Source organism: Anguilla anguilla, chromosome 4 (assembly GCF_013347855.1).
Source record: "Anguilla anguilla isolate fAngAng1 chromosome 4, fAngAng1.pri, whole genome shotgun sequence".
NCBI classification, from domain to species: domain Eukaryota; kingdom Metazoa; phylum Chordata; class Actinopteri; order Anguilliformes; family Anguillidae; genus Anguilla; species Anguilla anguilla.
The window spans coordinates 22,821,148-22,878,065 of record NC_049204.1 but is presented as its reverse complement, the minus strand read 5'-3'; the positions used below and the strand labels follow the sequence as shown (position 1 = coordinate 22,878,065).

General features: G+C 40.5%; 2 protein-coding genes across 4 annotated transcripts; one reads left to right on the top strand and one right to left on the bottom strand.

Annotated features, from left to right (window-relative positions):
- Positions 1-2,237: 2,237 nt before the first annotated feature.
- Positions 2,238-12,888, top strand: comp (cartilage oligomeric matrix protein). Its single transcript, XM_035411949.1, has 19 exons — positions 2,238-2,465; positions 4,143-4,216; positions 4,345-4,393; positions 4,800-4,957; positions 5,512-5,649; positions 6,376-6,453; positions 6,575-6,727; positions 7,040-7,144; positions 7,498-7,605; positions 7,955-8,114; positions 8,425-8,543; positions 8,654-8,706; positions 8,864-9,057; positions 9,411-9,589; positions 9,710-9,758; positions 10,063-10,259; positions 10,794-10,966; positions 11,124-11,263; positions 12,434-12,888. The coding sequence occupies exons 1-19, from the start codon at positions 2,396-2,398 to the stop codon at positions 12,490-12,492; spliced, it is 2,256 nt and encodes a 751-aa protein (XP_035267840.1). The 5' UTR covers positions 2,238-2,395; the 3' UTR covers positions 12,493-12,888.
- A 650-nt stretch (positions 12,889-13,538) lies between these two features.
- Positions 13,539-56,647, bottom strand: LOC118224493 (CREB-regulated transcription coactivator 1-like). Of its 3 annotated transcripts, none has more exons than XM_035411950.1 (14): positions 56,462-56,647; positions 48,253-48,369; positions 47,418-47,555; positions 45,952-46,013; positions 43,265-43,359; positions 42,075-42,157; positions 41,924-41,967; positions 38,114-38,337; positions 36,280-36,428; positions 33,513-33,719; positions 28,806-28,910; positions 26,045-26,131; positions 24,975-25,155; positions 13,539-24,402 (listed from the first exon to the last, which is right to left on the bottom strand). In XM_035411950.1, exons 1-14 carry the CDS (start codon positions 56,585-56,587, stop codon positions 24,191-24,193), a joined length of 1,830 nt encoding a protein of 609 aa, XP_035267841.1. In that variant the 5' UTR covers positions 56,588-56,647; the 3' UTR covers positions 13,539-24,190. The 3 variants fall into 3 exon arrangements, with proteins under 3 accessions (XP_035267841.1, XP_035267842.1, XP_035267843.1); XM_035411951.1 differs by having other exon boundaries at positions 47,418-47,543; XM_035411952.1 differs by lacking the exon at positions 28,806-28,910.
- Positions 56,648-56,918: the final 271 nt, after the last annotated feature.

Here is a 56,918-nt window from a genome sequence, read left to right as displayed (position 1 = left end):
CTACCAAAAAAAACATGTTTTGATATCTATGTTATTTCAACACGGTATATTGTGGATATAAAATGTGGATGTGTTGCACATATTAAGCTGTAGCGCATCATATTAATATTTTCAAAGACGTTCTCTGTAAAGCATGTAAAGCAAATAGCCGTTTGTATAGTCATTCATAACAAATGGTATTTTAATTAGAGGCATCTACTGCAAACCTGATTAACCAAAAATTGAAAGGTGTGGTTACAGTATGCTGGAGTGTAATGCAGCTGAACAGAATAGATAATGAATGGAGATGAGCTGTTAGAGGAGACCACGCATTTACTGGGCCATAGCCACATAGAAGGCTGGCAAGTGATAGTTGAGAAATGAAAATATTAAGTGCTGCTGGTAGCATTGTTTGTCCTCCATTTTATTTATAAAAAGCACCTTGTCGTATCTTCCAGATTTCCTGCATTCTTTCTTCCTTTCCAAGACCAACAAAGAAGTACAGGGCAATTATGTGGAGGAGGTAGAATGTGAGACCTACAGACTTTATGAAAGATTCAAATAATTATACTTGGCAGTATCTACTGCAGTTGACACAGAACATTACTATCACAAATCTTTGATTTTAGGAATTTAGGGGATACATAAAACATAAGTACACATGTCTATGCAATTAAACATTCAGACTATTTTAATATCTTTTTTCTGCAACCAGAATACTGTAGAAACCAGGAGGAACATCTGGTCTCACAAAAGCTGTGGTAGAAAGTTGAAGTCAGAGTGAAATTAGACTAAAAGGGAGCAGCAGTAATTAAGGCTATTGTCTTGTTTGTTTTCCTTAGTTCGCTGCCATTTGTTGCATGGTTAATGAACCACAATGGATGGACCATTCAGAAGGTCACCAACTTTTAGCCTTTTAACCCAGTAGACCTAACAGCAGTAAAAGACATCACAGATCACATGGTCCCAACATTCTTTGTCTTTGGAGAATGTTTGGGGTCTTCTTTCATTCATTGCAACAAAGATATTCATCTAATTTAGCCAAATTTGCCATGATTTGTGGTAATTGCAAGAACCAACAATGAGAGCTTAGGGGAATCTATAATGACTTCTTTTTAAGCCAGTAAGTCACAAAGAGGCAAAAGGTTAACCGTAACCCATCTGGTTGTACGCCACACTGAATTCCGAAAGCCTGTGCTATTCTGCTGCAAAGGCTGCACATACAAAACAAAAGAGTTGAAAATGTTTTTGAGGTTTCATTAACAAACAACAAGAAACATTGACATTAACAAGAAACTTAGAAAGGCTAGACTGCAAAAAGTTGTACTTTTTTACTTTCTGGATCGAAGCCTGGCTATATAAATGAGTAACAAGAGAATAAGTCATTTTTTTGTTTTGTTTGTTTTTTCCACTTGATCACAAAAGCTGAAGAGATTGAAGGTACACATAGATGAGAGAAAATGTGAAACAGACAGGAATCTCAGGGGTGTGTGAACTGGAATTCTACCAACATCTGCATATTCCATCACTGGCAAACAAGATACCTACACACTGAACCACCAACGCAAATGCCTTCAGCTTTTCATGTTCCAGTAACTCATTCTGGGGAGTCAAAATATGGAGTGGACTTTAGCTCACAAAAGCTGTTTTAGCTGGATGAAGGCAAAAAGATTTTCTGTCTTCCTCAGTACCCCTACAGTGATCTGTCTTTATAAAGCTCTTGATACACGGTTCTGTCTGGAGAGTTCCCGATAATAAATAGGCTGGATAGCACTGAAGCACAGCAAAGTGCAGCTCTTATTGAACCAGCTCACAGTGACATTTAATTGTGCAGGAATAATAACTTACTAAAAGCTAAGACATTGTATAGGCACTTGTATGTTGATCAGGATCAAATAATCTGCTAAATGCTTAAATGTAAGAGCTGGTTGTACTTAAATTGGTAGAATACAATTAATTAGGGGGGAAATCAGTGCTATTTATGAACTGAAAATGTTGATATTTACATAATTATGGCACCAGAATATTCAAATATTTTTATGTTTTATGGTGGTTTGAACGTAGTTATTATTTCCTTCTCCAAATTACATCAAAATATTGTTTTTTATGTATTACGTGCATTCCTGATTTCTCAGTGTTGTGCAACAAGAGCGGGAAAGATTTCAGGGTATGAAGCAGGAACCCACAGTGATGTCATACGTCTGTTAAGGAGGTATAAAGGGAGAGAGGTGAGGAGCAAAGTTTCTCAGAAATACAGCTCTTCGCAGGCACCCCAAGACCACATCAGGAAAAGTCTCTTTCCAGCTCAAACACTGCTGCCAAGTCAGAGCGAGACCCCCCCCATCCCCTGACCTCCCTTGAAATCCATTTCCCATTCTTTCTCATCCGAGAGCCTGCGGAACAGTAAGATTCAGACATGCTGAAAATTCTCATCTTTATTTTTGCTGTAAATCTGGATCTTCGGATAGTGTCTGGGCAAAGCAGAGGTATGTATGTTCAAAGGAAACATTTTCTATGACGTTCTATGAAGTATTGAATAAGTGCATGGAACATTTGAAGTTTGGTCATATAAGTATGATAGCTGTACTGTTGAAAATGCTGTTGCTCTTGATTATTATTGCTGTTTTAAGTAGAAATTTTTTACAGTTGTTCTTTTCTATGTTTGTGTGAAACACTTCGGTTTACTTTTTGTATTCGTAGGTACTATACAAATTGATATTAATGGTTTACATTAACAAGGTGCTATATATTTTTATTTATTTATAGTACTTAATGTGGATTAATTGATTTCCACATAGTCAATGCTTGCTCTTAATCAGAAAAGGAAGGCGACTTAAACCAGCATTTTAGATGGAAACGTATTTTTTAATTTAAAATGTTCTTTTATATGTTTAAATATATTTATTTAAAAAATAAATTTAGTTTGAGAGTTTTAACAGAATTTTCTGTCTGAAATTTCAGAAAATGGTATCAATATAGTTCAGTTATAGAGTTCTGAACCACTTTACTCTTGTGTCATTATCTAATTAAATGAGAGTTCAACCTATGCCTTGATATTATAAATGAAATTTCTTGGGTGAGAAATCACACCGATTAAATTCCTTATCTTAATCAATTAACCACCAAGTTGCATTACTTTCGTTGAAAAACTTTGAAGTCCAAAAATTCTTATGCACTGTCACTTTTTTCCGAGCCTGAGCTTTTATTCAAGCCAGTCATTTCTCAGGAGCTTTCTTTTTCCTTGGAATTCTTTTGGAAAACACTGATGCTACTAATGGAAAGACCACACTTCCTCTTCTTCAGGCCCAGGAGACTTTGATATTCAACAGCTCTCCGGGGAGTTAGAATGTCAATAAATAGAGCCATTTGGAGTGACAGGGGAGCTCTGTCACACCGAGTTAGCCCTTGTGCCTGGACAAGAGGGAGCAGTTTACCTGGCTCAGTCCCCAGATTCTATGCCTGCAAATGTTCCCCCAGCAGGACTCCATCACCAGTGATGCCACTGGCTGACTTGCGACCGGAATTTTTCCAAATCACCTGGGGTGATTAAGCACATTATAAATCATTAGTTTTAACATTTCCTTTGATATATACAGTTGTACTTATTTATGTAAAAGCCAATAAAGGATTGGGGATGTGGACATGATAATTGACAACTTTAAATACAAACTTACCTCATGCGTGAAAGCTGTTCTCAGGGTGACAGTGGCTGTAATTTTCTATTGAGGTGTATTTGCGGACCATAGGCAGAGAGTAGGCAGAGACCCATTACTGGTAGTAAAGATGATAAATGTGCAGAGCGTGATGCAGCAAAGGACATCTGTGCACTAAATTCAATCCTAATGCCTGTGGTCTTCTTTGTTGACTTCACTCAGAGAAAGAGCTGTTCTTATGGCTTTATTCCAGAGAACTGTATGTGAATATGTAATGCAATTAAGTTGTACTGAGAGAAAGCTTTTGAAAAATGATTTGAACAAAAATATCAAATCTGCACCACAGTGTTATATACCATTGCAAAAATATATGTAATATATATTTATCAACTTTTTTCCTGTGAGGAATTATATTGGTTTTCAGGCCAGCGAGAACTGTTATAACTGAATGAGCTGTATAAATTAACGTATGTTTTCTTCACTGAAACCAAGTGCATATGTCAAATACAGATGATGAAATCATTAATCAGATAAAGGGAACCAATCAAGCTCTCGCCGAGATCAAAGAGATATTGAAACAGCAGGTAAGCAGCTCATTTGCATTCTAAAATGTTAAGTGAGTTCTAAATTTATATTTTAGTGCTAATGTTCAAATGAGAATGACAGTGGGGATCCAGTGCATTTAATAGTTTTTATTTTTTATTTTCTTGAGGTCAAAGAGATCGTTTTCCTGAAGAACACGGTGATGGAGTGTGAGGCCTGTGAGTATGGTTCCGTGCAGTGCTTCGCTGAATTTAAACGCATTGTCAATAAGAAACCTACTTAGAATCTGCTTTTCATATTTTTTTTTCTTTCATTGTTGTAGTTCCCTTTTTGTACAGTAGATGGTGACATTGTATATAATTAAAGTGGTGTTGATTCACACACGATGAAAGGGGAAAGTCTGTTTCCACATAAAGTGGTTTGTAATTTCCTTCATGTTTTGCTTTGTTTAAATAATATAATCTCTAACTGTATACTCAATATTTCAAGCCTGCATATAAACTGCTCAGTTACATAGATGAGTGATCAGAGTAATGGTAACCAGGGCAACCAGGCTTTCTACATCTGAAACTGACTGGTATTGCAACACATTGTTGTGAAAAGAGTACTGCCTCTTTCTTGCAGGTATGAGCGGAGACCCGGTGGAGCCATCGCACCCCTCCTGTGACCCAAACCCCTGTCACCCTGGGGTGAAGTGCATTGAGACAGCTGGGGGAATCAAATGTGGTGCCTGCCCAGAAGGCACAGTGGGCAATGGGACACACTGTGCAGATGTAGATGAAGTAAGTTTGTTGGTGCCATTTCCAAAAAAAACAAAAACAAAAAAAATCTGTGCATCACAAGTGCAGTTCATTACTTTGCTGCGATATTGACAGTGTATCGTGTTCAGTATCTTACTCCACTGTGATATTGACAGTGAATCATGTGTTCAGTATCTTACTTTGCTATGGTATTGAGAGTATCATGTGTTCAGTATCTTACTCTGCTGTGATATTGACAGTGTATCATGCGTTCAGTATCTTACTTTGCTGTGATATTGAGAGTATCATGTGTTCAGTATCTTACACCACTGTAATATTGACACTGCATTATGTGTTCAGTATCTTTCTCTGCTGTGATATTGAGAGTATCATGTGTTCAGTATCTTACTCTGCTGTGATATTGACAGTGTATCATGCGTTCAGTATATTTCTCGGCTGTGCTATTGAGAGTATCATGTGTTCAGTATCTTTCTCCGCTGTGATATTGACACTGCATTATGTGTTCAGTATCTTTCTCTGCTGTGATATTGAGAGTATCATGTGTTCAGTATCTTTCTCCGCTGTGATATTGACAGTGCATCATGAAGCCTTGCCACATCGGCGTTCGTTGCATCAACACATCTCCTGGGTTTAGGTGTGGGCCCTGCCCTGCTGGCTACACGGGCCCACTGGTGCATGGAGTTGGGCTCTCTTATGCTACTGCTAACAAGCAGGTAACCAAACACAGCCTTCTCTGTGTTCCTGTCATACATCTACGTGTGTGTGTGTGTGTTTGCGCATGTGTGTGTCTGTGTGTATCCTTGTGTGTGTGTGCATACTTGTGTGTGTGAGTGTGGGTGCGTTCATGTGCATGCGTGTGTCCATGTGCCTGTGTGTACGTGTGTGTATGTATGTGTGTGTGTGTGTGTGTGTGTGCGTGCGTATGCATGTGCATGTGTGAGAGCATGCTTTTATGTGTGTGTGTACTGTATGTGTGCGTGTGTGCCTGTGTGTGTGCATGCATGTATGCGTGTGCGTATGTGTGTGTGTGCCTGTGTGTGTGCATGCGTGTATGTGTGTGCGTATGTGTGCATGCCTGCACGTGAGTGTGTGTGTTAACACTGCAGTAAACTCATGTGTCCTAATGTTGCAGCTGTCCACCAACTCTTCACAGCAGGCCTGCTTCTCTTAGCAGAACATACAGAGCTTTCATATTACCAGTCTCTGGTATTCAGTCAGACCTCATTATTTATTGCATGTTCAACAAAATTATGTTAGCTGAAATTAGGTTTGCGTATTTATTATTTTCTGATGGGCTTCATTATATTGATTTAATCAGAGGAGCAGCTGGCCTCCACATATTACAAATACAGTATAGTATCAAATTCCTCTTATGACCATATGAAAGGTTTTGTGGAGGCTACAGTTGCCTTTGATCTCATTCCCTCTCTCCTCTGAAGATCTGCACAGATGTCAATGAGTGCGAAGGATCCACAAACGGAGGCTGTGTGGCACATTCCGTCTGCGTAAACACACCGGTACGTTTCCTTGTCATGAAATGAAGCAGTACTTCCTCCCCACACATGCATGTGTGTTTCTATAGGACACGTCCAGATGTCATTCCAGCTGTGAGAGCTGCGGCTGTCTGTGTGTCGGCAGGGCTCTTTCCGATGTGGGCCTTGTAAGCCAGGATACGAAGGGGACCAGAGGCGTGGCTGCAAAGCCGAACGGGCCTGCGGCAGCGGCCAATCAAACCCCTGCCATATCCACGCCGAGTGCATCGTCCACCGAGACGGAAGCACAGAATGCATTGTAAGACCACCCATGCTTCGCCACGATCGATATAAGCCTTCCGAATAGCAAAGGACTGTGCTACCATTGAGGCTTCATATATATGAATTGAGCCTCATAATCATTTCATAATCATTTAAGATCACCAGGGCAGGATGATGTGACATTTTTACTTTCACATGGCTCAGATGAAAGCTCTATTACTATATGATGTAGATTGCTAGCCAATGAAAAGGCATTGGTTAGTCACTGTAAGCTGCAGTCTGTATCTCAGTTGCACAGCATCTCTGTACAGTACATGCAAACTGAACTCTGACTGATTGTTTTCCTCAGTGTGGAGTGGGATGGGCTGGCAATGGTTACTTATGTGGCCGTGATACTGACATTGATGGTTTCCCGGATGAAAAGCTGAACTGCCCTGAGAGGAACTGTATGAAGGTGAGATGGCTTTGTGCAGTGACCTCGAAGTAAAATGCATACATTCAGAACACAGATTTCAATGAGTCATAGTATATGTCATAAATCATAGGGCAAATTGGGCTGCAGTGTAGTATAATGGTGTGGCATCTGGGCTGGCAGGTTCCAGTTCTCTAATGGAATACCAATGGGATTATACCTTTCAGTAAAGAACTCAACCTTGCTTAGGTACATGGACTGTAGAAAGAGCTTGCATGTGATAAGTGTAAGCAGCGTACACTGCTCTGGATACGAGTGTCTGCTTAATGTCTTCATCGCATGTCATACATTCTTTATAACTGACTGAGGAGATAATAATGACTGTGCCTTTTCAGGATAACTGCCTGACGGTGCCTAACTCCGGCCAAGAGGACGCAGACAGTGACGGGATCGGAGACGCCTGCGACGATGACGCTGACGGCGATGGAATCTTGAACACAGAGGTCCGTCCAGACCCCTTTCCCTGACCACTGCTGCCATATTAAGAGCCAAAGCATGACTCACCGACAAATAAAGACAGACCAAATATAGCTACTCAGGGAGCTTCACAGATAGAGAATTGGTTACTAACTAAAAATAAACTTACTTTTTGCTTGTCACTTAATCACTCTACACAGTGTATCTACCTCATTACAACTGATAGCATAGAGTTAGAGCTTACTCTGGGGGGTGTGAGAGTTTGTGAATGCTCTTTAAATCTTCACAGACATCTTCGCGACTCAAATATACCAATAAAATTTGATTGAAAAAGGCAACAATAGGGCATTCTCTAACCGAGTCCCTCATTGGTAGGACAACTGTGTCCTGGTGCCCAATGTGAACCAGCGGAATGTGGATCAGGACGATTTCGGCGATGCCTGCGACAACTGCCGTCTGAAGGCCAACAATGACCAGAAAGATACCGATGGTGACAGCAAGGGTGACGCTTGCGATGATGACATTGATGGTGATGGTAAATATGGCGTCCTGATTTGCACATTAAACGATGGGGCAGTGTTGAATTGTGGTGGTTAAGGGTATGGCTTTTGAAATCTGGGAATTGGTAACCTGAAACATGCATATCTAAAAGGAATTTAGACCTGCACAGACATATGAGTACAGGAGTCCTATTCAGCAATACCTATTATAACTACCACAACGACTATACAAGCTATAAACTATACACACCTACCACACCCACCCGCACATGCACACATGCACACACACATACACACACAAGCTCAATCCCCGTGCTAGATTATCATCTTGGTTGATTCTTTCAGGAATACAGAACAATGTGGATAACTGCGTGAAGGTTCCCAATGCTGACCAAAGGGACAGAGATGGAGACAATGTAGGAGATGCCTGTGACAGCTGTCCGTATGTTCGCAACCCTGACCAGGTCAGTCTAGTCAGTCTGTGAGCCCAGGCCTCACTGTGGAGGTGTGTTATGGTGTCTGCCACCTGGCGGCCACTAGGGGTCACAAACAGTCTGATTTCTTCTTTCCACAGCTGGACGTTGACAACGATTTAATTGGAGACCCTTGCGACACCAACAAAGACAGGTATTACCTTCCTGTCTTCCGTACCGTCATTTTAATTGAATTAAATTTTTTTTTTACCACAGGCTTTCCGTCTGTTGCAGGAAGTTTGCCGACTTTGGAAGGGGAGTTGTGGGAAAACGTTCCCAGACTCACGGTCTCTCTCCCCTCCTCTCCGCAGTGATGGTGACGGGCACCAGGATTCTCGGGATAACTGCCCAGTTGTCATTAACAGCTCCCAGCTTGACACAGACAGAGACGGACTCGGGGACGAGTGCGACGAGGACGACGACAACGATGGCATTCCTGACCTGATACCGCCAGGGCCTGACAACTGTAGGCTCATTCCCAACCCCCTTCAGGAGGACTCGGATGGTCAGACTGTCCCTCTGTATTCGTCTGTCCTTACTTCTCTACTATTCTCTATTCGTACTCTCCTAAAATATTATTGTTTAATGTCTGTTTGTAATTTTACTGTTTTAAGGCATTTTATTCTGTATTATTCATGTTATTTATTATCAAATCACCAAGATAAAACATTTACATTTTTAATAATAATAAAAAATATAATAAAATGGCATGGTTATTTCAATAGAATTAACACTCGGCCAAGGCATTTTTGTTTCCAAATTCCTATAGAAATTCAATTTTAACATTTGTCACTTGTTTGACTGTACATATGCGGTGTTTGTAACACTGGCAGCCGTTACGTCATTTCATTCTTGCAGGAGACGGCATTGGGAACGTGTGTGAGCATGACTTTGACAACGACACGATCATCGACCCGATTGACGTGTGCCCCGAGAACGCGGAGGTCACCCTGACTGACTTCCGTGCCTATCAGACTGTAGTGCTGGACCCTGAGGGAGATGCCCAGATAGACCCTAACTGGGTGGTGCTAAATCAGGCCAGTATTGCTGCTAATCCACTTAAAAACCGATTGAGCCTAAAATTAGCATATATTCATTTTTACTAATATGTTTACTGCTGTACCACCAATGTCTAATATATTTTTTTCATTCAACAGGGACGAGAGATTGTCCAAACCATGAACAGTGACCCTGGACTGGCTGTTGGTAAAACCTAGAATCAAATAATATTCTTGTTACTGAAACAAACTCCTCTTTCCCATTTCCTGTTTTGCGCCAACAGAAATGGCAGCTCTTTTAATGAGAAACAAGACCAAATTCCCTATGTTCTTATGTGCCTTATTCGAAAGCATGGTCAAATAATAATAGTAATAATAATAATAATAATAATAGATTTAAAATTGCTAACAGATTCTCCAATTATTTAAACTAGGATCTCCTATCAGAGACTAGACTAGTGGGCCGATAGTCTGCTGTTCTCACCACTACCCTCTCCCTTTACTCTGGCAAGGTTACACGGCATTCAACGGGGTGGATTTTGAAGGGACGTTCCACGTAAACACAGTGACGGATGATGACTATGCAGGCTTCATCTTTGGGTACCAGGACAGCTCCAGTTTCTATGTGGTCATGTGGAAGCAGGTAGAACAGATATACTGGCAGGCCAACCCATTTCGAGCAGTAGCGGAGCCAGGAATCCAACTTAAGGTAAAGTGAAGGGTTGGTGCCCAGTCATCCTCATTCCTCAAATACACACATTTACACTATTTATTTTAGACTGCAGTGAAATACAAAACAAAGGTCAAACATGATTAAATTCTGAGATACCTTAGATCTTGTAACTACTCAAAGTCAATATCCATATATGTCAGTTTTCACGGATTGCAAAATTGATAGATCACTCAGTTTACACAGTACAGAGTACAAAGTAAGGAGTAATGTAGGGTTACTGGTGAATGGGTGAAACAGTACCTAGTTGTTTTGCTTTTTTTAGGTACGTTGGGCAAAATGTTTGGCCAAAATGCCGTTCAAAACTATAAAAAAAATAAAAATCGTCGCACACAGATTAGTGGATTCATAATTGACTTTAAGCCATTTCAAAACGTAAATAACGATACTCAACAAATGAGATATTTTCCCCCGCAGTTAACTCCCCATATCAGAGGCTTCTTCTCAATGTTGAAAGAAATTAGAAAATGGCCTCTGACTCCTCATTAGCTGTGCTTTCATATTGTCTCCAAGGCGGTGAAATCGAACACGGGGCCAGGGGAGAATCTGCGCAACTCTCTGTGGCACACAGGCGACACCACTGACCAAGTCAAGCTGCTTTGGAAAGACTCTCGAAATGTGGGCTGGAAGGACAAGACTTCTTACCGTTGGTTTCTGCAGCACAGGCCACAGGACGGGTACATCAGGTACGCGGGGCCTTGGGTTTCAATGCCATATAAATTATGTAAGACCACAGACATCATTTATTTATTTTCAAAATATCAAGTTTCCTCTGGTTTCCGTGTGTGCGATATACCGGGCTGGTGACGATGTCCGCGCGCGGATTGCACGTGATATGTCTAGGGTGCGCTTTTACGAGGGGACACAGATGGTCGCAGACACGGGAATCATCATTGACACCACCATGAGGGGCGGCCGCCTCGGCGTCTTCTGCTTCTCCCAGGAGAACATCATATGGGCCAACCTGCGCTACCGCTGCAACGGTGAGCAGCCCTCTTCCAGTCCCCTCCTCACACAAAACAAACGGGGGAAAGAGAGGACCGACCAACCGTCCGCGAAAGCGGCATGCTTTTACTTTAAATGTGAAAGTTCAGACAGTAGGGTAGCTCAGTGGGAGTTAAGAGCATGATCTCTAACTGGTATACACAGCAATCTTAAAGAATTCGGTAGCCTACGTTGTTGTCAAGGAAATGACCATTTTTAGCACTGTGCACATTTGAACAGGCTATTAAAAAAGTAAAAATCAAAGATCTATAATTCATAATATAACCAACCTTAAAGCCGACGTTTCCCTAAAAATACCAATTAATCGTTCTTGTTCGCCATTACCATCTTGTTAAAAAAATTAGAAATTGATTTCATTACTAATCACACAATGCAGCCATATAACTTCAAATATGGTGCATTTGGCACATACCTAGACACCTCAATCCCCATGCTTTCCCATCCCTTCAACAAATTACAGGTGGTGCAATTTTAAGGCTTTGCATTTTTATACAGAAACCCTGTAATATTATTTTCTTAAGCAGGTTAGATAACATGGTCATCATTCCTCTCCCATTAAATTGTACTCTCACATGGCTGTTTGTTCACCATGGACCAGATAATTGGGTAGTGATTGACGCATCCCTGCAATTAATTTTCATTGTGTTAATGAGTGCAGAACTGGTCAAAAATGTCTATTCCGTACAATCTGGCAACCCATAAATAACTGTATCTAACACAATTAATGAGGAAATGCGTGATCCTAATCTCTGCACAGTAAGAAAGATCTGGTATTCACCAGCTGTAAACTGCAAGCATAGACAATATCAATTTCCCTTCACTGCACGATGATACATTGATTTGTATAATATAGTAATACTGAGGAAATCTAAGAGACATTAAGTAGGATACAATGGTGATGACATTAGGCATGTAGAATGCTGAAGTCCTTATTTCAGAGAATGGGTAAATATGGAAGTGGAGTAGATATCATTTCTTTGTAATTTCTGAGGATTAGGAAAGTCATTTTTCTCTAGAAGAGACAAGAAACTCCTGTAAGCAAAGACAGTGCTTTGACTTGTGTGTGTGTGTGTGTGTGTGTGTGTGTGGTTGCTTGTCGGCAGGGAGTGTATGCCGGCTGTGTACTGACTCTGCACCCTCGCCCACAGATACAATCCCTGAGGACTTCGACACATTCAGAGTGCAGCAGGTCCAGCTGAAGGCATAATGCGGAAGGCGTCCTGATCGACGCGGGGGAAACGCCAGCAGCTCATTTTGGAGCACATTCCATCTACCCCAGCAGTGCAGAACTGCCACTGCCCAGCCACACGGTGAAGGGTGGCCAAGCCAGTCTAGAGCCATCCTGAGCAGCAGTCACATGCTCTTCCTTTTCATGCCAGTTTCATTCCACAAGAGATTCTATTCCTTGTGAATATTCAGTAAGGATAAAGGTAGACTTTCGGAAGATAGCTACCTGTACTTTTGTAACCTGGACTCTTTCATGCCAGATCAGTTTCCTCTACAATTAGGGAACATATCAAAAAAACATGATATGTCTGTGGTCATAATGGAACTATATTGGTTATGTATAGAACTTGATGAATAAAATACCCAATCAATCAAGGCTATTTTAATATTCCTTATGTTCCATAACAGCACATATAATCCAGCCTTATTCCCCAAATAACTCCTCCAGGTTGTAGATTCAATGTAAATGGTAAGATTCTCGATAGCGACATATTGTACTATACACCTGGAAGTGTAACATGTCACAAACAATAGACCTAGAGGATGCGAGTGACCTGAGTGGAGTGACAGACTGTTGTGGCTGTCATTCCACCTCTCTCCTCCTTTCTCTATGGACAGATACCTATAACAGCTTAGCAAATAATGAATATAAAACATGGCAGAATTCAGTCGGTAACTTGATTTTGTGAGGAAAACAGATGGCCAAGAACACATGAACACAAAAACATGAGCAATGTTCCTATCCTAACACACACACTGTGAGTACAAGCATATGCTCCGTTTTGAGTTTCCTATCATGGAGCTTGCTTTTGGTATATATAATCTTTTAACAGCTATTATCTTACCTTATTATCATGTGATTTACTGCATTTGGCCATTTTGCACTGACTATGGGGATAAACTGTTATCAGTGAGGAGTAATTGCATAAATAATATTGTAATGACCACACAAACTATTGAACATTATTTTCCTTGGGATGCTTACACAGAATATTAGGAAAAGACCAAACTTGATATACTTGTCAGTTGATTTTTCTTCTTACTTTTTTATTACATTTAATTTACAAATAGTAATGCAAAGATACAAAGACAAAAGCCTTCACACAAGAAAAGATACTTAAAAATGTACAGCTTCCACGTCAGTTCTTGGTTATTTGCACATATCTATAGCCTACTACTTGTTTTTGTTTAGTAAATTTTGAATATAAAAAGCAAGATAATTCAAACCAGATTCAATTGATTCCTTTTAAAGGGGCGGCTCTACAAAACTATTTTGGGATTGCTGAGCTTCGTTTCTAAATGCTAAGTTTTGCATATTTAACAAGAAAAATTATACAGATCCTACTGGTGTCCGCAGGAGTTGCTATCAGATGCCTGACCAACGATTGACCATCAAACGTGAACAAATAATAAACTATCTTACAATATAGCTGCCACTGCATGAGAAATGAACTGACAAGTGAGTTCAATCTCATTTAATGCTCATATCAGATATAATTTGATTATAGTTGCTGTTGATGGGGCATCTGTAGATTTGAAGAAGTTTTGCTTTTACAATATTTTGCTGAATGCCAGATTTTCTGTCAAGTTATCTTTCCCCTTTGCATGTTTTGGTGGATAGTCCATCTATTCTTTTTATTTTGTTACAGTACAAAACACATAAAATGGATCGTAAACATATCTTAAATATATATATATATATATATATATCAAGAATCCTCCAGCCTGGTGAAGTATTGGGGAAACTGCAGACTTCCTAGAGATTTCCCAGCGAGATGCCATGTGTACCCCCAAATACCTACCAGGTGGCTTCCTCAGATGGATAACTATTTTCTTAGCATACTGGAAATGACATAATAGTCAGAGAATACTACAAATGCTTAAAGCAAAGCCTATAATATCAGCCCCTATTGTTTGGGGCTATTTGAAACCTAGCTCCATGCGGCATGAATTTCTAATGTCATATTAAACGTAACTGCTGAATCATACATATGATACTCATGTTTTCAGCATTAGATCAACAACATACAATTAAAGCATATTATACATTGGAGTTTTCAAAGTCTCCTGTTCAACATGTAAACAATGCATGTCAATCCTGTAGTTGCTTCATTTTTATCCACATCAAAACAAACAAAAACCTAACAGAACAAATAACACCATGACATATGTAGCAGCTGAATGGGAAGAGTCAATGCCGCAAATGATCCGAGTTACGTCTTGTAACGAACAACCTATGCTTATAAAACTATATATTGACACTACATACACATGTAAACACAATACTCTAGCATCTAATTGCTATTAAAGGGTTGGTGTGTTAATAGGCAGTCGTTATGTAGCTCTGTGAGAGACTTTAAACATGGCTCACTGATTTAGTGCAAGAAATATTACATAGTGTAATTTCAATAATTTCTTTTGAATTTGGTATATTTCCAACAGAACGTCAGTGTCGCATTACAGTTGTTAAGTCAGTCATATTTTATTTTAAATATGTAATTTAGAGAAACTAAATTTTGAGAGCTGAATTTACCTTGGGGAAAGTTTAAATACAAAATCAGTAAGGGTAGGAGACAAAATAAGGTTTAAGCTACCCATCTGTAAAGTCATAATCTGATTGAAACCTCTTCTCAGTTAATTTCAAGCGAACATAATCAAATACCTTCAGCAAGTCTAAGTCATGTTTTGCCTATATAATTCAACATGATATTTAAATCGATGTCATGTTCATTCATGAAAGTGACATCTATTTTGGTTTTCCACCCAGTGCCAGAGTCATTATACAACTGCAGATCCAGGATTAAATATTGTAGAAATGTTCAAGTTTAACACGAAATTTGGGTCTATCAAATAGCTCTTGCTTGAAGCAAAATAAATGAACAAAAAGAAATAAAATAAAACAAACTGTAAAGCTACTCACACATTACATCATTCAATAAACTGTTCTGATGCAGTGAAACCCTCTGTTTTTAACATCATTTTCCATTACTGCTGCATTTGAGAGTTCTCACAATAACAGACTCAATACACTTAACATACACTGAACATGAAAAAAAGCATTTATAAGTGACCAAAATTTTTCTTTTTAAACCTGTTAATAAAAAGACACAACCACATAATGAATATAAGGGAATTTAAACAGTCTTTTAAACCCATGTAAAACTGTGTAACTTTGTTTTTTTATTTTTTGGTATAAGTCACAACTTCTTCTAGGAAGCCATTATAATTAACTGTAAATGTAATTGTATTCTTTGCAGCAAACAGCTATACTGTACTACCTTAGCACTTGAACATGGGTCTTTTGTTTGTCATCATAAAAGTTTTGACATCACTTCATAATCCTAACAAAGGATTTGAATAACCACCTACTCAAAACACTAGCTGTCATAATATTTTCACTTGTTCATAGATTTTACCTAAATCAGCTGAGGCACATCATAGATATGTATCCATAGTGTCAGATAAAGATTCCAAACAAAGAAATTACCATTCAGGCCCTTGTATATCGAAAAAAGATATTGTTGCAATACCTGAGGAATGTTTTAATGTTGTTTTTTTAAGACAGAAAACTCATTGGAGGGAAATTAATGATGGTAAAAATGCTGAAGGTACTAATCAAATTTGTTCGGATAATAGTATATTAAAATAAAAAAATTAAAGCACATAAATTAAATAATTATTGGGTTAACTCACAAAGAAATGTTATCCTTGTTCATATAGCTCAGTATTATAAATTAAAAATGAACATACTGGCAAATGAAAATATGGAAATGTTTGTTTTTTGTATATAGATACATTTTTTTTAAATTTTTTTTTTTTTTACAAAGTTCCAGTCCCTCGAGGTTCTTAAAGTAAACTCTTTCTAACACCGATCCATCAGGAAATTTAAGTAAATTTGTAATGTTCAGTTTCCTAATCAATTAAAACAAGTGATGGAATGATTTTTACACATCCCTATGAGGACACAGCCTACCATACTAGTTACTCACCACTTCCTTAACATGGCTACATATGATGCATAAATAGTTTTTTTATGCTCTCCACATTCTAGAAATACATGTAAGCAACTGACAGTCTTGACGTGCTGTGTGTTACGACGTGAACACAGAAATACGCATGGTGTCATGCCAACCGAGACCCTCTCAAATGAGCAGTTAAAGCAGTAGTAACTAACTTAAAAAAATAAAAATAAAAATATTCGGGAACAGTCATGCCTATATGGTATCAATCATAGAAAGAGCTGCTGTGAGAGAAAGCCGGCACCATAAATAGTTTTACACCCCCAAATTCTGCTTTCTAAAACCAGGGATTCGGCCCCAGTTCTTGTCTTTAAAACGAAGTGATTCACAAGGTGAATCAATCAAAGAGATAGGCCGGTTCACATGAACCAATCATCAACGAGATCGACCTTGCAAGGTCACATATTTGTACACATAGATAGAGTTTCACCAATGAAGACAGACACAGAGATCACAATATTTCTATTGGACAGGTAGGTCTAAATTACAAGACAGTAATTTACCTGGACTTTTTGCTTGCCAGTCAATGAATTTAGCCACCAAAGTAGCAAGACATTCTTGATAACCTACCTATTTGGCGGCTAATTGAAAGAAATAATCGATAATGTTATCTGTATGATAGTTTGTTAGGTAGTTTGCCTAAGCTAGCTAGGTAAGCTAACGTTACCTATCAGAGAGATCATATTAGCTAGAACCAGCTAGAATCCTGCTTGTGAAAGAATGCAGTGTGCTAACAACGAGGTCTGTGCAGGGGCAGGTGGGGGGAGGGGGCCTGACAGGGGTTATGATTTTTGAAATATTTTCTCAACATTGCAACCTTTGAGGAAGTTGGTTACTGCTGCTTTAAGTTCAAACAGGGACCTAAAATTCTATTAGTGATATGTCACAAGAAAGAAAAACAAGCTTTCCTACATCATCCATGACTTTAACATACACAAATACATATACAATCCCCATTGATACAGAAATGTAGATCAGTGATATTTATTTGCATACATTATTTAAAGGATATCTGCACTGGTGTACTGATTGTGTTCAGCATTCCTAGTTTGATTTGTTTATCCTCATACATGCTATGAAATATAAAGCGTTTAATTGTGTTATGCCACTAATCGGACACTGTGCTTTCACACCTATATAATAAGTACCTCACCTTAAAAATATATGCAAGACATGCAGGCCATGGTCTTGGTCTAAAAAAGTTTTCATGGTCACAAGACTTAAGGTACACATTTTGTGGCAATTTAGCTCATATGCAAAATGAGTATTTTATAATATAATAAACAGTCATAGAATTATTATATTGACATTATTTTATAGATTTAAAATAGCCATCTCAATTACATTTCAATCAGAGGTGAGTTGAGAATTTTGCATGCCATGTTATGACAGGTGTATGGGGGCAATAAATGGTTAACTTCAGCACCTCCAGAAATTTGTCATGCTGGTCCAAGATTCTCCGTCCTTTTCTACATCAAACATTTGCGGAAAGTTTTGTTGACTCAAAGAAGTTAAAAGACTCTTGATTTTATATGTTAACCTGTTCCTAAAAAAAAAACAATAGATCACTCCTTTCCTCAAGACAAAACATACTGTTGTATTTTTAAAGAAAATGGAATAAGGGTCAATAACGCTTTAAAAAAAAAAAAAAACCGAAAATGTTTCTGTAAAAGGTTACTGTGCTGCCAACTCTTGAGGCCAGCTCCATTGTTGCATGTGAGGAAAATTCAATTGCACAAATTCTGTAAACACCTCTTCAGATAAATATTTTCTTTATCCTAATTATTTTCTTAAAATATATTTACCATGTCAGAGGGTAACATTGCTCCAAATCAGCTTCAATTTCACACATATGTCTATGTTCACATTCTGAATTTACAAGCTGTCATGTTTCTCAAAATCAAACACATCAAACACAACAAATACCCTTTTCAGCTAAAAGGATGTTTAACAGATTGTGGGGAGAAACTTGGCAAACTTAATCAGTGATTCATAATAGGAGAAATAAAGCTAATTTGTTTTAGTGCAGGGGAACTGGATGTGTCATGCCTTTAGATATAAATAGGAGCACACGCCAAAACATGTATTCCTTTATCTATGGCTGATCCATGACTAATACAGCTACACATAAAACATTGCACTGTCATTAAACATAAGTTTGCCAAGTTTCTATATAAAGCAATAAATAACTGCAACCACAGACAATAAAAAAACAAGAAAAAACAAAGAATGTTAAAATGTAGTGCCAATTGTCATAGTTCTTAAAAAAATGTACAAACCTATAATACATTTAATTCTAAATACAGTGTGATTAACAAAAATAATTAATTCATGCAGTGCAAACATACTGTATGTAATTGAAATAATGTTTAAAAAAAAAAAATTTTTTAAACCCAGCCACACAGTAGACAGTAGTAATAAAATTGCTTTCATATTACTACAACTCCTCCCACCACACAACCTATATAACAGCACTTATTAACAATATAATTTCTCCCATTAAATACTAAATATCAATCAGGACTGTAAATACTGAATTGTCCTTGGCATGCTCAAAGGAACTTTATGCAAACATATTCTTTTTCCAATCCTTGCATTGGTACATGTAGATGCTGGTTCAACAGTGGCAAAATGGCACATTTAGTTTCTTCTGAACTGTTTTCCACATTACACATACAGGTATTTGTATATCTGTATCTGTGCAAGCAATTTGCTTACAGTGATATTACGCTGGTACTGGATTCACTCACATGCACAAGCATTTTAAACAATCTTTAAAAAACAAACAAACAAACAAAAAAGAACAATACAAATTACAAAATAAAACTGATTAAAAGACCAATGACAATCTGATAACACAGCTCACATATCATGCATGTTCACATTGCAGCATAACCTGCAGTTACAGCGTGGCCTTGAACATATCGACTGGTATAATATGCAATAATCAAGACTATGTACAGAGAAAAGTTGCCTTCCACAGTTAACAGCAACTGTTGTCACAAACATCTCTACATACAGATCAAACTCACATTGGGATTCTATACTGGCACAAAGAAAACGACAACTGAGAGCAAATTAGTTTTACTATAAAATGGACAACTTGTGGCATGGTATCCAAAGATGGGGCAAATAGTTGAGAGAAAACTGGGGGTGGATTTAGTCTAAAACCTATAACAACATCATTGTATTGTGCTCTGGGTAATTTTTTTAAATTAGGGATTACACCACTTTGCCTTTTCTTCCCCAAGGACAAATGTTCAAAACAAGTAACACAAAAATTAAAACACCACATACAGCAAAGTTTATGATAAAATAGAGCTAAAAGTCATTTTAGTTATATTTGATCTCACTTAGAATTGCCATTATTTGGTTTAACGCCTCATGTTGGGCAAAACACACTGCAGAAATGATCGAATCTGTTTGCAAATTTTCAGGGATATTGCACCTCACAGTTTCTTTAAGGCCGAAAGGAACTCCATCTAAGTTTCTATTTAAATCGAGACGCCAGCCATACCACTGTCTCCCCTGCCAGCAAAACAGGGAAGCAGACCTTCTCTGATTGCCATTTCTCATGCAGGTGGACAGCCGTGATGTAAACTCACCTACACATACAAAACATGTCATTTTGATTCATGCAGCCTGCTTATATTCCAAGCGTAACGCACCATGTTACAAGTGACAGAACATCAAGTTGCACTGTTCTGGAGCCCTTTCAGTTTAGCACTCAGAAATGAGATATCAGGTTTCAAAAATAAGGTTATTCAACAATAACAGACACAGTCCACATTTGGAGATTTACAAGGAAAAGCAGCCAATGAAGAATAGACCCCTCTAGAAGAAAATATATACATCCTCTTAAAATAGACATCTCTAAAGAAGGCGGCAATAATTAATGACCAAATAGGAGAGAATGGGTTGGCTACACATGGTAGCCAACTTTAGCAGAGCTTTAAGCTGTCCCAGGCTTTCATGCTAAAGAGCAGCAAATAAAGTGCAAAGTAATCCACAATATTAAACTGGAATAATGACACAGGGGCTTCCGAGCAAGTTGCACAAAGACACTGGGAAGAGAGATGATTTAAAAAAAAATCTTAATCTTTGGGGGTGGGTGGGAGTTTGCTGACACAATGACCAACAACCCAGGAGTAAAGCTCCTTACCCAGACACTTCACAGGGACTGGCCCAAAATAAGGAACACTGGAGCACACATTGCTCATGACAAAAGGCACTGTTTAATGAACATACCTAGAAATCGAAACAGAGTCCCACCCTGTTCAGTAAACAGTGTCTTTTGCTCTGGGCAAAGTGTTCCTTATTTTGGGCCAGTCCCCGTAAAGTGTCTGGGTAAGGAGTTCAACTCTAGTTTGACAGGCCTGGCTGTTGAGCTCTTATCTGGTCCTCTTTTATTTAGTTGGCTTGAAGCATGTTGGGCATCTTCTTTTAGACCTACAAAACAGAATTGGGCTGTTCTCTTAAAATAATGAATGCTTACACATACTTTCCTTACTTAATGCAAATATCACATCAGAGTTTCTCTGAAAACACTATCAATAAAAAACTGCAACCTGGGAATATTTTTGGCTGGACCGAACACAAATATTAAGTAGACATTACTACTTTGTACTGGTATGTGCATGTTACCTTGACAAAGCCGACTGAAAATGAGTAGTATGTACAACCAAACATATTCCCTGGGTTTAATTTTTCTGAAGAACAATCCACGGCACCCTTTAGACTGGGAACTGCTTCGAATCAGAGGCAAAAGCATGCTTTCTAAACCAGACTAACTCTACTCTGATTATGATGCATCACATGCTTAACTTCAGCCCAGGATTCTCTCAGTGGGAATGAAGATCCCATGTTATGAAACTAAGTACAATGAACGCTCAAAGGTACAAATACACAACCGCCATTTGATTTTAATCAAATTTTCTTTTGGATTTTTTACCAAAAAAAAAAAAAAAGCATTTTTCGGGTTTGGTCCAAAATTAGGATTCCAAATGCTGATGTAATTTGGTGTAACACGCCAAGTCCTCACTAACTGTAAAATAAATAAATACATTCTTATTTCAGAAGTGCACCAACAGTATGCCGCAGTGATAATGAGGAAACAGCATCATTACCCCGAAAGCACATACAGTAGTCACATCTGGGTGATCACTCCAAATCACAAACACATCCCTCCTCTCCAATTTGGGAGTTCACTGTGTACCATGTGTGGCATGATTTCATCTAACTTGCTTACCTCATGAAGGCAATTTTCTGTCCTATTTTTTTGTCATGCAGTTTTTTTTTGTTATTTTTTTTTACAATTTTAGCCATAACCTATATACAGGATATACAAGAATATGCATTTAAGTATTTCTTCTATTGCATGGAAAAATGTAAATAAAAGACGAAAACAAAATGAAAAAAATTGTAAACCTGATGTATGTAATGCTTTTTTGCTGACAGTATGAATGGCACAGAATATTATGGGGAAAAAGCACAACAGATTTTGCTCCAATAATGTTATACACCATAAACATTTTTGCCTCAGAATATCTACTATTTTCTATGGTATGTTTAGTAGTTCTTTTGCATAGGAATCCATTTATTTATAGTAAACAAAACCAAATTACTTTGATTAAAACCTCACATTGGAGCAAAAGCTGAGTAACGCAACACTGAACCTGCACATTTACTGACGGCAAACACTTAACATTTAACACTGCATGAAGTTCACTGTCCAATGCAAATCGTGCATCATGATCATTTCTACTTTCTGACTTTGAATTTGTGATGTGAGGAGAAAAAAAGATGCAATAAATACATAAATAAATAAAGCTGAAACATTATCCCCCAGATATTCACACTTTAAGGAGTAGTAACCCTCCCCTTGCTTGCACTCACCATCCTCAATGTTCTCAACACAGGTCTGATCTAGCCACTGCAACACAACGGGAACTAGGGTTCTAAGTGTAAGATTAAATACACAACTGTACACCGCCGCAAATATTTTCACTGATTGTACATCATTAAAAATCTTTTGAAAGCAGAGATAAGAGACGTTAAGAAAATACATTTTCACAATAGATAACAGACACTTGAAAACAGCATCTTGTTCATGTAAGGCAAAATAAGGTGATCTCACAGTGATGAGTTCAATTGGTTTCTATAGTGTTTCATTATCAGGTTCATGGATTGGTCTGTTTGCTTCCTTCTTGCACTTGGAGAAATCCCAATGACCAGACGAAAATGGAAACAACTTTTAAACTCAAAACAAAAGCGGGCTGTCAATTTGCAAATCTACACTAAATAAGTGCAGCAGACAATTTGGGGTTCCCTTGACGTACATGAAATCACATCAATTACTGCTTGCAAGACATAATGGCGACAGCAATACTACATAAACAAAGGCATGTACATATTAGGAATTTTGTTGCCATCATTGTTTTTATACAGCACCAAAAGCACCTTAATAGTTGCATGTCATTTGTAAGCATAAACAGCTATTCATACCTCTTTAGGGCATCAGACAAAAACAGTCGCAAAGCAAGACTCAGACAAACCTTGACCCTTTAGGACAGGTGTCATAAACAACTACATGTACTTTTGAATACTTAAGCATTGTGTAATGTCGCACTCATGAGAGTACTGGGATAGGTTTTAAATGACATGTCACGATATTCTTGTAAAACCTGAGTACACTTAGTATGGGGAGGATTAGCACTCCTTATACAAAAAATAAACTGACCAGTGCTGGTACAAATTAAATTAGGAAACAAAAGCTGAAGTAAGCGCAAAAACAAAACAAAAAACAATGACCTTTGAAGTGCAATTCGGCAGGGTACCAAAATAGGCAGTGAATGCTGGTCTTTTAAAGACAAAAAGCAACAAAAACAAGCAAAAACGCAAAAGACAGCGCACAATAAATAACATAGACACCAAAAAGCATTCATGAAAGAAAATTTGGCTGTGGATATAATCTGTGAGTACGAAACATGTAAAACATAAATAAAGCTTTGTGTACAAAAAACAAAAACCGTAGTGAGGACAAGCTGGGCCGGAGAAGCTGAATCTGCCTGACTGAAAGTAAAAACGGAAACAAACTCATTTTGCTGCCATTATTACATTAATGACGTAAGTATACTAAATGGCAATTAAGGTAGGCATTGTACCTTTTCAAATCCTTTTTTTGTTGTGTTTTTTTGTTCCTCTTTTAAGAGAAAATACAGATTTCAAAATGAGTAGATACAAGCTCTGTAAAATACAAAAATTGACAACCCAAAGCAGGTTTGTAGGAAAGTCTGAACGATGTTAAAAACCTCAGTCTTCAACTGCAAGTAGGGACATATGGCAAGCTCACTGTGGGTGCAGTTGGTTTTTTACGAACTCTGAACATTAAGCTTAATTTCACCGGATATGACAGCATCACAACTTTCCTTTTTTCAATTCCCCCCCCTCCCAACCCCGCCTCCCCCCCCCACCCCAAAACCCTGGCAAGCTGTGGCACATCCTGACCCAATCAGAGGACATGAGGCTGAAGGAGGGAGGTGGAGGGGAGGGGGGGGGATCTGGATAGCTGTGCAGCGGGGCGATGATTCCCCCACCCTCCTCTCATTCCAACCATCCCAGGCCGCCATTTTTTCGACATTTTGTACACCACCTTCTACATTACAGCCTGTCCATCCGGAAAGTGTCTTCCGTGGCAGGGTCGGCCAGGACCATGTCAGGGTCGTTGAGCATGTGCAACCCGTCCAGGGTGAGTGGGTCAATCTTCAGCTCGTCCAGGGGGAACTGGGAGTCCGCGTCAAAGCTGACATCTCCCACGCCGGCCAGAGAGTTGGTCAGCTCCTTGGACAGGCTGGGCGGAGACTCCCCAGTCACTAAAATCGCAGTCGGCAAATAACGACGAGGTCAGCTGCAGCTGGTGAACTGTAAGGCCCGAAACTTACCCTACGAAAGTATGCGAATGCGGATGGCTCGAGCTAAGATACACAAGCGTCACTGCGTCATAAATGTGTCACCTGAAATTCTTAACGCAACGCGAAGGCTGAGCTTCAGTGTCAAGCGTTGCAGCGAGGGGCATTATAGCAAGTAACAACATGAACCGTGTACTTCGATTTGCGCTTTCTTCCGTCTTTCACAACTGTCCAGGATCACACCCTTGAGGACTCGGGTTTACTGCATACAAACGCACATTGAGTATCTACAACGCCTGAAGCGCATCCGTCATTTGTGTGCGGGTACTTACGTTGGGTATGTTTTGGGCCTTACTCAAACAAATGCGAGCATTCCCTCCCACACTAATTTAGATTCTCTACTATACACTTGGCACATGGTAACATGGTGATGTGTGTGGACCCAGATCTTGGAAATAAGTTTAGAATATTGGATAAATTTATAGAACGGACCAGGAACACGATGAGCACTGTGATACGGGCGGCAGGCTCCATACCTGTGAGAATGATATTGGGGATGTTGCCATGGCTACTGTAGCCTAGCTGCTGGGAGTCCTGCAGACTACCATGGCTTCCTGTTAGACCCATCATGGCCGCCTGGGTGTAGTTGAGGGTGGAGCACTGGCTGTACAGGCTGCTGGAGCTGATAGGATTTTCAATCATGTTGAACTGCTCAAGCTGTGAAAGCAACAGCGAATACAGAGAAACATTCAGTATACAACATAATACACGGCACGCATTTGTGCTTTTGCAAAACTGTAAAATAGCGCTTTCATAGCTTTTAGCAATTTAGGAATCTAATGGCTTTGCAATGTATTTACATTATATTTCACAAATAATTTAACATAAAAATGAAATGACCCCTCAATACAATATAAATGTTTACTAACATTAGCTAACCACCTCACAACATTTAGCTTGCTTGGAAAAAATCAAGTGGTAAGAGAGAAATGGTTAGCTAGCTAGCCACCTTGCTTGGGATTGAGGCCTACCTCTCTAATTACCTTGCTTGTTTACAGGACAAAGCGGTGGAGACAATTGGTGTGATAAAAATTTTTAATTGCAAGTCATAACTGATTGATACTCTGGTAAAAACTCTATTCAAGGTCAAGTTGACCTCAAAGCAACCCAGAGAGAAATGACGTCAGCTTGGAGAGGGAAAACTTGATGCTGTGTTAATTACATTCACCCAACAACACAAAACCCCACTGGAAGCAAAACTATGTTGGATAATATTCACCAGGACATAAAATTCACCTGCTGATAACATGATAATAAAACAGTATAGTTCAAAGGTAAAAGAAATTCATGACAAGTTCCAACTTGCCCTCCTGGTGAAGAACCAACGACACTGTGAACAAAAACCGCAGAAAATATTGCCACATCTGCTGTGTACTTGTCAATCACGGGGCTTCATTAATGTAACAGAACAGTGCCTTCATATAGCAAAAGTGAAGTCAATAATTCAGGCCACCACAGTCTCAGAATGGATGTCACATATGAAACAGAACTTTAAAAAGAGCCTGGTGAACAACAGGCCCTAAAGACACGTGTTCTTTTATCTCACCTGGTGCGAGAGAGCATTGGTCTGTCTGGAGGCCAGCTGCTGATCGTAGAACGAGTCCCCAAAGATACTGCCCAGGATAGAAGTGTGCTGGAACAGAAGCACCCACAGGCTTAACACACACATTCGCGTTCTCTTTGGGAACAGGACACAGCCCTTCTGTAACAACACGACTGAAACGGAAAGACGAAGGTGCTGGCAGACACAAAGACACAAAGACAGACTGGAGGTCACCTGACCTCAGCGTTGCTTTCCCCAGAGATCCATTTTAAAAGGTTTCAAGAACAAAATGTCTGTTGCAAAATGTTGCTAACTGACTGCATTCTGGGTCACTTAGAGACTGAAGACCCATGCAGAAATATCGTATCAGGTACCCAAAGTGAAACAATTTATATGAAGCTCAGAATATCTCTTGGGAAACGGTCAACAAAAGCTTGTCTCAGCAAAAAAAAAAAGAAGAAAAAAAGAGCAAAACAAAACACAAATCAGAAGGGCATGTCACAAGCCAGCCAATTCAGCCTTTGCTGGAGACTTGGACATTTCAGCTGTCATCAGAATGACTTCAAAGAACTTCAGAGCTCACGTGAAAGGAAGGCGCACATTGGGAAGAGGCACGGGATGAAGTGCAGAGCTCCAGAGGTACGTCCCTGTGACTCACCCTCATCATCATCATTAACACAGGATCATTTCATTTACCACTGGGCACACTTAGGCTACACCCACAATAGGATGATAGGAGTCCACTGAAATGAGTTATATACATAAATGTCAGGGTCATTTCCCGTCTAACTGAGAAATCAACACAGGTTACATTTCTGATAAAAAATCCAGGAAAAGAACTAAGAAACTGTCAAAATGTAACCATTCATTAGTTTGTGAAGAAAAAGCCTATACCGAACACAAGTCAGGCATAAGTTAAAAGTAAACAGACCTTAAACTTAAATGTACTGATTATTCCACCCTTATTTGTACTGTCATTGAAATTTGTTGCATTAATGACTCCTTGTTACAAATTTGTTGCATTAATTACTTCTTGTAAGAAATTTCCTTCTCTGAAAGCTTCACTGAACACAGAACACATTGCAGAGACTAATTACACAAACAACAAGACTTTCATGTAACACTAGTGAAGCTTGGTTATTTGAAGGTACAAATTAAGAAAAAATGCACATATCGATCTGAAAACACATGTACATTTACACAGTTAATTTCATTCTGAAGTGATTTTTCCTGGTTTATGTTTATAGCAAACATATTACATATAATTTGCATAGCAAGTTATATGTTGCATAGCAACAATTTTAAAAATACAGTACTGTCTAATGCTCATACCATCTTACAGCAGTTGCAGCCAAATTTATCTGTATGATTTCCCCCGCCCCTAAATAAAGTACAAGCACGTTTCCCAATAAAGCTGGCCAAGGGCCCACGGTCCAGAGCCAGTTCCTGAGTGTACACGCACACACACACACACCAACACACACACACACACACACGCACACATAGACATGCACACACGCGCACACGCACGCACACGCGCACACGCACGCACACACACGCCCGCACACACACATACACACACGCGCACACATAGACATGCACGCCCGCACACACACACACACCCACACACACGCACACACGCGCACACGCACGCACACACACGCCCGCACACACACACACACACACACGCACACATAGACATGCACACACGCGCACGCACAAGCGCACGCACACACGCCCGCACACATAGACATGCACGCCCGCACACGCACACACACACACACACACACACACGCACACACACACACACACACACGCAAAGGACTCCCCTGCATGTAAAGCAGACTGCTACAAGTATTGTACTGAACTTCACAACAAAAGAGGAAAAAAAGCCAAAACCACATGCAATGATATGTCACACTTTATAATTGCGTTAGTAGCAAGGTTAATAATGTTCTCGAAAGACACAAAAACCCAAAAGGTTTTGTGTACAAATTTCGATGTGGCCATGCTTTTAAAACCGAAATGCACAAACTCTTACACACAATCTTTAAATAACATTTCAGCTTTACAATTCTGAGTGGAGGTCTTATTCAGTCAGTGGACCAGAGCTGTCAACTTCTAAAATTACTTCTTTAGCTCTCCAAAAATAAATATCCATCTCTGATTAAAGATCCTTAAACACTCTTAATAAAATCTTTCAGACCTTGCCATAATCCACAGCTATTTAATGATACATAGTTTCAGAAGTTTATCTGAAATATCTTCCTGTCTCCCAGTAACATCCAAAAAAGAGACTGACTTATGTGTGAAAAGAGAAGCTGTTATGAACTAATGAGTCAACCAAAACAAACACAGTAGCAAATAAAAAAGGGAACAGACACAGGGTTTCTTTCACAAGGCTTTTCTAACCCCCCCCATTTATAAACGGTGAACTAGGACATACTGAGGGCAGACAAACCGAAACAAAAAAGCACATTAATATCGCATTCACCGATTACACAAGGGGACATTTCTGTTTCACTGTAAAACTAAAAAATAAAAAGAAATCTATGGTGCAGACTTTGCCGAGGCGAAGTGAGATGCAGACAGAGCGAGGCGAGCGGTAGTGGGCGGGGCTGGAGCACTCGGACTGGTGACATCATGGGGGCTAATGCGAGCAGCTGCTGGATGGAGAAGGCAGGCCCCAGCGCAAAAAAAAAAAAAAAAAAAAACCAACAACAAATAAACAAAGCAGCGGGGTGGGTGGTGGTTACGCCCTTACTTGAGGCGAGCCGCCGGGCGAGAAGCCTTGATTGGAGACTGGAGAGGTTGGAGACTGGTTGGCGGGAGACCCAGCCTGACTGCGGTACTGTTGGAGGGAAGAGGCCTACACAGGATAATGTTACAGTTAAAGATGCACAGAGCCCCCGGTGAAGGGGGGGGGGACATCTGAGAGAGTGCTGTGCCTACGGCTGAGGGGAAATAAATATATGCGCACAGACAGAGACGCACCGCTGACCACAACTACAAACAGCACAGCCCCGATCAGCAGCTGCCGCTCGCCTCTGGGTGCCCGCCAACAAAATGGAGGCGCGGCCGGGATCCAGAATAAATATCGACCACCTTCTCAAAAGGACCTTCTCTGCGTCTGTACGAACCACTTAGTTACCTCTGTTTACAGCGCATGTCGTTGACTGCTGGGTCGGCGGATTTGCGCAGAACGCTTACAAGATACGACTTTCAAGCCGAGCTAAGCGAATAATTCTGCTGCCGTTGGCTTGAGAGTCAATGCGTGCGCTCTTCAAAAGTGAGGCTCGCTTGTTGCCGTGAGGCCAAACTTTGCATATGTGCAGCTGGAGAAGGAACTATGTTTCACTAATGAACGCAAGTATTAATAATTAAACACAGTTATCAAAGCTGAGGGGAACACAGGATAGTGCTTTATGCTTAAAAGGAATTTTTAAAAAAGGGGGCAAAAATTATGTCTTTTATTCCACCCTGATCAGAAGCCAGTGCTGGATGCTCATTAGCTCTGCCATCAGAAGGAATTCAACTGCATCTACACCCTCACCAGGCTAATCAGCCAGGGACGAAGTCACCACACCACCTCCCTTTCCACCAGTAACTGGGAGAGCATAAAAAGGCTTTCCTCCTCTTTCAATCCACTGGTCTGGCAGGGAGGATCTGGTATTCTCTCAGAAGCACGAGCAAACCCTCTGATGAGGAGAGGAGCAGAGGAAGAAACGCAGAGGACAGCTAAGCAAGTGAAACTCTCAAGGGTCGAGAGAAAGCCAGGCCCAGACCCGGCTGACAAGGACAGACCCTAAACACTGTGACGGCTGCGAGACTCTGTTTACTCATTTAGAGGGTCTACATCTCAGGCCTCATGTACTGATTACAGAAGAGCACTGTGCACCAAGAACAAGCAACACCAAGAATGTACATCTCTAACATAACAAAAATGGTGTTAAAATGTTTTGGTGAGAAAGCTACTGCATGTCAGGTGACTGCCAGCATTTAATTTTTTTCCGTAGAAGACGATAAGGGACTGCTTCGGAGCTGATGAGAACCTTCAACAGAAAGCACCAGTTGAGGGACTGTAATTTCAAATCTGAATGGCTGTGAAAAAGGTTTTTTCTGTACAGGTATCAAAAAGAGTAAAGGGAGCAGCTAGACATTAGCCACTCCAAGGACAACGAGGTGTCTGTCAGAGCAAGAACGGCTGTGATCCAGACACATGACTCAGGCTGGAGGGAGGTCTATCCAGTGCAGCAACGAAACATTTCACAACCGAGGCACTGGTAGAAGGCTACTGGCTGGGTCTTCCATAGGCCCTAGAGCTGATGTCCCAGATGAACTACCCTTCAAAAAGATATTTCAATGAACATCTACTCAACGTGTCCATGCAGATGGTTCACAAAAACCGCACACCACATTTCTGAGAACATGCCGATTATAGATCCCACTGTCCCTCACAGGCAGATATCAGCAGTCTATCTTGGCTGCACATTTGTCATGTGACTTTCAGTAACTGAGCTCAACTCAATTGGTTTTAACTGAATTAAAACCAATTTTAATTTAAAGGCAACATGAACAAAATAACAGTTGGCTCTCCCTGTTAAAACACAAAGCTAATCTTGGACAGACTGCAAGATGAATAACCTGGCAACCCTCAAGTTGGAGACTGCTTCATCAGTCCAAGGCAGTGGTGGATTTCCACATCATCTCAAAGCAGAATTTGGTCAAACTGACAGGTTTATTTTCTGTTAAAGCAGCAGCACTGGGCACAATCAATTTAACACAAAAAAACAAAAAGGCTATCATCAGGCTTCATAATGCATTAAAATGTACCAGCTGCGTACTTTATATCCCTTCTTTCCTAAGTTACTACTTGTATCCCATCTCCACCACAGCCAATCAAAATAACTCCTGCCACAGCGCTAATATGTGGACTGACAATACATGCACTTTAGTCAATAGAGCCAGAGTGTTTTTCAGGTCATAGTGTCACACATAATTCTTTCTGCAGCTTTGAATGGATTTTAAAGACAGCAGACCTTGCTCTGATTTATGCGTTGACTTGGGTGGACAGATGTTACCCTTTCAATTACTCACCAGTACATGGCATGGCAAGTTCTAGGAAATTATTAGCCCTTCATTCTCTCTTAACAGTTCTGTGGACATTACATTAAATTACACTGCAGTTAGCAGACGCTTTTATCCAGAGCGACTTACACTCAACTTTTTACAGAGTATCCATTTATACAGCCGGATATTTACTGAACCAATTCAGGTTAAGCACCTTGCTCAAGGGTACAACGGCAGAGCCCTACCTGCCATATACTACACTGATGTGGGCAGTTATCTAAAGTCAACTAAATGCAATACCTGCAATACTTCCATGAATGACTGATTTGTCATGAAAAGATGAGTCATTTGACAAAATTGACTAAACAGCCCCCTAACCCTACGCAAGTCTTTCATTTTTTCATTTTATGGTCTGGGAAGCACTGACAGTGAAATCAATTCACACTTAGCATACACCCTTAATTGTGGCTGTTGTGAATTTTATGCTAGGAATAATTTTGTTGCTGCAATATGCAGCCATAACTACATTTTGAAATAACACTACCAAGTGTCTTACATGAAACATTTCTCTTAAAACTTTCCTTCAAAAACATGATGAGTCTGTATCTGCAACAGAAATCATCTCCAATGAGGATAAAGATAATATTCTTGGACATCTGTGACTCACTGACGCTGACAGTAACAACAGTAACCTTCCATAATCATTTAAAGAATGTTGTAGGACTTTGCGACCATTCACATTTACACTGCGTAGGTGCCAGTCATAAATTGTTATCATAGCTTATCATGTTCAGTTATGTTTTATGTACTGTGAGTCAATCTAATTAAATATCAGTTTGAATAGGGAAAAAAAAGCAAGCAAACCACAATTTCCTCAAATCCACATTTTAAGCTCTCACAAGTTCCGTTACATTAATGGGTAATTAATCATTGACTGACTTATGCAAAAAATAATGCTTAGTCACAGCTGGTTTTTTCCCAGAATCGACAAACTATTAGCGCCGTGTTGTAAAAACACAGAGTTGTGATGATTGTTCATTTGGACTTGGCCACCGCACAGTACAAACAGAGTTCAGTTTCTGTGCATGCGAGCACTGCCGTGTTGAATCAGAGGGGTATGACAAACAGAACCGATCATTTGAACAGTCTGACGGTTCTGGCTCTACTCAAAACACAAGGAGGGAACAGATTGGCCCACTGGGAGCGAGTGAGCGCTTTCAAACGAACACGTCTCACGATCCAGAGACTGACGTCAGTCAGTCTGCAAATAGGGGATACAAGCATCTGCAGCATCACCATGACACTGAAGCAGGAAATACAAGTTATTTTCTTTCCCATCAATACCCCCATATCACACCAGTTTCACACAGATGGACAACTACACAACACTTTGTATCGATAATACACAGCAAGAGAAGAGAGAAACCACAAGGATATGCCAAGTGAGTGAGAGACTGAGGGCAAACCGTTTCCACTCAAATATCTGAGCTTCACCTTACTGCAGAACTTCTCAACAACGCAAAAACCAACCGCATCCATACTCAACCATCACTTTCTTGAGCTCTTTCTTGACCCGAGGACAAATGTCAAAGATAAGACTCGCCTTGTTTGATGCCAATTTCTCCTGTGTTTACTGGACAGGACGAGGCCTGTGCTCTCGGTCTGCATTCGAGCGTCAGTGGCAGCGGCTCACAAGCGTATCCCATGGGAAAAGCCGGCTATGCAGAACTGGGGCTGCTGTTGGTGTGCTGCTGGTGGATTGCAGGGATGGGAGATGACACAATGAAGAGAGGAAGGAGCGCCAGGGCAGGGAGAAGGCCCAGCATTTATCTGCTCATGTTGGGCTGTCCGGTAGAAATGGTGCAGCAGCAATGCAGATGGGTAGTCAAAAGAAATGAGTGATGCCCTAAAGCCCCTAGTCTCTTCACCGATAAATCTGTCAGAGTTACGTACAGTAGAGATATATCCAAAATACAGTATATCTCATGTCATAGAGGGCAAGGGTGAGGTGAGGTCCATGGGTTGAACTTCGACCAGATGTGTCTCCCTCCTGAGTCCTGACTTTGAGCAAAAATTCTCGCCGTTACCACTTAAATTAATTAGTAACATGAAATTTGGGAGAAAAGTCAACATGTTTTGAGTGACCTCATTATGAATAAACAATTTGTTTTAAAGGGGAAAAAGTGATTCACACACAAATATAAGATCTGCAGCACAAGAGTAAAATTTTCTCTTCTCCAAGCGAGACCGATGGTAAGTTCTCAGCTATATTTAATACTAATTTCCTTCACAGTTACATGGAATGGCTGTGGCTGGGTAGCGGTTCAATTTCAACATATCGGATATCAGGAGCAGCAGGTGCAGCTGCAGTGCTTCAGCTGGGATTACAGCGCGAGCTCACCGAATTAATGTCGATGCCGACAGAGGTCTGGCTCTGGCTTCCCGGGCTGGACTGGGACTGGGTGGAGGCCGTGGTGACAGACAGCGGGGGCAGCTGGACCAATCGGATGTTCTGCTGCAGGTCCCCGCCCACCTGCGATGTCAGCTGGCTGAAGAAGGGGTACTGCGAGAGCTGCTGCTCCAGGGTCAGGGCGTCCATCGTCACGGCCTGAGGAAACGCGGCCAAACGGTCACTGTCTGACACCGGCAAGACGCGTTTGACCGCCTCGGTCACGCGTGCCAAACACGGTCAAACATCTCAGTCACGCAGACGAGACACACTCAACCACCTCAGTCACGCATACAAAACGCGGTCAACCATCTCAGTCACACGGACAAGATACGCCCGACCACCTCAGTCACACACAAAAATGCGGTCAAACATCTCAGTCACAGCACACAGACAAGACGCATCTCAATCATCACAGTCACACACGCAAAACACACTCAACCACCTGAGTTACACGCACAAAACACATCTCAACCATCACAGTCACACACACAAAACATATCTCAACCATCACAGCCACACACACAAAACACCTTTCAACCATCACAGTCACACACACAAAACACCTTTCAGTCATCACAGTCACACACACAAAACACATCTCAACCATCACAGTCACACACACAAAACACCTTTCAACCATCACAGTCACACACACAAAACACCTTTCAACCATCACAGTCACACACACAAAACACATCTCAACCATCACAGTCACACACACAAAACACCTTTCAACCATCACAGTCACACACACAAAACACCTTTCAACCATCACAGTCACACACACAAAACACCTTTCAACCATCACAGTCACTCACACAAAACACCTTTCAACCATCACAGTCACACACACAAAACAGTCATTATTATTATTATTATATTATTATCTAGCACAGCCACACAGACTAAGCACGCTAAACTATCTCACTCATGTACACAAAACACGGTCAACCATTTCAGTAACACATACAAAATAGTCAACCCTCATAGTCACACACACAAAACACAGTCAATCATCTCAGACACACAGACAAAACAGTCAACTATGAGAGCCACAAAGACAGAACACACTCAACTATTACACCCGCAAAGACAAAGCACGGTCAAAGACAAAGCAGTGAACTGTCACTCACCAATAGACAAAACACAGTCGAATGTCACTGTCTGACACAAAGTAAACACAGTGAACTGTCAACTGTCAATACGGATTCTGACACAGGGGAAACATATTGAATTGTCAGCCTAAACACAGTAAGGTGTTACAGCACTGTCTGACACAGACAATAGACAATATGATGCGAGCTATGCTTGCACTCTCTGACACACACAAAATATTGCAAACCATTCATATGCAGCCTGGGGGGTGGTGTGTGTGTGTGTGTGTGGTGGGCGGGGTGGTAGATCACTATGCTGTTAGTGAATGGTCATGTATTTTTGCTAATGCTAGGTACACCTTCTGGGATTCACAAACATCTCTGCAGCAGAGATAAACATGTAATACTGTAACTGAACATACAGGTAGAACTTGAAATCCTTCATTTTCATGTATAAATGGAGGGGAAAAAATGAAACAACAGCATAAACATTTCTCATAATTTTTACCATTCAGCACTCCCAACTGCTGCTCACAATAGCTCACAGAAGCATTTCTAACTGCTGTGCTAACCGTTTCTCCCTTCAATATTTATAATTTCCTCTAACTGCATGCATTCCTTCCACCGCTGAGATCATCATGCATTGGTAGGCTAACTAGTCTATTTTCTCATCTCTTTGTCACTACAGCTACATTTCTATTTTCTAGCTCTGCATTATGACAGTGCATTCTTCAGACATAACAATCTTCAAAGGTAAAATTTTAGAATCTCTTTATGACTGCTCAGAGAATTCTGGTTCAGGAAGCACAGGGCTTAAAACTGCAAGCAGCAGACAGAGTGCCGAAGCATTCCTCCATTTGATGACTGTTTATCTTTGGCGTAACTGCACCAAGAGCACTTACAGAGTGCAAACACGGCTTCTTTTGTTGGATGTTGAAGTCCCTGAAAGCTCTGCGTAATGTCATAACTGTTTCCTTTGCAGGGTCTACTTAAACTTCTGACAGCCGCCAAGATGCCGGCTGCTTCTGACACTCACGCTATGTTAAAATACCAAGCTAATCCATGAGCGCATTCACAATGAATGTTAAGGGAAAGCTGTGAACCATTGTTCCATCTGGTACTGTAGTACAAAAAAGTCCCTATGCAACTGTTAACTTGCTCGAGAACTCTGCTTCCCCAGCATAAAGATTTCCAATCTAAAAAATAACAATCTAGACACCTCAGCCTCCCATTATCTAGCGATTCTACTCTAGAGTCAACAAGGATAAGGATTTCACATGACATTGTGACAGTTTTCAGCAATATGGAAATGCTAAAACCAACTTATATTCAATTAATATTTATCTGTTTGGACAGGTGATTTCTTCAACAATAAAGAAGTGCTTGTTATATAACCAGTGCCTCCTTTTTGATAGGTGTAGTGGTTTCCAGAGTACATTATATCCAAGATGATATATCAGAGCCAAGCCCCTTATCTAGGCAGGGGTTCCCAATGCAAAGTATTTGAATATGGAATCTTTTCAGCCCAGTACTGAGACCGTACAGTAGTATACACAGAAGCAGAGAATGATTTATGAAGCACAGAAATGGCTGAGACCGGGAGAGTGGAGAGGGTGGGGTACCTGTGCAATGGTGAGAGGGGGAGACAGAGTAGGGGACAGCTGCTGGGGGGCCTGTTGGTGGTGGGAGTCTGTATTTAGGTTGAGCGGGAGCACGTTTTGTTGCCTGCGTTGTGATGTCGCCGTCATGGTGGGCTGGGACGTGGTAACTCCTGCCGGGACAAATATGCCTTGAAAAATCTGTCCTGAGCAACAGTACATAATAACTGAAATCATATATATATATATATATATATATATATATATATATATATATATATATACACACACAGTATATAGCCCTCTATACACCGTGTATGTATGCATATATATATATATATATATATATATGTATATATATATATAGATAGTTTCTCTAATGGAGAGGTGCCTCTCTATTTGACAGCTGTGTGGGCTGTCTCGTTGCACTCGTCTGCAGAAACCCCACAGCCAGGCCTACCTCACTCCCGGCTGCATAAAGGCACGCTTACATTTCACAAACCCAAAGTTTTTTTTTTTAAATGTAATTTTGCATCCTGGGCAAGCCTCACCGTGACTTCTGAGAACATAAAATGAGTTTTTTTTTAATTCTCGGGGATTCCTCACAATATTTGAAATTACTTGCCTGGCACCCACATCCGCAGAGGGTGAACTGCGCCAAATCGTGCACACGCCTCGAAAACAAGCACCCACAAGCCGGTGACTCCTGCCAACGCTACAAGCCCTAGCAGTCTACAAAAATGCAAGCATCTGACATTCTAGAAAATAAGTTTGAACATTATCCCTGTCTGTGCCCCCTGAATGATAATTCACTCAGTTAACTCAGAAAACTTACATTGCAAAAATGACTATTATACATCATAGGATCCACTGGAACTGGAAGTTAATCATTGAACATACCACAGCGAAACCAAACAAGGCACTTCCTTCCAGAGTATAGGCGTGGACAGGGATGAGATTGTCCATCCCTGACTTTATGCTTTTGTAACAGCCTTACTGCACAAACTGTCACAGCTTTCACAGACTGTGGTCACAGACTTCTCACTGTATTTCACAATGTAGTGACAAAATGTTCATCCTATTGATTTAACATAAATCACACTACAATTACAGCACACTACCTCAAGTTTACCTGCAATGGGATTTGGTTAATCAAGGTCTCAGGTTTTAATCTGCTCAAAAGTGGCTTTTTACAGTGCCTCTGTTTTGCCAATGAAAAACATTTCAAGTAACCACCTGCTTCCTGACTCATTTCACTGTCTGATTGTTCCCTGTCACACAGGCATATTATAGATGTGTTGCCTCAAATTACTATCCAGGCCAGAGATGCTATAGCGTACATGCTGCGTTATCTAAACACAAACAGGGGATACTGTGCGTGCACTGCAATTATCGAGAGAAGAAAATAGAGCAAATATTGCCACAAGGACTACTCAACATTACAGACACAAAACTAGGTCTTTTCCCCAATTACTGTCAGAGAACGGAAAAAATAAACAAAAAATTAAAGAGGAAGAATCCCCTCCCCCTTTTTATGAAGTGACTTGGTTGGTGGAAATGTTAGCACTGATGCCCAGGTGGGTGAGGTATGTGGAAGTGTTACCATGGCTGACAGCACTCATGCCCAGGTGGGTGAGGTTAGTGGAAGTGTTACCATGGCTGGTGGCACTGATGCCCAGGTGGGTGAGGTATGTGGAAGTGTTACCATGGCTGGCAGCACTGATGCCCAGGTGGGTGAGGTTAGTGGAAGTGTTACCATGGCTGGCAGCACTGATGCCCAGGTAGATGAGGTTAGTGGAAGTGTTACCATGGCTGGTGGCACTGATGCCCAGGTGGGTGAGGTTAGAGGAAGTGTTACCATGGCTGGCAGCACTGATGCCCAGGTGGGTGAGGTTGGTGGTCAGGTTGCCCGTGCTGTTGGAGGTGCTGAGGACAGGGAAGGAGGATGCGTCTTCGGGGTCTAGCGGGGTGGGCAGCGGAGGGGGGAACTGGATGTTGGTGAGGTCGGGCAAGGATCCACCGGTGTTGTGCGTGGCAGGGATCAGGGACGTGCTCATCTCCTGGTCAGGTGACGGAAATATGCTGAGAGAGAAACAAAGAGGAAACTTAAACCTGAAATACTGACGAACCTGCGAGCGAACAAACATTCAACGCACAGCGGACTTTGCCGTGAGGAACCACTGAAAAACAACAGAAGCCAGAAGCCATTATCGCTAAGGCATCTTTTACCGGGCGTGCGCTGCTCCCCCGCGCTGCTCCCCCGCGCACGCGGCCCCTCCCCTCGGCGCGTGAGTCATGCCGAAGCCGGTGCGAGCCGAGCGCACGCCGCAGCGCGGGCCCTGCCCTGGCACACAGCCTCGTTCCCGTCCGCGCCGCCGTTCGCCACGCCGCCCGCCCATGCCGCCCGCCCACGGGAGCTCCGCTAACGGCGCCCAGCAGACTAACCTCGCAGCGCGCAGGGCCGCCGCCACTACTACCCGCTGGTACTGAAATTCGCAAAGATGGATGCCCGGCAGACACCGTCACTGACACAAGAATGCAAACAAATGATTACTGCAGACACAGCACCACCACGTTAGTGCTAGTTTGCTTAATACACCAGACATTTCCAGGTATTCGGGTGAATGGTGGAGGGGGCTGCAGCACTTTGCAATCAAGTTAGTATTTTTAGAATCCCAAGTGAAAGGAGAGAAGGAGAAGTTAAACCGGCCCGCTTCAGCCGGGCATTAATTACCCAAGCAGCCTCACGCTCACTTAATTACACAGCACCAAGGAACAGACAAGTCACTCTTCCCTGATGAATCACTGCTACTTCCTGACAACTTGCCCGTCACGCACTATTATCAAACTCTTACTCTGGTGGGCTCCCACATCCTGAGTCTCCCTGCTTTGGAGGGAAAATTATATTCATGCTTTCAGCAGTCTGACAGCGAGTCCCCTGATGCGTGTCTACAGTGCTCTCTCACTTAACACTTTCGCAGAGACGCGTTCATACTGAGCTTCTGAGGACAAGAAGACAATAAACCTACAGCACTGTCAGCCTGGGTTAAATGACAAATTCATCTTTAGAGGCGGCCAAAAGTACACCGCTATCGAGGGCTGCTTCCTTCAGTGGGCTGCGGAAATGGAGTCCCTGACAGTACAAGTGGGCGTTTCTCACAAGCTAACCAACAGTTATGCAGATTGCTTTGCAATCATCTGCTTTCATGTATTGGTTACCCAGAGCCTGCATGTGTTACACATCCCTCTGCTGGGTGGGTTGGGACTCCTCAACTTTGCTGCATTTGTCAGTTTTGTGTGACCTAGATTTTGAAAGGGCACATTCTTCAGAGATGGTCTAGCGCAAAGCCACTAAGATGTCAACAAGTTGAATGGCATTTTTCTTGAGAAATCCGGTCTTGGAATAGAGCTGTCTAATCTAAAAAGAATGCATGCAAAGATACATCTGTTCATTTAACACACGCTTACCAGGGCACTATTTTATATATGCATACATACTTTATTTAGGAACCTATTGTAACAATAGAAACTTCCCAGAGAGACTGACAGACAGGTCTATTCTATTGGTAAATAACTTTCATAATCATATTTACAAGCAGAAAAAACAAAACAAACCCCATGACAATGCTCTAGTTTAACAACACCTGAATGTGTATGGAACCTCACCACTGATCCACCACTGAGCCAAACTTTGTCAGCTATATCGCTTCTAAGCTTAATGTCATAGCATATCATATTGACAGGCGACAGGGCAACAGCTACAGAAAATTCTTTTAAATTTTCACTTCCCTTACTTACACCAACATTCTGATACAGAAGGTCTTGATTCTTTGAGAGCACAAACAAAAACTTCTGCCTAGAACACAGACTGCAAAGTGATTTATTGCAGAGATTTGTTCATTAACATAAATATTCGCATTCTACTTGCCTACGCAAAAACAAAATTAAGTCTTCCTGCATTTCTCCTTTAAACTCGTGGGCAGTTGGAGGTGTGGAGGGACTTGAGATTAAAACTAGCCACAACTTGCATGGTAAATCAGACAACCTGGCATGTCACGGACATTGCTATAAATCAAAAGAGGATATAACGGTAGCACCAGTCACTGACATGACACCTTCCTCTTCTTTTCAAAGAACGATTCATCATATTACTCTCCATTGCACAAAAAATAAAATTCAGGAGGGTAATTTGTAAAATCAATGTGAGAAAAGGGCATATGCAAGCAAATGATTTCATCAAACACAAATTCACAGCAATCATATAACAACGGGTGTTAACCCTTCAGCACTCATGCCCCAGTCAATAAAAACATAAGACTAAAAAAAGTAATTCTTTTTGGCACAGACCTGGTTAAAAGGACAATTGAAAATGTAAGGTGAAAAGACATAAATATTAAATATTAAAAGCATACTGAATGTAAAATCATAGCTATTCCCAACTAATCCTATTCTCTCCTATCTGTCCTCTGGAAAAACATCATTCACACAAGGAGGCTGCTGTCAATCAATATGGGAATATTAGTCATTTAAAATAGGAATTGAACTAATTGAAATGAAATCCAAGGCACTGGGATGATTGTAAACAATTAAGCAAATTATGGACTGCCTATCTGACTTGATTGGCATCCCATGGAAGCAGACAGAAAATGAAAATGAAGCAGGGAAAAACTCCAGTCGACTAATTAAGCGAACAGCAGATGGCTGAGTTTGAAATAAAGATCACTGGAAAAAAGGGACTGGAGGCTAGTGCTTAGCAGCCCTCCATTTTGAGTTTTGTTTAAAAAAAAAAAAAACCTACACAAAACAGCACTAAACTATCCCACATTTTCCGGGGGGGGGGGGGGGGGCTATTTAAGGTCAACATCAAGCCAAATAAAATAAATAAAAGCTATTTAGCTTGTTAGATAACTCTATTAACTAGTTAGGAGTTCTACAGGAGGGGGTAGCGACGTTCACCCTTCATGTGAACTTTCTTTCCCTCCCATGACCGTGTTACCCACAGTCTGTCGGGGACAGGAGGGGGCACACTCAGCAGTGAGCCTGTGGCTGTTTTCCACACTACCAGTGATTTTTAAGATAAAGGGCCCTGCCCAGGGATCCTGCACACAGAGCAGAGTCCTCTTTCCACCTTCTGGGAGACCAACATGAACATTTAAAACGGTGTGAAAATTATCAGCATACAGGTATTCTGAGAATTGAGACAGTTTTACTCGGTTTGTGCTTCATAGGATGATAAGCTCCTGTACGCCAATCGTGCATGTGCATTGCTGTGTAAATCACCACAGAGCAATCTTCAAAAGTGTGCTGCAGTGGGCAGCCGTGGGTGGGGTTGGGTTCCCGGGCTCCTGAATAGTCCGATTTAATTCACAACAGTTTGGGGCTAAAAAGGATGAAAGGGGAAAATGGCGAACTGAGAAACTGCAAAGTGTCTGCCCTAGGATTGGGCTTGGTGGGAGATTGCAGCTAGTCACGCTAATTGCGGCTAACACACTAATGAGCAAATAATAAAATAATTCCACTTTCCAGAGCATTTCTTATTACAAGCCACAGAATACAACACCATCACAGGGTTTTACAAAATGAAGTAATTAGCCATTAGTAATTAGCAACTGAGTAGACAAGACAAGCATGAATAGCATCATCTTAATGCACCATTTAAAACACTCACTTTATTCCTGGAACCTCGCAGGACTTGGGCCTTGATGACATGTTCTGAAACAAGAACAGCATTGCCTGTTAAACACAAGAGCAGCCATTTCACTGTTATCTCAGAGCCACGCTAACTGGGTCTACACCCACGGGGGATCTGCTCAAAGTACCTTTTTGCTATCCCAAATGGACTTCTGGCTTTTATCCATCTCTGACTCCGGCTCTTCTGTCCCAGGTACGGTGAGCAGGAGCACTGGACAGTGAGAGAGTCAGGCCAATGGATAAAACCGTCCAAGACAAAAAAAACCATGATTTCAAATTTATTTCCATTTCAATGATCAGCCCGATAAGCTGCTCACTTCCTTCTGAAATATTACAAATGGCAGGCGAGCTGCAGAGGAGGTTTCTCTAAGCAAACAAGACAACGCCAGCGGCGACACCAGAACTACGGGGCCTTCCCCGCCAACGATGAACGCCATTTTAAAACGTTTTAACGGGCTTTCTTTTCTCCATGGAAAGTGTCATTAATACCGTTGACAGTATCTATCCAATTAAGTGCAAGTTGAGACTATTTATTTTAGTAGTGTGCATCCATGCTGATTAGCAGTACCAGTGCTGGTAAACTGATACGAAATACTGACATATGTGAAACAGCCCACAGTTTTATGTATGACTTGGGAATTAATATATGACAGATATCATTACTGTTTCTCAGGGATATGAATTCATTTGGGCACTGAATACACACATATAAATAAATGCATATTTATATTTTGCCCCCAAATACATTCAGTGCCAAAATGCATTTATACCCTTGCTAAGCAAAAATGAATTATCAGAAATGATGCGAAGTAACCAGTACTCTTTCTGAAAATAAAGAAGATATATTAAATATTAATACTCAACTGCAGGCCATAGTATCTCACAAACAGAATTATAATGTCTGATGAGTCCGACTACTTTCCTCATGAAAAAAAATCTTCCTCCTTCCTTTGCAATATGTGCTACCCCACTGTGAGATTTTGTAGCACTCTTTTTAGGCAATTACAGTAAAAATTTCCAAACCTACAACCATGACAATTATCCTGTAATTACAACATGAGATGAATATTTAATCGAAATGCAATAAGAGGTTTCTGTGGGGGGAGGGGGGGGGGGGGGGGGGGGGGGACTAATAAAATCTTCAGCACATCTCTTGAACCAATTTGTTTTGCTGACATTAGACAGGGGACCTTGATGCAACACGCCGCAGGGCAGAGAAACGTGTCTGTCTGTGCAAACGTACATTGGTTAAGGGAACCTGAGATCTACTGATAAACCGCTGAGCCTCCGAACCCTGCTCGGGGTAAGCAGCTCTCACCACGCTTTGGCTGCAGGTCCTGCGACCCTCCGGTGAACGAGTCCTGCGGAGTGGGGTTCATGGTGCTCTGGTGTAACGCTGAGTCAGAATTAGTCCTGTCACAGTGAGGAAATCAGGAAGAAGACAAATCCAAAAATGGTCGAATACACTTTGCCATAACGTATGTTATTAACGTACAATCAATGTAAAATCACAAATGAAATATAACATATTACTACCCTCTGGTATTTGCTGTCATTTAATTCGGTTTATTCACTTCTATTTGTTTATTTAATTTCTGAAGTGATACATCCATGTAGTATAATTGCCGAAGCAGAGTTTGTTACAGCTGGTATTAATATTCAGGCCAGTTCAAAAAATAATTGACTCTATTTGTAAGACCAACAATTTAGAACACAAATGGTATTAGAAATGACTTTGTAGTGGCAAAAAAACAACAAAGAAAAAAACCCCAGTAAAATCTAGAATCAGTAAATCTCGGCTAGAAATAGCTGTACAAAATAAGTAATTGTACCTTACTGAACCCGTGTTCAGCAGTTGTCTACGATCATGAAAATGCACTTTTTTGTACGTCGCTTTGGATAAAAGCGTCTGCTAAATGAATGTAATGTAATCTATTCAATTTAACTACAAAAGCATTAGCACAGAGACTTCCAGATCAACAACAGTATCTTTAATCATCTACTACAAGTTATAGTGAGCCCTATTCAGAATTATTTCATCTGATTTTGTGCAATTTACTAAATATTTCTACACACGACAGTTTTTGAAGTGTTTAGGAACCCTGTCTTTCGAAGAGTCCGAGTCAGAGATTGGAAATAAAGTTGCTAAGACTAAACTGCACGCATTTAGGTCTTTTAGCAGAAGTGGCAAGAACAAGGACCATGGTAAAACTAAACATTGGGATGACTCCCCAACTTGGAATGTCCAATAATAATCTTAAGTAGCACTTATTGTTGCAACCTCTGCTATTGATTCTGGACAGGGCTGACAAGCATGTAGTCTCCTCTGAAGCATGTGATATAAGCTGCTGCTTCTTATTACGCCTCAGCCTGCAAGTAGAGCCCATCCATACACTAGAACAGTGCCTGAACATCACGGGCCAGCCAGCAAAGCAGCGTCTTCCTCCGCCTGACGTCTGTGCAAGCCTGACTCGCAAACTGCAGCGTGATACAAAACGGCAGCGACTTCACATGGCTTCGGAGGAGAGTACACGCCTGGCCGCACTCTCCCACGCCAACAACGGAGGACACAATAAGTGCTGCAGCGTGAGTGTGACTGGGCAATCCGAACTGGGAAGATAAAGAGGAAAAACCTTTAAAAAAAACACCAAAAAAAACACACAGGCTAAATTAAAGCTTGGCATAAATGAAAACTTGATAAAAGACTGGCGTTTGTTTCTATAGCAACGCTACTGCAAGGTACAGTAAGACACTTTGTGTAGACCTGCCTAAACACAAAAAATCTCTTTTGACTCCATTGCTATTAAAATGAATGCATTTGGTAAGCATAAAATGGGTACTACCTACAAGTATTCATTTTTTTTTGCAAGGCTTTCTCTGTACCAGCACACACGAAATACTGAACGCATGTATTTTATATTATTAAATGGATTTCTGCATGCATGATAAATGGATTACAAAACCCACACAAATATTTCAGTAATTTTATCGCACCATGATGTTGAAGAAGGCTGAGGCAATGACACTGTGTTCAGTTCCGTACACAAAAGGAAACAATGTTTTTGGGGACAATTATTGTGCCAAATACTGTGAATGACTACATCTGGCGTGCAGAGCTCTTCCCTACACTAGAGGCCTGCATTTTAAATCAAGATGCACAATCTTTCTGTGTTCGTGCCAAGCGTACTGGTAGTATTGTGTCATACTTGATGACTACCCATCCTGGATACATTTCTAGTATTCGCGTGTAGTGATTTTTTCTATTTTCAGCCTATAAAGGTGTGACATTTGGTCCACCGGGGAAGTGGACTGGTCTCGGCAACGCCTACCAGTGGAGAGAGCACACGCACCAGTGTTGCATTAGCTAATCAGCGCAGGTGCTTAAAGGTGTGTTCTTCTCCACGGTATGAGGCCGAGAGTACACATCGACAGAGTGAGTCTGCTTGAGCTTCGTCTCGTCCCAGTGAAAAAGACGAAGAACGAAACTGGTCGGCTGAAAAGGTGGCCATCTGAGACCAATGGTGAGCTGAAAAGCTGCCGCTGGGTTCTGCTTTCTTTTCTTTGTCATTTTAGTTTGTTGTTTTAGTTTATTGTTTTCGCCCAAAGGGGGAAGAGTGAAGGTGTTTATTCAATTTTGCGCTGGTGTGGGTGCGCTCTCTTTCTCTCCATGCAGCAAACAACAGTGTTTCCCGGAACTGCTGCATCTCCCTCCCAGGCGTGTGACAAAGGGTTATTGCTATTATCAGTCAATTAAGGGTTATTGTATCATTGACCCTTGATCATTGATATTGCTATCATTAGCTTTGTTTCAAAGAACTCAACAACTCACTTTATCACACAAAGATCAACAATGAACTATTAAATCAAAAGGCTCTGTTATTAACTTAGCACTATACATGTGACCAATCATCCCTCAGTTATGACTGTGGTGGAAGCACAGTTTTAGGACACAGTATAAAAAATGTAAAAAAATAAAAAACTCATCAGAAAGCATGATTGTCTTACCTTCTCCAGCTTGTGTCAGGTGGGGGTGACAGGTACACTGCACCATAGGGACAGCTGTCAATGTGAAACTGGAAGTTAAGGGCATAAAAGCGGGGCTGCAGACTGCAGTATGACAGGCGGAGCCAACTTCAATAATGCGGTGCGTGGAATATGTGAAAGAAAAGAGGGCAATGACCGGACAATGCTGTCCAATTCAAACAGAATTTTAAAAATGACTGAAACATAAAAAAATATGCTCAAAAGGCAGACATTAAATATGATAACACTACAGGAAACTCATTATGTACAACTGTACGCTGGTATTGTATACCAGTAATCAAATCAACCAAGGTAGAATTAGGTGATATTTGTCCCAAATTTATCATGATAAATTTAAGCAAGCATTACACAGGTTCATGGGTCGATTGCTACTTCAGTGAAACATTAAAAAAACTACACATTTTGATCAACTAAATTTACTTTAGCTTGTTCAATTAAATTGAAGTCTGTCCAAATTCTGTGATGGCAAACAAACACAATATAGTGCCATTTGCACTCACCATATAAGAGCAAAAGATAATTCAACACATAAAAGGCATTGAACAGCTCCACTGATTTAATGTAAACATCTGTGGCCCTACACTCCACCTACTTTAAACTGCTACCGGTCCCCAAGGAATGCCTTTCAGTGCAACAACGTATTGTACTTATCTGTCCAACATTGATAGGAAGATGGTTTTATAATGTACACGTACAAATGAAAAGGCAGGACTGGGTTGAGCTCTTCAAGGACAGGACTTTTTATTGGAAAGAAACAGCCAGCTAGTTAGCAAACTTGCAATCTCCAGTCGGTGAGTCATCCAGTCCCTGGATATTAAAGCATTTGATCAAACCCTTCCCTTGGCCCCCGAAGCTTTGTGCTCTTTAAGGACAGCACATCACAAGTGCTTAGACCGACAGCCTCCTCTGAAAAGATTAGCGAGGTAATATCAACAATCACAGAGGCCTGCATTGCAAGAGGCAAATAAAGATTTGACACCAATATCAAACATGTCCTCTGCTGCCAGTAATCTGTGAGGTCAAGAGGCCAGAAGTCCAAACAACTCCAGAGACATTAAAGCTCCTGCCCCATCCCATCTCACCCACTCTGCTTTTACTCGATATCCTTGGATAGCGATTCTGAAATGGCACACCAGCAGATAAACAGCCCACCGCCTGTTCAGAGGAGAAGACGCTCAATCATAATGGACTTTCATTGCCTTGATTAGCAGTCTTGCCCTGCACAGGATATGTGACATAACTTCAGCCACTTGCTGTTGGGGAGTTGGTGAAAAAAACAACAGTCTTGGGCTGCTGGGTGGCTCATCCAGTTAAGGCACCGTTCTGGTGTGGATGAGCCCCAAGGTCGCTGATCAAATCCAGACCGCACCAGTGCTGACCAGTGATAGCTTCACCGTTTGTGTCCTTATACAAGAAGAAAAGGATATTTGGCGACCGTGTTTGTCCACAGAGAGGGGTCGGCGGTGAGGGGAGGTGATGCGGTTCCGGTCGCGGTACACGCGGTCGACCAGGCCGTGGTGGCGGGTTGTTCGACTCGTGTCCAGCCCGGAAGTCTGAAAAGGAGTCTGTCAAGACCAATACCAAAAAAATCACAGCAGGTGACTGTAAAACTGAATAGTATGTCACTGCAAACTAATTAAGCATAAAAAAAGATTTTTAAAAAGCACTGCAATTATGACATAAAAATAAAAATATGGAAAGGTATGTTTGGCTGAATGAAAAAGAAAAATTTAGAATTTTTTAAAAATCTGCATGCGCAGAAGGCTTTTTCTGGGCCGAAATTTAATGAGTGTGTTTCTGAAAATAAAGAAGGAGCATGTTCAGATGAAAGACTCTACACTAGCTCAATTTACAAACACAATGTGTCAAGGCCAAGAACGGTGACTGAGGTCACATCTGTGTGCTGCCTGTGCAAATTCACAGCTGTGTACAACGAGATGCCTGTCATGGACCCGGCAGTCTTAAGCTGGAAATGCTTGTCCGACACTCTGCAATTACATTTAAATCAGGAGCTGCTCTAGTTCCCTGTGCACAGGAAACCACCCAACTCTACAAAGGACACTAATTACTGTTTATGTTAATTAATGTCACATCCCACCTTCAAAGAACAATTGGGTATATACGGGTAATGTCCACTGGCTATGTAAGTAGCCTTTGCTATGATTTTAGATATTTATAACAAAGGCACATCAAGGGAAAGCCAAGGTTTTAACTATACAAACACACACAAAAAATCAGCTAATAATACAATGGAGAGCTCACCTGAAAAGGCAGATCAATGGTGCTATTTCCAATCTGATTGACATTAGGCAGTGAACCTCCATAGAACTGTCCACGATTCTGCCCTAGTTGCAAATACTGGGTCTTCTGTAACTGCAACTGTGCAAAGTAAAACCAAATAGATAAATGAATGAACAGGCAAATAAGCAACCATGAGGATTCTGCAGAACATAAAATAATCATCCGAGGCAAACGGCAGAGCTCAGATGAACGTAAAAAATAAAAATAAAAAACAAAGGCAAAAAAAAGGCCAGACAAAAGTGATTAGTTAGTGTCCCCATAAACCATAACAAAACAACAAAAAAAAGCCAAAAAAGGAAGCATCCTGGATGTGCTGACCTGCATAATTAATGACTAAAAATAATGACAAGGGGGATTTCCTGAATAACACTGGAACCCTCACCCAAACACCACTTCATAAAAAATTTATAAAAACGAGTCTGCCATGAGCCTTATTTCCTCTTTCTGTTGAACAATGTCAGAGCTGGGTAAATAGGGGTGTGCCATAGAGCAAGCCAGCTGGGGGCAGAGAGCCATGTCATTTGTTCATCAGGTCTGTCCAAAGGCTGTCTAACAGCCGTCTGCAAATGGGCAGTTCAGACCCATCTTTTATGCTTTTCTTTTTTTAAGATCCACCATGTGGGTCAATACTGCAGCTGGAGGACAATACTGCTGCATTAGCCTAAAAGCATCCAGACAAGTTTAACACCACTGATTCACAGCAAGGAATGTTGTCTTATGCTTGTCACAGCTGATCTTGAAGGCTTTGCATCTGTCTCAAAGCTGTTATGCTGTTGCAGCAATAACGTCTTCCTTCTGGTCTGTTACTCAAGAAGGAAATTGGCTCTGGCCACCGACAAATAAAGGGACTAATGAATAAGTCATTCCCGTAAAACTGTCAAATGACCACCAGGTTTCCATTAGAGATTGAATAACAGGACTGTTAGTTTCATTTTGAAAATCTGCGAAGCAGTCACTGATTCAAGTTTTGCATCTTATGTAAATAAAGACAGCTGTTCAACCCACAAAAGCAAAAGCAAAGTCATCTTGAGGAGCAAGTTTTTTTTAATGTTCACAGCATGTTTTTTCATCGAGACAGAAAAATTCACACTTTACAATAACTTATTCATTCCTGTTCATATATTTCTAAAAAAAAGTTGGGAACAGACCACACTTTTTGTGAATATTTTTGACAAAGGACCTGGCAAAAATTAGCGATACTGTAGTCTAACATTCCAACATCGCTGCTGTGATATTGCTGAAGTGAAGTTTTCAATAAATTCAATTAATTTTCTAAAAAGTCACAATACAGACAATGAGGGAGGTTCGAGATGTTTATATGATTATCAAAATGTATAATAAAACTTATGTTTCCCGAAAATGTTTATATTGCCTACATTAAACATCAGGGTTCAGTTATGTAAACCTTAAATACACATAAAACTAATACACACTACTCAAGACATGTCAGTACTTGACTAGTTTCTGACATTGGCACTGATCACCCCATCATGTAAGAGGTTTATATGCTTCCTGCAATGCAATGCAATGCCATGCTATGTGTCTTAACTGTCTTAACTTCAGTTACTTATTAACACGGTTTCCTGTTTGCAAACACTTAATCAGCATATTGCTTAAATCAGCACAACCAGTAACGTTACTGCAACTAGTCAGTAAGGACCCCTGTATGCACAGATAGATCTTTGTAATAATCCAAGTGGCATTCATTTTCCATAGGCTCCACCCCCCATTTTGTCATCTGTGCCACGATGTGTGAATGATCTGAGCTGCTTTAGGCCTTTTAGAGCATAATAATGCAAAATGATGAGACCAGTCCCTCTCTACACAACTGAGGAAATACTTCCGGCAACAAAAAACCTGCCCCTTCTCGCAGAGCAGAATGCCAGGTCATGTGAACATAATAAGGCCTAATAAGAAATTCAGGCATCACCAGTACTTAAAATCAAAGCTATTTGAACAAATTATTTAAAATTGTTTAAATGGTGTAAAACCCAAGTATTTGCATGATACCCTGGATGATAATTATCAGTGGCAGGTACAATGTCCTATCACTCAGAAAACATGACTGTATTATATATAAAACAATAGACAAATTAAAATATCTGGCACAGTAATAAGCTGACACAATAAGCTGTACCCTTGAAGAAAAAAATAAATGCATAAAATGCATTTAAAAGAAGTAAATCTAGACATGCAAGTAAAAATATAGTAGAACCTTAAAACGTTAATAACTTTAAAAGTGGGGTCACATTAGCCCATACCAGTTTTAATGTATTGAACTTGCATTACTCTGACCTTACTTTTTATAAAACAGGATAACTTTTTGCAGCTATAAATAGGTGCATAAATAAATAACCAGGAGCCTGAGCAAACAAGCTGTCAGCAGGATTAGAACATTTTTTTCATAATAATATCCTGTCTATAGGTGATAACTGCTAGCAAATAAAATCTCACAAAAACTAATAAAAACGGAAAGCTATTGACCAAGAAATGTGAAATAAGGGTGGGGAGAACTGTGAAATCAAAGCAACACTACGTGGCCAAAAGTATGTGGACACCCCTTATAAAATACTGGACCGGTAATACCGACTTTTACCACTAGGCGTCGCACGTGACTCAGCCGCTCCCTAGTGGAACATGATGAGAGCCCATGAGTGAAAGTTTAGCGGCTTTACCGTTGTTAAGCAAAACTCCGGTTGGTAGTTCTATTTGGACAGTTGTTAAGCAAAAACCTCTGGTCGTTAATTCTATGAAAATAATGATGCTATCAAGAAAAAATAGTTCCTTCCCATTTTATACCATACAATTAGCACCAATTTTGGTCATTTTTGTCATTACATTATTTAATAAAACTGCATGAAACCATAAGTCAATCAAATGAATCTCCCTAGCACTGTCTTGCTTTTACATGGTGTGGTCGTGCAGTGTAAACAAAACGTCTTTCTAAGACCCTCTGAAACGGGTTTTGAATACCAGCTAGCTTTATCATAGGTTCGTCGTCATCACCTTGCTGACATTAAAATTCTTGGTTTTTGGTCAGAATGGTCTCACCGCATGCTTGTTTTCCCGGCTAGCTAGCTTGTATTCAAAACAGCGGTTACTATAAACGCAATCGTTCACAAACATACGGATGAAAATGCGTCTGTAGCCATGAGTTAAATGTGTAACGCCTATTCTACTGTCCAAATAAGGGACGATTCCGATTTGTAAAGCTAGCAACAGTAACCACAAATGTGATTCAACGTTGCCATCAATAGTGAAATTGGACATTGAAAACAGAAGGGGATGTAACAACAATTCAAAAGCGAAAGTTGCTGTTTTAGAACGCTGGATTTTGTAGCATATTGATTTTAGAACTGTTAAAAGGCCAAGGTGTCCCTTTACTGAGAAATAACGCCCACCGTTGGACCAATCAGAATCGAGTATTCAGCCAAGCCGTCGTATAATGAAATTGGATCTCCTTTGTTGCCGGCCTCGGCACTAAATTGCGCACGGCCTGTCAATCTTTATTTTACGGCTGAGCAGCCGTACACAAGCCTAAGATCTCCATGCACAACACCAAGCATTTACCGGAGTGGTGTAAAGCACACTGTTAGGACTCAAGAGCAGTGGAAACGTGTTAACTAGAGTGATGAATCACGCTTCACTATCCGGCAGTCTGACGGATGAATCTGGGCTAGGCAAATGCCAGGAGAACGCTACCTGTCCAAATGCACAGTGCCAACTGCAAAATTTTGTGGAGGAGGAATAAAGGTTTGGGCCGTTTTTCATGGTTTGGGCTAGGCCCCGGAGTTCCACTGAAGGGAAATCTTAATGCTACAGCATACAATGACATTCTAGAGAATTATGCACTTCCAACTTTGTGCAACAGTTTGGGGAAGATCTTTTCCTTTCCACCTTTCGGATGAATTGGAACACTGGCTACAAGCCCAGCATCAGTGACCAACCTTACTAATGCTCTCATGGCAGAAAGGAAGCGAATCCCCACAGCCATGTTCCAAAATCTAGTGGAAAGCCTTCCCAGAAGAGTGGAGGCTGTTACAGCAGCAAAGCGGGACCAACTCCTTATTAATGCCCATGGTTTTGGAATGAGATGTTCAACAAGCACACACGGGTGTGATGTGCAGGTGTCCACATATGTGTGGCCATGTAGTGTGTATGTAAGGATAGTTTTTGTTGTATCATAAGACTGCGTCATCAGCAAGAAACCAAGCTCTAACTACTCACCTCAACAGTTGTAAACAGTTTCTAGCACCGTTCATGAATAAATGCAATGACGCACCTAACAACAAGTGCTTTATGGTATGTGAGAAGGTACCGCTGTCTCGTTTCATTATGCCGCTCTTTTGAAAACTTACACTCCTTGAAAATGGACCCAGCACAGTTTGTTAAGGAGTGTATTTAAAGGGGTCTTTCATGAGAGGAACTTATGACTCATTTCTGTTAGTTACTCACTTTTTTTGCATCAGTGGTAATAACAAAAAAATCTATGTATGTATCTATGTAAGGAGCTTGGAAAACTGTCATTGCTAATGCTACTTCTGAGTTCTGGCACACCAGTCAGCCAATAACTGAGGTTTGTATCTCTTAAGTTACACTGTATATGATTCAGAAACACTGGGAGCTAGCTCACTGTAACTTGCTTTGTTTACATGAGTAGGAGCTCGGTTTTATCAACTGAAGACACAAGCAAAATAAAATAGGCCTAGTTACTGGAAGTTTGTTGTACAAATTATCGCTGCTTTAAGATGGATACTTTTCCTTGTTGGGGCTGCTTGAGTCTGACAAGGAAACTGTGTGAGAATCAGTTTAGCACTCTCGTCTTCTGAAAAACCCCATATATTTTAAATACATCTCAACAATTTAGTATTTTTATTTATTCTTGAAAGTACGTTTCATTTAAACGCAAAAGAGGCATAAGATATGGGAGTGGTTAACCTGAGTTCAAGATAATTTTTCAAATCAAGGTCCCTTTCTCAATTTGGCTGATGTTTTCTCAGGGAAGAAATCAAACGGGAAAATTAAAAAAATAATAATAAATAGCATAAAACTCCCTAGGTACATTTAAAAGTCTCAGTTTGGGTTGTATGGAATGAAATACAAAAAAATGTAATCCGCATCATGAGTCAGTGAAATAACAGATCAGTGTGACGCAGTGGCTCATTAAAAGGACTTTTCAAAATATAGGCTTTTTGGGGTGTGTTCTAATGGTAAAGCACCAGAGAACCAAGCGAATAGACTAGAAGCAGGTTCCAGAGTTAGTACATTTAAAATAAGTTCTAGCTCAAATTAAGGCGAGGTCATTTACAGAAAGTTCTCAACGTTTTTTCAAAATTCTCAGTTATTTTGACATTAAGCCTACACGGCAAACATTTAACACCCCGAGCTTGTACCTACATCTGTTGATGCTTCAAAAGGCAAAATATTAAAAGTTAGAGTCCTCCACAGACTATTAAACCATATAGCCTACACAATACTGAAATTACAGTGTAAAAAATATTTCTGAAGATACATGTACTTCCAAAACGTAATATGATAAAAATGCGGAAACTGTAACTCAAACTCTGATGACCGGAGGCAGTCCTATTGTCCAGACAAAAAATGTAGCTTAAACAGTGATTAGAAGAACAGTCGTTTATTTGGACAGTGTGAAGTGCTCTAGTGCTAGAAAGTCAAATTTCTTCCACTTCTTATTTTTTCACTAGGCTAGAGCACAATAAAATTACGTCCAAATAATTTTTTTTAAATTACATTTGAATTACATTTCATCTTTTTTAAACCAGTGCACATGTATTAAGCATTGCTATCCATTACTTTTTACTCTATTGGCAAAGTATCTTGTTTTTGACATTTTTTAAGATATACTACTAAGACACGTTTAAAAATTGTAAGTAGGGCCTATCTTCAGTAGAGGTACACCACTGTATCAGGTGACCATCCATTTATCACTGATAGAGGATCCTCAATAAAACATGCTACTGGGCAGTGACAAATTCCTATAGGCTTACATTTAAAATATCCGATAGTGATGTCAGGATATAGGCTATAAAGTGCAACTCAAACGAGATCATGAACAAACAGCAAAGAGAAACTGATCAATTACAACAACAACAACAGTCACCAACAACTTCATGCAGAGCTTGCGAAAAAAAACTCATATAACTCTGTAAGGCACAAGACAGTGAGCAAACACCAATCCACAGATTCCAAAAAAAAAAAAAAAAAAAAATTTATGAAGGAAGGAAAGAGATCACTTAGCTGTGTTGAACACTAAAATAAAAACTGCAACAAACCCCTCCATAACTTGACCGCCACAGCTTTCCCAGTTGTTAGGGTGAGAATGTTTGTTATTTTCTATAGGCAAATCCAAATGGAAAATAAATAGTTTGTGGAATTTATTTTATTAAATATCTGTCATATTCTTAGGTTCTTCTAAGTTTTGGAACACATTCAGTTCTGCTACACACCTACTTCACCACAGCCTATTTCTCCCCAAATGTACTTCCATAACAGCACATTTCCACACACATCTATTAATTCTTAAACAACATCTCAGCAGTAGCATTTTATAGAGTAATTTGCAGCTCAGATGTGATTTCATTGAATTGTTCAGCACATTCAATCATCCACCATATATGGCACGATCAGCTATAATTTTAGAATTAAACTAAATGAATACCAGTGTTAGGCTGCAAACTCATTTGCTGTCAATAAAAATAAATGCAATTAAATAATTTTGAAAAAAGGGGGCTAAAATATTTTTTAAAATAAACTGAGCACTTAGAGGTATTTACACGAAAAAAAATTCGTAAAACAATAGTTACTATAGGCCTATGTCACGGGAAAATGTTTACAAAATGCTAGATAGGTGGTTCTCTTAAACATTCCTAAAAAATATAGTTAATCAGAGTAAAATCTGTAGCTAGCAGTGGCGTAAACTTCCTCAGAATATATTTTTGTTAGCTAGCTATAAATGAATTTGATGATAGTTACAATAGCCCCACAATAGTGAACTCACAGCTTACGTTAGCAAACCACTCGCATTAACTTGTTCAATTAGCAGCGGGAGTTGCGGAATAAAAAGGGTAAATATCGTGTCTAATATCACATACATAGAAAGACACTGACCGGTACGTCTAGAATGATAATAGACACGCATCTCATCACGTTAACCTAATTCTCGAATAAGCCTGCAGCGTATAGCAGTAATTTGTCAAATTATACCCGCATTTCCGAACACAATATCTTTTTTCCATAAAATACCCAAATGAGAATTAGACCGTGCTATCAGTTACTGTAGCTCCCAAGCAATATTAGTTTACGCAATTTACATGAATCTCACGTCAAAAAGGAAAGCAGCACCAGCAACCTAGTGTAATCGTTTAATTAAATCAATCGGTCACTACATAGATTTAAATAATTCTGCAAAGAAGCGTTGAAAAACAGAATTTCTAAGGAGAAGAAAAAAATCAATTCACTTTCTGTGACAAGCGCAAACCACTGAGTTTCGGATTTGCAGACATCTAGCTATATGCACATACAGGGTTTATTGATAGTCTAGATAAATCAAATATAGACAGCTGAATCGATCATATTTAAAACGTTCCATGGATCTGAGATGTTACAAAATAAAACTATTTTCTTCCTCAGCTGAAATGTACACACGCTAGACAGCAGCTAACATTAGCTAGCCAACGTTACAAACGTTGCATGTGCGGCACATATTGCAATTTAAAACCAGCAATTACAAACATGACCTAAATGTGACAGATGCTAACCATGAAAACTGGAAGGATATAGCTAATTTGGCTATCACAGCGAACCAGCCTGTGTTGACAGTTAGCTGCGGTTCAGCCGCGGACTGTCAGAAGCACACGCACACTCGAGCTGCCTTCCACAGCATTGCTGCTTTACCAATTCGATCGATTACAAAAAAAATAATAAAACTTTAGAATTGCGCATTTCAAAACAATATTGGTGCATCGCCGCCGCCTAAACGGACTGTCCTGACATAAATTGCATCCATCATTGATTGACTGGATTGAGGGTGTTTGTTATTGTTTACCTCTGATCAATGTGGCAAACGGTATGCCTGCCGTGCCGCGCACGCTGCATATTATTACCGCCTAGCTACATAGTTAGCAAGTAAGCTAAGGAATGGGAGGCTTACCCGTGCTGCTCTAGTAATACTGAGGTCTTTCATCACTTCTTCGAACGCCGCTGTTTCCTCGGCTTGCTTCTGGTTATGTAAAGCGATTTTCTCGCTAAATTTTCGCGGATTGTTTGAGGTCGCCATTTTTCGCTCTTCTCCGACTCTTTCCCTCAACTGGACGTAGCGTCCTCACGTCGTTTCGCTTGGGCGGCGTCATCACGCATAGAGGATGGTTTGCATCTGAATCCCTGCATCCCACAAAGATGTGTTGTGTTGAACTGAAGGAATCGACAAACACGAAAAGCATGTTGTTTTCTGCAGTGAAGTGTATTATGCACGACAGTGCCATCATTATCGAATTAGGCGACTGCTTGTGGCTAAATAGAGTAATAATTTAAATGGTCCTTTTTTGCAGAGAAATACCTTGCTTATGCATTTCAGTGTAGACAGTGTAGCAGTTAAGCTAGTCTATATC

Coding starts and splice junctions, on each gene's coding strand:
- LOC118224493 (XM_035411950.1), bottom strand. CDS start 56,587: ATGGCGACCTCAAACAATCCGCGAAAATTTAGCGAGAAAATCGCTTTA. Junction 36,429..38,113: donor CATCAGTGCTGCCAGCCATG/GTAACACTTCCT, acceptor TTGTCCCGGCAG/GAGTTACCACGTCCCAGCCC. Junction 26,132..28,805: donor CGCCCGGCGGCTCGCCTCAA/GTAAGGGCGTAA, acceptor CTTCTGTTCCAG/CACACTTCTATCCTGGGCAG.
- comp (XM_035411949.1), top strand. CDS start 2,396: ATGCTGAAAATTCTCATCTTTATTTTTGCTGTAAATCTGGATCTTCGG. Junction 2,466..4,142: donor AGTGTCTGGGCAAAGCAGAG/GTATGTATGTTC, acceptor TGTCAAATACAG/ATGATGAAATCATTAATCAG. Junction 7,606..7,954: donor ATGGAATCTTGAACACAGAG/GTCCGTCCAGAC, acceptor CCTCATTGGTAG/GACAACTGTGTCCTGGTGCC.